Below are 72,089 nucleotides of genomic sequence, written 5' to 3' on the forward strand. Positions count from 1 at the left end.
TGTATGTACTGTATGCACTAGACTACGGTGTGACCTGACAACTTGGCTTCCTCTCCCAGAGTATATCTTCTGCTACTCTTCAGCATCCTACAGTTTATCTGTGGTCAGCTTTCTTACCCATTTCCTGCCAGCTGCTACTGGTCTTTTAGTCAGCTCCGCCAGGCACACAGGCAATGGTGAGCTTGCTGAGCCTTGTGCTGCATTATTTCTTGGATGGAGGCTCTGCAAAGGCTGCTCTGGAGTTTTGTGTAGAGGATTTCTTTGTATGTAATGTCAGGACAATTAAAGAATGCCACTGTTAAGAAATACACCTTGTATTTATCAGGCGGTATCAGTTTTACCTCTGTTCTAGTACTGTTGCACCATTATGGCTGAGGCTTTGAAAGCACAACATTGTTCCTAGCAAAAATTATAACTAATTTCATCAGCCCACAAGCCCAGAATTTGGTATTCTTCTTACCTCCTTTGCCAAGTTGTTCTACAGAGATGTTAAAAGCAGCTGAGGGCACAAGTCCCTGCTCTGAATCCAGAATTTGTTTTTTTACAGGAACATAATTCCTCTGCATAAGCCTTTTGGAAAATTGCTTGTTATCCAAGCTGGGATGGAGCTGATGGCACTGTGGTCATGTACTGAGCTCAGTTTGGAGGTATCCTCATAGCCACAGCAGGGTGCAGCAGCTGTGGAGGCTCACTATTCATGGACATGTCCCTTGTTCCTCTTGCTCCAGTCAGGGCAGGTTTAGGTTTACTTTTGGGGCTGTGTTGGGAAGCACCTGTTCTGAAGGAACCAAGTCACTGGAGCTCAGGGCTATTAACTGAGGGTTTGTTCTCCACGCTTCTGCCCTGACTTCCCCTGTGTGAGAGCTCCCTTCCCAGGAGCACCCGATTGAGCCCCAAATGAGATGAATACTCAGTGAAGCAGAAATTGGCTAGAGAGACTCTGGTGCTCCAGCCTATCAAAAAAGAATGTCTTTGAAACAGCAAAAGGAGAAGAGCTCAAAGTCTTGCCCAAATGATTTTTTTTTTTAATCACTTTAAACCTTTATGAGGTTTATGAGTCAGCATGTAATATATCCTCATACTGGGGTATGGGACAATGTAGGAGTTCCTGAGATTTCTTGCTTGCATTTTGCTAAGCCCAGACGCACACCATCAGTAGCAGGTTCTGTAAGATTAAGCACAGGGAAGTCATGGATAAAACTGTGTCCAGGTCCCATTCAGCCACGCAGCCTAACCGCACACCTGGAAACAGGAGTGCTTGGGCCAAAGGCTGAGGCAGATCACATGGAAAATCAAGGGGAAGAAGAAATTTGGCTCACACAGTGGAATTCACTGCTGAGCTTCTGAGAGACTGAATGCTTACAACAGAGTGTCTCAAATGAGAAGCAAGGCAGAGATGTCTTCCTGCAAAGTGGTAGGAGGGATTGTGTCCATCCTTTCCCATTCAGCATTCATTCTGACACCTAATGATGATAGCTGAGGGTGAGGAGGGTGTTTTTGTTCTGAAACACCTTTTGAAGGAGCTTGACAATCCCAGCAATACGTTGAGGATTCCTGGAGAAGTTTGTCTCACTGTCCTAGAGCCAGCAAGTGTGAATACTCTGGGTTCAATGTCCAGCACTGTTGCTGCCTTCTCTCCTGGTAAATTTAGTAGCCATACCGAGGAAAAATCCAGTCCAGCTGAGCACCACAGAATGCTAAGATGGAAATGACCCATTAGGACTTCCTGTTCCTGCTGTGGGGCTCCTGCCACATATTGAGTGAGCTGTAGATTTTAAGGCACTGGTGTGTTGGTGCATTGGCTTATTAAAACTCAGGTGTCAGTGAATCCACTAAACCCAGTGATGTACATCTGCCAGAATAACTATTTTTCTCTCCATCATTTACTATTCTAGCAATTTTGAAATGAGATCTATCTTTTAATAGCAATATTTTTCCATTTTCTTCAAATAATTTTTAAGGATAGTGAGCAGCACTGACCTAAGAGGTTTCTGGGGGATCCCATTAAGCATCTTCTGAAGATGGGAATGATTGTTAGGATTGCCTTTGGCTCACTTTTGGCTCACCATCTTTTAATCGATTTAATAAGAGGTACATTAATTCTGAATAATGCTAATTATTTTAATCAGAATGCCATGTGGGACTGAGTTAAATGCCTCACAGATGTTGAAACCCATGACATAGACACAGCTATCTTTATCAGCTAAACTGGTAATTTCAGTAAAAAGCAACACTGAGCTCATTTGACAAGACTTTTCCATGAAGTCATGCTGATGACTATTAATTACACTGCTATCTTTTAAACCTTTTTCAACTCTGACCTGCAAGTGCCCATCTGAGTGGGATGAAGGTGCAAGGCAAATGAGACTTGGAGGTAGAGGGGACTTGCTGAGTTGTGTCATCTCCAGGCCATGAGTTACACTGGGTAGCATCAGTCATGTAAAGACTGTTCTCTCAGTAATCCTTCACATCAATCTACTTGACTTGTGGATCAGTGTTAGGCTAGTCAGCCTGTGGTTGCCCAGCCTGCTTTTTGTACCCTCTGTAAATAGTAATGCCTCATGAGCTTTTTGCCAGTCTTCTCGAAGTTGTTCAGTGGTCCCAGATGCATGAAAAATCAACACAAACATTTTGGAAAACTCTTTGGCACATTTCTTTAGTATGCTGAGGTGCAACTTACCAAGTGCTGCTGATTGAAAAATGTTCAGTTTTGATAGCAGCTGTTTAACTTTCCTCTAAGTAACTGATGGAATAGAAAGTGTTTCCTTATCACTGTGAGATAAGAATACATCATCCTACTAGTTTCCAAATACAAACCTGAAATATTTATTGAATATTTCTTCTTCTATGAATCATGACTGACAATTTTGAGATTCCTATCTTGCTGTGGAGCTATCCCATTGTTAGGATTTTGTTTGTTCCTGATAAATTTAAACAGTTCCTCTTCATTGTTCTTACCGACTGCAGATTTGTGTGTTGGTGCCTTTAATTTCCTATGGTAATTTCTTCACCGCTGATATATGTACACCCACGCTGACAGATCCAGATGCAAGTCCAATGTCCAAACTTTTTGGACATTGTTTTTGTGAATGTGAGCTCTTGATTTTGTCTTGACCTAATACAAATGAACAACTATAAAGATTGGGTTAAGGTTTAATTTCTGAATTTCATATCCCTTCTCTCAGATTCCAGAAAAGCTGGCATGTTTCAAAGCCATCTTTTATTCAGTGGCTCTCAGTCTTTGAGAATCAAGATCAGAAAAAAAAGATCCCATTTGTTTCATTCCTGTGAATCAGGAATGAACTGGTTTGGACTATGATGAAAATACCTGGTTTATATTTTGAGTGGTGACTATGGACTTGGCTACAGAGCCAACTGGTGGATGGGGCTGGTTGTCCTCTGCCTCCCATGCAGGGCTCAAACCTGTTGCAGAACTGGAGACTGCAGAGAGTAGGGAATTCCTGCAGGTAGGGAGCGCTTTGGTCCAGGCACTGCTGCAGTGTGTATCTGTAGATGGACAATCACAGAGCAGTGGGGAGAAATGAACTCATTGCATCAGGGCTGAGGCTGGGCACATCACCACCCTGTCCTGCTGAGCAGTCACTTGCAGCAGCACTCAGTCCTGGCCGTGGGGGTAGGATATTCAGCCCAAGTGTTGCCCTGCTTTGAGTTTGGAAGTGGGTGGTAGTGGCCTCTGGAGACACTGGTGGGATGAGTGGGTCTTTCTCATTGCTTCCCTCCCAGCTGCTGGGGAGGTGTGAGACATTTTTCACTCTTCTTGTTGCTGTCTCTGACCTAGTGTGCGGCTGTCTGCTGCAGTTGTGCCCTGGGGGCTTAGAAAAGCCCCTCTGGGTAGCAGCACATGAATTGTTATTTTTGATTGCAACTGGGTGACCATTTATTGACTCTTCGGCTGGGTAAAGTTATTTAGAAAGTTATGCAGCTGGAAGAATGCTGCAAGCCTGGCTTACAACTCTCCTCTCTTTCCCAGTAATAGACTTTGATTTGCCATAGTTCATTTCCCTCTGAAGTCTGCTTTTTGTAGATAACATAAAGCACTTGGCATAGTGGTTGATAACTGAATGTATGAAGCATGACATTTTCCTAGATACAGTATGCCACATGAACACTTGTCTTTTGTATCAGAACCCATAAACAAGAGTTGACTGAGGGCAAATAGCTTGCTCAGGTCCTGTGGAGAGGCAGGGAGTGAGTCAGTGTGTGATGTGGTCACAGCTGCTTTGAGGAGGGCATGTGGCAAGAGAAGGCAAAGCCCAAGGGCAAATAATCCCTGTGAGCCAGCTGGTAGCAGGTGAGGCAACTCATGATGTGAATTAAAAAAAAGGTATTTTGGAAACTTAATTTCCTCCTTACTTGTTTTTCTGTCCAGTGATTAAAATACTAACATGTTTTTCTGTCTCTGGAGCATGGCAATCCACCTGTCCTCCCACCTCCCCCAGACCAGTGAAAACCTCAGAAACTGCCATTAAGCACAGGGACAGTCCTGCTGGGTTTAGACCTTGGCAGCCCTGTGGGGGTAGATGACGGTGCCCATGCCCAGCCATCAAACAAAGCAGTTAACCTCTTGGTTTCTCCCTCACCACCCACAAAGAGAAGCTAAAAATAGTAGGCAGTCTTACAGAGTTCTGGGAAAGAATAAAGTAAGAATAAAGCACTGGGCTGGGTGGCTGGAAAGCAGCACTCTGTGCTGTGAGATGGAGCATAATGTATATGCAGAACTGTGTAGTATATTTTAAAAGTAATGAAGCTTCACACCTTCAGCTTTGCTATTAAAGCATTGCTGAGAGCTAGATTCACACTGCTGTGCTGCTGAGAGTTAGTAAGGGTGCCTATGAACTGAGGGAAAATGACTGTCCTTCTCCTTCACGGTTCTCAAGGTTTTACACCAGCTGCCTGGCTCCAGCCACACAGGACTTACACAGCAAGGTAAAGGAGGGAGAAAGTGGTCATGTCATGAAAGACAGCTAGAAGAATATGGGAAGTACACAGAGCTCTGGTGAGTTAAAGATACTTGGGGTTGAATTTTTGAGCCTCCTTTCCTAAACTGTGTATGCAAGCTACAGGCAGGCAAGTGTAGGCCAGAGACAGCTCAAAGAAATGCTGACTTGCTCATGAAAATGCAGATTTTACAGTTGTGTGTGTAAGAACTTTTGCATAGCAAGTAAGAAACTGTGAACTGCTTCCCTTGATGCAGACTGAGCTTCTTTGGTTCAGACTCAGTTGTAAGGGAAAGTAATCCTGTTACTGATTTTGAATGAGAATCAGGCATCTGTTTGGATCGAGTTTTTGCACTCTGTTTCAGCCATACATTTATAAGCTATCCAGAGGCGCGGGAACTGAAAGTGAAGAAAATATTTGTGGGATTCCACAGAGACAGAAGCAGCCACTGGTTTGCACGTGTGTATTTTGCCAGTGCAGTTGGTGGCTTAGAATGAAAGCCTGGTGCTTGCTTATAATGAAAGTTGAACCTAAAACGGGTCATATCCAAATTCCCAATGCCCAGCAAACTGGAGTGTGAGGGCTTAAAGCAGAAGAGAGGGGCTACACCAGGTAAAGATGCTGTATATTTATTTTAGTGCTTGGAGTTGATTAGAATTGGGTGAAAATGATTAGCTGAAAGGATTCTGAGTAAACCAATTTAAAATGTAATTATGAAGGGTTCAAGATAGTGTGTGTGTGTATGTAATTATGTTTTTTGCCCATGTGCACTGTACTCAGTGATTTTGTTCTGCAGTGGAAGGGGGAGGAAGGGATGTGCAGGGGAATAGCTGCATGGGGAGCAGCTGTTGTCGAAAGGCAGCTTGTGCTGGGATTCTCCTGTAATCTAGAGGTGCACTTTTAGCTCTGCTCAACGTAGCACTGAGCTGGGTATCAAACCTAGCGTAGCCATAGCAATGTGTAGTTGTGTTTCAGCTGCTCAGAATTGGGAACAAAGCTGGGCAGGTGATTGCAGTGAGTTCCTTGCTGCTCTCTTGGGATTCTCCTAGCCTGTGCCACAGTAAGCTTGTACGAACCAGCTCAGGGTTGACATGCAAGCTGCATCAGATCTTGGGATGAGATCACTGACAGCCTGGCTTGTGGCATTTCAGGGTTGCTCATATCACACCTGTGACCATCAGCAGAGAATAAGCCTTGTCTGGTCAGCAAGTTATTGCAGACTAGCTCATGTCCATGCTGCTAGGGGTGAAGTCAGTCTGGGATGGGCTTGCTGCATCCACACTGTTTGTGCTGGAGTGAGCTGAGTCTGTGCAGAGTAGGTGTAGAGTGAGGGGACTTGCCCCCCTTTGGCTGTGGCTGGCTTTCCTTTCATATGCTGGCCCAGGGCTGGAGCCTGGCGTGAGCAGACCAGCACAGCGCAGACACTACATCCATCCATGAGCCATACAGGGACAAGCCACAAGCATGGTCTGGAGGCACCTTTTTGAGGCTGTTACATCTGGGCTTTCCTCCAGATGTTTTTCGTCTGTATTCTCACATTACTGAAGGCACAAAAGGTCAGGAAATGTTCCTAGAATCCTTCTTACATTAAACAGGGAGCACAGTAAGGAAGAGAAAGGAGAGAAGAAATTGTTGGAGGAAGGTGGGCTATGACAATTAAGGGGGCAAAGTTAGGGGTGCTTAAAGGCATTTTATCATCAGTGGTGAAGGCAGATTTTTTGTGGGACTTGATACCAAATGAATGCGTGTCTGAGTTAGGTTGTGAGCTGTGTACAGAGGCACATTTAGGACAGAAAGTGAAAGGACATGCTCTGGCTGACTCACACATTCATCCACAGCGTGAGAGCAATCCCTTTTGTAAGACACAGCCCCATTTGGGCAGCAGCTGTGCTGCACATGACTCTTGCCTTCATCTGACATGGGAACAGAGGGCAAGAAGAGACTCCTGGGATAGCATACTCAATATCTCATATTTTGTCCTGTACTTCCCGATCAAGCGTAGTATTAAAAAATAATGAAAAAAAAGCAGTGTTATGCCCATGTTGTTTCATCTTTTCCTATGCTCTCTGTATGTCTGCTTTCTCTTACTGCCTTAACTGGATTGTGGGCTGTTTGGGGCAGTCATGGTCTTCTGCTCTCATCACTTGCTGTGGTGGACCAGTATCACACAGGCTTTCACATCAGCACTTCAGACACATATTCTGGCATTTTTGGTCATGGGCTGCAAGATAGAGATATTCCATTGGGACAGGCACATTTTCACAGCAGGAAACCTGTGTTTCTGTTTTGTCCTTTGCTCAGTGGGTGCTGGTGTGTGTCAACTAATCCTTTTCCTACTTAATCATTCAGTCAGCACCAATGTGTTCCTCTGAGTAATGGTCTAAAGACCAGAACTTCTAGACAAAGCTTGTGTTTTGCTAAAACCACAAATCAAACTTGAAAAATAGGTGCAATAAGAAATAAAGCTTCCCAATAAAGGAATAGTTCAGCTGCTGTCATCTTAACTCTTAATATCTTCTTGCAGGAAAGAACTGTTTTTGGAAGATGGCAAGGGAAATGAAAAGGGGTAGCAGTGCATACAGCTGATAACACTGACCTGTTTTCTTGGCATTCCTCCAAATGCAAGGCCAGCTCTGCTTGAAATATAGGTGATTCATCAGCTGAATTGCAAGCAAATAATGTGGTGCAGAAGCACAGTCATATTATTTCAATAACCTGAATTTTAGTTATTCCACTTTAAAAACTAATGAAGCAAATAATGTTGTGACACAGATGTAGGCAGTGAAAATGTGTCAGAGAAAGGCAATTAACCTCTGTACTAATAAAGTCTGTCAAATTAGTAAAATATTTTTTATATATTATAATAGCTAATCCAAAATATATAGGCCATGAGTATTCAGTGTCACAATCCTGTGGAATTTTTTATACCTTTGAAATCTAGACATAAAACTTCATCAGGGAAAGCAGGAGGTTTTTTGTATTTTTTTAACACTGGTATAAATGGCTAAAAAGTCACAAGGTGACTTTTGCTGGGGTGGGTTGTGGATTTCTCAGGACCTGTTGGTATTGTGCCCAGCCCTGAAACTAAGGTTGGGCTTTTATTTCCACATTAAGTGATCCCTTAATCACTTACTGACTATATTATCAGTGCTCTGCTGGACATTCATGGGGAATTCTGAGCTGAGACATGATTGATTAAAAACCAAAGCAAAATAGATTCTGTAATCCAGCTACCCGCTGGAGAAATGGGACTATGTGAGATGGATTCCTGGAGTAGGAGAAGGTTCTCTCCGTTCTATGTCCTCTCTCAGTCATGATTTCTCCCACTGAGAGATAGCAGGAAGATTATGTTGAATGTGAATCAAGGCTAAGTAAGTTAAATCCAGGTTTGAAGTTCTTTGCCGAAGTGTGTAAAAGTTATTGTTGACAAAACTGACTGCTCCTATAGAAGAAAGATCAATATTTCTGAAACTGAGTGAACATCGTAATGCATTAATGTTATAGGCATTGTGGTGCTCTAACCGTCAGTTAGCTGCTTCATGTTGGATTTTGATCAACTTAGTCTATTGGTGAACATCACATCTAGAGTTCTGTTGCACTATAATATCACAAAACTTGCTGGACACTCCAACACTGACAGTACAAATACATTGAAAATCAGCTTGATCTTGTGTATATCTTTAAGGATACACAGTAGTAAAACATTTATCCTATTTGCAAATACTCAGAATACTCAGACCAATGCATTACGGTATTACAAGGCTAAAATTCTATTACTCCCACAATAGTCACCTGCCATCTTTTCTCTTAAAGTTAAATGTTTACAGTGTTGTCTCATATTCACAATCCTACAGAGCCATAGCTTGTGCTGGTATGTGTGTGATAAAAACCAAAATTTTATCAAAGCCTTTTGTATCTTAACTATGTCCTGCCTCTATACCTACAGAAGTGTTGCTGTTAAAGATGTTAAATCACATTCAAATATTAATAATTAACAACAAACACCTCATATAAGTTATTGCTATTGATGGGCATGTGCTGCTGGTTGTGGCCTCTGTCCTTCTGCTCCTCCACACGTACCCTTTTACCTTTCCTGGCACAAAGGACCCTGTGTGTGCCATGGCCAAGGCTTGTTGGATGGTGCTGACATGCAATTTGGGTGTGGACCTGAAAGATGGCCTTTCTCGTGGACAGACAGGCTGTAACTGTTTCCCTTTGCATACATAAGACTTTCTGGATTCCAGCTGAGCCAGTTTGTGTGACTTTGACTAACCAAGCAAATGATCTGTTCATCCCCATGACCTCCTACAGGGGTACACATCATGTCCTGCATAATGTATGGGAATGCTGATAGTGCTGTGTCTCAGTGACAGTTCCTGGTGCAGGCAGCTTTTGTCATTGAGTGGGCTCATGTTAAATTTCATTCACAGAGTCACAGAATCAAAGAATGGCTTGGATTGTAAGGGACCTTGAAGATCATCAAGTTCCACCCCTCTGCCATTGTCAGGGACAACTTTGAATAGATCAGGTTGCTTAGATCCCCCTCTAACCTGGCCTTGCACACTTCCAGGGGTGGAGCATCTATAACTTTTCCAGGCAATCTGCTTCAGTGCCTCACTACCTTCATGGTAAAGAATTTCTTCCTAATATCTAATCTTAAACTACTCTCTTTGTGTTTGAAGCCGTTCTCCCTTGTCCTGTTACTACATGCCGCCTTAAATAGCCCCTCTCCCTCTTTCTTAGAGGCTCCTTTTGGGTACTGGAAGGCCACACTTAGGTCATCCTGAGGTTTTCCCTTCTCCAGGCTGTACAATCCCATTAATGTCAGTCTTTCCTCACAGCAGAGGTACTCCACCCCCCTGAGCAACTTGCTGGCCTCCGCTGGACTTGCTCCAACAGGTCCATGTCTTTCCTGTGCTGGGGAGCCCAGGGCTGGATGCAGCACTGCAGGTGGGGTCTCAGCAGAGCAGAGCAGAGGGACAGAATCCCCTCCCTCACCTGCTGCCCATGCTGCCTTTGATGCAGCTCAGGACATGTTTGGCTTTCTGGGCTGCAAGGGCACATGGCCGGGTCTTGTCCAGCCTCTCACCCCCAGCATCCCCCAAGTCCTTCTCAGCTGGGCTGCTCTGGATCTGTTCACCCCAGCCTGGATCGATACTGAGGGTTGCCCTGACCCAAGTGCAGCACCTTGTACTTGGTCATATTAAACCTCATGAGAGTCCCATGGGGCCAATTCTTGAGCTTGTCCAGGTCCCTCTGGATGGCATCCCATCCCTCAGGTGTGTCAACAGCAACATTCAGCTTGGTGCCACCTGCAAACTTGCTGAGTGTGTTCTCAGTCCCTTTGCTTATGCCATTAATGCAGATATTAAAAACACCAGTCCCAGTATGGACCCCTGAGGACACCACTGGTCACTGGTGTCCATTGGGACTCTTAGGTGTTGATCACAATCCTCTGAATCTGAGTGTCCAACCACTTTCTTAACCATCTAACAGTCTACCTAGAGAATCCATAATTGTCCAATATAGAGAGAAGGATGCTGGGGGAGACCATGTCAAAGGCTTTACAGAAGTTGAGATCAATGACATCTGTAGCTCTTCCCTTGCCCACTGATGTAGTCACTCCATAGCAGAAGGTCAGGCAGGGCTTCCCCATGGTGAAGCTGCACAGGCTGTCTTGAATTCCCTCCTTGTCCTTCATGTGCTGTAGCATAACTTCTTGAGGGCTGTGTTCCATGAGCTTCCCAAACACAGATGTGAGGCTGACAGGCTGGTATTTCCCAGGGTCCCAGGTATTCAAAGGCTTTAACTACAAGATGTGAAGTTTGATTGAACTCATAAAAAGAAATGGCAGAAATCATGTTATTTTAATCACAAGTGAGTTGTTGCCTTTGAATTTGTTCTAATTAAACATCAGGTCAGATTAACTACTCAAAGGATCTTTCTTTTTTTTACCAGGTCTTAAAGTAATGAGTAGTTTAATAAGTTTTGAATTCTTTTAAATGGCTATTTATTGCTTGGAAAAACATATTTTTGTACTTTTTTAATTACACAGTGAAAATTATATTAAAAGTTTTTTTTGTTTGTTTTTGGTTTTTTTTTTTTTTTTACTTCTTATCTATATTTTAAGAAGCTTTGAAAGGATTAATTAAGCATCCAAACTACCTGCTGAGGTATGTAAATGTTACTATCTCCACTTTTCTGATAGAGAATCTGAAGCACAATGCTGCGTAAAGCCTGAATCCACCACATCTCCATTTGAGAAAAAGACAAGGAGGATCAGCACCTGCCAGGGAGCAATTAATAGATTAACACAGTCAGGTGAGAGTGGCTTTCCCAAGGTCAGACTATAATGTCATGGGCAGACAGTTGCAGGCATTTGAGTTAATGAGTTACTCATGGTGAACTGGACTGTGAAAACTCACAGGATACGTGCTCCTGCTCACAAGTGATGTAGATGACAGTACAGACTGCCCTGAAACAGTGTTTGTGGGGCATTAGGATAGCTTTGCCATGGCTCAGTCTGATTATCTAAGCTACCACCACATTTTGATATCAGATGGTCCTATGTCCTTATGTCAAAGTCCTCCCCCACCCCTCCTGTCATGTGATCTGTAGATATTCCAAGATCTCCTCTGCTGATCCAGTCATGGGAAAAGGAGCTAAAAGAGCCAGTTTAGCTCTGGTTGTTTTCAGAAGTATCCATGGATTTTGATGATTTCCACACCTGAAATCTGAAACATTTTCTTATTCTCAAGGAAGTTCTTCGCTTAAAAAACTCCTCCATCAAACCCAGCCTTCCTGTTAGTTTAGTAGTTTTTACTAAAAATGGCAGAATCTACCATTCATCTGTATTTAATGATAAGCTCCTACAAGAACCATCATTCATCTGTAGGCTGAGAACAGCCCTTAATCTTGCGATCTTTCTGCTTTCTCTTCATCTGAATCCCAGTCCTCATCAACAGTTTCCCTTGGGAATTGTTATATTAAAAATGTAATGACAGAAATGCTGTTTTGTGTAGGACTGTTCAGGAAAATGATGAATGCTGTGCAGATGTGTGTATTGAAACCTCTGTATCTCTAGGAAATATACTGCTGTGTTTTCCTAGGTTTCTCTCTAAAGCTGTAATTAACAACAGTCAGCAGAATGCTTGAAAGGGTTAAAGGAAAATAGATTTGAGGAAATACTCAAAGCCATGTGTAGATGCTGCACATTCAGAGTTGCAGTTGCATGTGTGCTTGCAAAAAACGCAATGGGAAGTGTGTCAATTGCCTCTCTTTGCAGATGGATGTAAGTCTGTGTAAGCAAGATGCTGGTTACCACATAATTAGACCACGAGGTTCTGTCCTAATGCCCCAGTTTCTGTTTGTAACCCTGCAGTGATCTAGCATGTGAGAAAGGACAAAGCACTCAGCTTCTCCAGGTTAGTGCCATCAGCAAATCAGGGTGGTCACACCTCTGGTGCGGAGTACAAAGCTCGGTGTTAGTCACAATGTTATCTTCCTCTCTGTTTGGGTGTCTGCTGTGTCCAGTTTGAGATCTCAGAGCTTATCTACAACATGTGTAGCATGAACACCTGATAGATAGTCTGAGGCTCTGTAAACTATATTTCCCTTTTTTTGCTTCTGCTAAAATTTCTCAGGTTCTTACACAAGTCTGTGGAATAAATTTCAGTAAAATACATGACCTACCAGAAACCTGGGTACTTTGCTAAGATGCATTTCTTCAACTCTGCCTTCAGTACTGAAAGTAAAGATAATAGCAAGCATCAATAGCCATATTATATATATTATATATATATATAATATATATAATAGAAATACATTATATAGCTATTTTTGAAAGTATAAATACATTATATAGCTATTATAAATACATTATATAAATGGATTATACAAATACATTATATAGCTATATATTATATTATATATACAAATACATTGTTTAGCTATTTTTGAAAAGTGAGCTGAATATATTCATATTTATTTTCATCTATGAAAATTTCTCCATGGGAGGAGAAGAGAAAAAAAGAAAGATCAAGGTGTGACAGATGCACATCGGGGAAGTGGGTTGTCACACTGCAGGGAGGTGTCGAGATATCACAGTGATGGGCATGCTACATAGACCAGAGCAGAACAAAACACTCTCTTAGGAAAACTGAGCAGACGTAGAAATCATTAACTGACTTAGTGAGAAATGGTCCTGAGGTAAACTGCAATTTTTAAATAATATGCAATATGGAGAAGTCTCTGTAAAACAGGTGTTAGAGTTTCAAGCTGAACTTTTTACATTTGTCCCTAAAGGCAAACCTGTTAAGTTTTTCCTTTGTGAGGGTATAGGCTTGAGGGGAATCACCTGTACGACAGCAATGTCCTTTGCTTTTAGAAATGGAGTTGCAATCTGCTGCCCGTGCTGCTCTGAACTGACCTTTGAGTCTGCTCTTGCAATCCAGTATCTGCTTTCTGAGCCTAAGCTGTAAGTCACAGGCTTTGCAGCAGTCTCCCCAGAGAGCTCTGAGGCAGTTCATCAAAGCAGGTGGAAGGAAGAGTATGTTGTAACACATCTTTCATTCTTGCATATGAGTAACGAGGAGGAACAAAACATGCTGTCTGTGGACATAATTTTTCTTTAGAAACCAATCATACCAGGACTATAAATACAAACAATGTTTTACAGGTGCTACGTACAGCTTTAAATATTCTTCTTTGGTGCCAGAGTGTGTGTGTTGGTGTGATTTTGTTGTGGATGGAGAGAAATACTGTCTTTTGTTTTTGTGACAGCTCAAATACTGTGTTAAACAAATTACTTTCAGGACATTTCAAATGTTTTTATTGTTTGAGCAGCTCAGTTCAAACAGTCAGTTTGTGTTCAATTTCCTAGGTAAGTTAATAAGCTTTTTAGAGTACTTCATGACTGCAGTTTAACCGGTGTCTTAGAATTTATGCTTCTGTTTTGTTTGCTCAGCATTATCATTGCTCATTCACTAATCAAGCACTTACTTCCTAAAGTGGCCCCTTCCCCTTCTTGGCACCTGCACTCCATTCCCCCTTGAAGCTTCACTTTCCTGGTAGCTTTTGTGTGTTCTGAAGGATATGTACTTCTACCTTGGATAAATTATTCCTTGCTGGGCCTATTCCAACAGCATTCGAGAACTTACAGACGCCGTTCGGAAATGAGTATGAAGTTGAAGCTAGCAGCTCTGCTGCCCAGGAGATTGAGTTACTGTCATATTGCATCTGACTTGCATCAGATCAGACTTTAGGATTTGGGTGATTTGTTCTTCAGATTAATGTCAATCTGTTTTAAATTAAAACACCCTGGGGCAAATCCTTTGCTGTGATCAATGAACTGTCTGGCTGCAGTCAACCAACATTACAACAGACATGAATTTGGCCTCCTGGTTTGTTGCCTCATCCCCTACATCACTTTCCTTATGTGGTTCAGACATCAAGTCTTTGTTCCTATGAGTGGTTGACCATCTTCCACTGAAATCAGTGAGAGTGGAGGGTACTTCAGTGTTCAACACCTTGGTTTGGGCACAAGAAATGAACCACATATCTGCTCTACCTAAAATATAGTTATGGTATATCTATGAGTGAGTAATCTGCTTTGCACCTGTTTTACTACAGGAACAAAAGGCACAGGAAGTGTTTGGAAAATGAGGAACACACCTGTGTGTGAGAGTATAACAAAGCATCTTTATATATAATAATTTGCTATAAGTCATTTCAGAGCTGACAAGCTGTTTTTCAACTTCGCGTCACCACTGCCTGATGCATCTAATTAGTCCTGTTCTCCAGCTGACAAATATCAGCTGCTCTTACTAAAACATGGTTTCTCCCTTAAGTACATCCCTCTGGCAAAGTTAAATATTAATTATCCTTTTTTTTTAATTTTATGATTATTCATGTGTGCTAATGTCACTACACAATGAATGGGTAAGTCAATACCAGAAAATATTAAAAGCATTGTTTCTAAACCTCTGCAGCAGCCAAGATGTACAGAGCCATTCTGGAAATGAATGAGGCTGTGGTGGCTGGGCTGTGCCACCAGTCACGCGTGTCAGTGGTGAGTCTCAGAGACCTGTGGTTATGTGGTGTGGGCCTGGATGTGGGAAATGTACCTTCTCTTCCCAGCTCAGATGCTGGCCTGTTTTACAACTGCACAAATCACAGTTTTTACGCTGCCTACTGAAATTGCAGGGCACAGAACAGCATGAATTCTCAGGCATCTTGGGTACTTCTGCAGATCTGAGCTGTGTGGACCTGTACTTTTGAATATTTGGGTGGTGCTAGTCTGCTGGAGTTTCTTGCCTTCCTTTGTGTGCTGGCCATCTTTGTGTGCTTGCCTTCAGGAAGATCCATATCCATGCCTTGTGAAACAGTCTCAGAAACAGACACTGAGAAAGAAGATATGTTGTAATCATGTTTCCTGAGAGCAGTTATATCAGCTGCACCCAGCCTATGACACCCTTAGTTGTTCCCATAAAAACAAAGTTTCTCATCTTGCCCACTTAGCTGCTGCACTGACATGAAGGCTAGTACATGCTCTTTCATTTTGGACGGGATTTTGTATTTCATCTGCCCAGACAGATTTGCAGCTGCCCCCATGCAAGGGCTGATATATATGTGTGAGCCCTAATCCTTTGTGCCTTTCAAAGCATTGTGGGCAACTTTGAAGCTGTTCCTTTCCTCAGGCTTCACTTCAGAGTATGCAGGCTCCCTTTTATCTCAGCGTCTTTTTGCTCACTGTGGCTATCCTTCCAGATCTCCATGTGGATCAGAAAGATGCTGAAACACAGGAGGATCTCCTGTAGCTGTTCCTTACCTTATTCCAGTGTCCTGCCTTACCATTGACCTGACTTTCTGACCTAGCTTCTTTGTGAGTGTTTTCTATCATGACTGGCATTTTCTTACCCACATCACAGAACCCAGTATGTCTGCAGCCCAGGGTGGTAGACGTGTCTTCCCTCTCTTTCCGTAGCCACTAAGGTAGTTGGAGTTTGATTGACTCAGCAAACCAGTCCAGAGGACTGAAGCAGCAGCTGACACTTGTTAGAATTTGGGTTAATAGTTTTGCAATATGCAATATCCTAGAGTAGTATGTTTTAGAAGCTCAAAATATTTGTGGATTTATTAATTTTAAAGATAAAAATTAATACCATTTGTTTGCATTATGAATATCGTGCTTAGGAAATATAGTGCAAATAGTGCCAAGTACCTGCCCCATGTTTTGATCATGGTTTTATTACATGAAAGTTTGTGCATCTCTCCTGTATTTTAAAGTGTCTGTCACCTGATGGAGATTTTGAAGAATACTGGCTTTTTTGCATGTTAGATACCTGCTAAAGACCCAACTCCCAGCCAAAAGAAACTGAGGTGTGTAGGATCAGTGTGAACATGAAAGCTTGCAAACTGGCAGTCATGCAGGATATCCTATCATTGCAATTATTTCCAAGTAATTTAGCATATCTCCAATTATAATATGAGGTCATCTTGCTGCAAAATTATGTCTAATTAGACACAATACCTTTTCAGATACTCATAATATATTCCAGAGAAAAACCTTTTGGCTCCTTGTATTGTAAGCTTTTAATTCTTAATTTACGATTTTTTGGTAATTAATTTTTTGAGCAAACAGGGCAAATCAATCTATTTGAGTTAATTAGCAATTTTTCCTTGGTTTCCTAGTCACCCTCTCTGTTACTTCTTTTCTTCTTCCCCTTATTTGGATATTACTGTGATTTATGCACATTTGTTTGCAACTAGTGCATAATGATTTCAAGCCATGGGCAAGCAAGACACTGCAGCACAAGAAAGGCTGCAGCTAAGGGAAGGGAAGGGAAGGGAAGAGGAGAGGAGAGGAGAGGAGAGGAGAGAAGAGGAGAGGAGAGGAGAGGAGAGGAGAGGAGAGGAGAGGAGAGGAGAGGAGAGGAGAGGAGAGGAGAGGAGAGGAGAGGAGAGGAGAGGAGAGGAGAGGAGAGGAGAGGAGAGGAGAGGAGAGGAGAGGAGAGGAGAGGAGAGGAGAGGAGAGGAGAGGAGGACGGAACATAGGTCTGCAGAAAGTTTGTGTTGGTCACCTTCATTTAGTTGCAAACAGCAGACTGCATCAGGGCTGGTAAGGGCAGCAGCAGAGTTAAGCAGAACTCTGGGGCTGAGGTGGGACAGGGTAGCAGAGCAGTGGAAGGAATCACTGCAACAACAGAAAGGGAAGATGATAAGCAGAAAATTGATCTGCATTTGCTAAAACCCATTTTAAGCTGAACATTGTTTCATGTTGATACTTTAAAAGAAAGTCACTATGAGATCAGTTTTACAAAGAACACCTGGGCTACAATCGCAGAAATCTATCTCACTTTTACTAGTCAGTGTTTGTCCAGATACTTGCTTTTTTCAGTGTTTATACATATCTATTCTTTTACCTAATGCAGATGTACTCTATGGTCTGCAGCAGGCAGATTTCTGCTCTAGTGCATGCTTACCCTTTCTTCCCTTGGACCTGTGAATCTCTTGAGCTCTGAAAAGCAATGTTGTCCAGTGCTTTGAGCTATAGGCTGAATGCCAGCAATTCCTGATGTTGTCTTGTCTTGATTCCTTTTGTTGCTGATTTTAGGAGCTCTCTAAACACAGACACAGAGTCAAGTTTAGGAAGGAGACAATGTTCTGTGCAGGGTGAAAGGTGGGGGTTTCCACAAATTAAGCACACCAAGGGGTAAAAAGTTACATCTTTTATATATTAAAATTTACATTAACCTTCCTATCTAATACATATTCTCCGACTACTTAATGCATGTCTATTTGTGTGACATACTCTTATGCAATGCTTGAAACACAAAGTGATTTTTTTATTAAGCAAATTCTATTGCAGAAGTTATCTGACAACATTAGTTACATTTACAAAAGGTGAGAAAATTACATAAATTCCTTTTGTAGAAGTTATCTGACAACATCAGTTTTATTTGCAAAAAGTAAGAAGATTCAGCCTGGGGACAGATAATTCAGATTGAAGACATCCTAACTCGTTCTGTATTTTTTGCATGTGTCAAGCAGTGGAAACTTTTGTCAGGACAATGGTGTCATAGTCATGGAAATGGTGTCATGGAAAAGTGACAAGAAAACCATGTTTTTCATGTGGCCTGTGATATGAGACACTTCAATTTTGTTTGGAATGGAAGGGCTCAAAAAAACAAAGACATCCTAAATTAGCAGGTGATTTTTTCCTCTTGTTTACCACCTGTTTTCCTGCAAAAGATGCATAACAATGCTTATATATCTAACTCCCTTGGCTATTGTAAAAATTATTTCATATTTGTTATGCTCTTTGAAAATAGAAATTGATAGGTAGCATTACCTTAATCAGAAATTGTTTTTCTTTTAAACAGGATCTTTATCTTGCCTATAACTTGCCTCTGCTGATCTCAGCCTGTACTTCATGTATTTGGAATTGAATCCAATAGGAGAAGCTAAAATTTGGGGGCAGAATGACCATGAGAGAGGAGGAGGGTTTTGTAAGGTAGAAGATTGCTGCTTGGAGATGCAATCTACAATTTCAGTTCAAGGGCCACATCAAGGTGAAATAGTGCTTTGGCCTAATAGATGCAGTCGTGTAATTTTCTGGTCAATTAAAAATGAGCTCAGACAATGCATGAAGACTGAGGGGAGATTAAATGACTCTAGAAATATCTCAGGGAGCAAAAGAATAGAAAAAAGCTCAGTTTGCTGTGTTGGGGTGGTTGGGGCAGTCCTAGTAAGAGGCAGTTGCCATCCTGGCAAGTTCTCTGTGCTGAATGAATTGTAGTATTCAAAATTGCTTCTACATTAGTGAATAAAATATCCAGGGAGCTACTCACTGGCCACAAGGTCAGCTGGAGTGTCACTGCTTTTAAACATAAATTCTTTTTCTCTCCCACCCTAACAAGGTGCCCCATCCAAACTGTGTATTGGGAATGGTCCCTGGTTATTGCTGGAAGTGTCCAGGCATTGTGTGAGGGAGAGCTGGTTGCCTGGAACAAGTCTGTGCCAAGGACAGCACTGAGAGTTGAGCAACGGGTGATGCTGTGCCAGTGCTTGGGCCCATGCCCTGGCCCTCTTTGGTTGCCTCGCGCAGTAGCCCATATGCCTCTGACTCTTGGCCACATCCTACTGTTCCTTCAGCCCTTCCTGGAATTCTTGGCTTGGACTTTTGTTTTATTTGTTTGTCTCAGAACAACACTGCCAGGATCTGAGCTGCCTTCTGGAGCGGGTCAGATCACCCAGCCCATCACTGGCTGCTGAGTGAGCAGAGGGAGCCGCGCAGTCCTTGGGCGCCGTGGGGAGCGCAGGACTGACTGCTTGGCTGGACAGTGTGAGAAGAGTAAAAGGCTCAGTGCCCTGCCTCAACACCCACCCACCCACACACACACACACTTGTGCTGGTACAGACCATCATGTGGATTGCATTCACAGGGCAATTCTCTGAGCTGTCTCTTCCTGCTCATAGCCAGGCTTTTTGGCTGTAATAACTTTGAAGCAATGAAGTGGATCTCAGCTAATAAAATACCTTCTCTATGCAGAAGGCAATAGAATTTTGGTCATGTTTGGTAATAGAAGTTTGGTAATATAACTTTGAAAACTGGGATGGAAAGTGATTGTGAAACCTAAGTAAATTACTCTAGAAGAACTATTTTTATCTAATTTGCAAAGTGAGACAGTGTCATGTAGATAATTTGTAGGTTTCTATGTGTAGTTACACATACAAGCATATTTTTTTGACAAAATGTGGAGATGGGATGATGATCTAAAATAAGAGGCTGACTTATGTGTATATGATATTTTGAGCAAAGAAATTTGTCATATATTTTATAGTTATGTCCTGTTAAGATATACTCTTATAAAAAGTTTTTAAACACACAAGTCAGTGATGGGGATTGCAACACAGTGTCGAAACCACCTGGACAAGGGAGGGAGAGCCTCATTTACAATCAAATGAATGTGGCCAGTCCAGAGATGGATTGTCCATCAAGGTGATCCGAGGAAATCCAAGACGATGAATACGCGATAAATATCTGAGACTGAGATAGCTGGAGCCATCGGGGAGATACATCTCAATACCGAATTCCAGGAACGTGATCATGGGTGCTCATCACTCTCCGGACATGTTTTGTTCAACTTGCCACACTGAAAGAACTCCACCTGAATATATGCAGTCCAAAAAGGAAGAAAAGGGACTCTGCCTCGGGCAAGAAAAACCGTATAAAAATCACTCAGACAGGACAGTCGGTGTGAAGCATAGGGGACCCTCTGCTGTAGTGGTCAGACCTGTGTCTCACCCAGCGCCAATACCCAGACTCGGCACTGACACTTTGGATTGGATAGTGGCTTTTCGTTGTTATTCTCTAAATTTATATTCTCTAAATTCTCTAAATTTATATTTATATTTTATATATTTATATTTTCTCTAAATAAATAAATATATATTTAAATTCTCTTTAATTAATAAATTGGAGCATTCATTTATAACACTCAGATGACTGGAATTTAATTTGTCAGCAAGCAAAAGTAGTAGCAATGAATAGAAGATCATAAATTACTTTATCATGTTTCCTGCATAGATCTTGTTTTACAGAAGCAACAATGTAAGCAAATCAAATCAACTCAAAATATTATAATAATGTAAAATGGTAGTCATGTTTAGCATATGGCAGAAAGAAATTAAAAAAACAAGCAAAACTCATTGCTTTCTGGAAGAGTGCAGATTGTGTCAGTCATGTTTAAGCTCTCCCAGTTCCCATGAAGTATGAAGAGAAGTCTGAGTGTACAACCTTCTTGTCTTCCCAGAAAGAAAAGCTTTTCAGTATTGCAGATTATCAAGTCACACTTGTAAATGAGGCACATACTTAACAGATCTCCAGGACTGGGCTGCCTTTTGTCATAGAAGTCAAAGGCAAGTTTTACATTATCCCAAACCAACCTTCAAATAATGACACTTGTTGTATGGCAGTTTTTGTTTTTCTTTAGGAAAAATGTGTTCACCTTGATGCAGGAAAAAAAAAAAAAAGGAAATTTTAGTCTTGCTAGATCCTCAGAAAAGTTATCTTCAAAAGGCGACATCACAAGATGAGGCCAAAACATTTTAAAGACTTTGACAAGTTCCTTTCAAACTTTGGGGGACTTCTAAACCATTGTGAAATGCATTGACTCCTTCTCTTCTGTTTGTGACAAAATGAACTAGGCTGCGATCCATATTGATAATAGCAACTGAGAGAGATCAGCAGAAGTCTAGCAGAATTCTAGCAATTTTTAATTTCTTGTATTTTTTAAAATGAGAGAATAATTTAAGGGGACAAATAAGAGCCTGAGATATTTTTTAAATGTAAACTGAATTGGAATTAGTATGATTTCTCTTATGGAGACAACTAAAATGCAAAAACCTGTCTAGAAGCTAGGAACAAGGGTTGGGCTATGGAAAATAGAAACCAGCATTCCTTGGCCAAGAAAGCAGATGTTAATCATGAAATTATTGTAGACTCAAGAAGCATTATTCCTATGCAAGTGTATGACCTCTAATTCACCTGAAAGATTATCTGTTTTCCCTCCTAAAGTGTGCATATATATCTAGATTACACCTACAGATTATTTTGCTTTCATGCTTCTAAACCTATGTTTTGTTATTGTAAGGAGGCTTTTCACTTGTGGTTGTAAGTTGCTGTGGATCCTGTCCCAAAGTAGACCTGCTGGCTGTATCCATACTGAAGTTCAGGCATTGTGATCATTGTGTTGGAGACACAAACCCAAGCTTAGGATAGCCAGTGGCAGACTGCTGTTACTGAGGGCAGCTACTTTGTCTCACTGGGCACTTATGTGACATCCTTGCAGCACTGTCTGAAGCCTTTGTGCTGCACTCTGTGTGGGACGAAGAAGAGGAAGGTGGCATTAAGTTGTGAACTATGAAGTGCCCAAGGTCCAAGGCTTAACAACCCCTCCCCCTGTCCAGCCTCACTTGAGAATCGTCTCCAGTTCCTTTATACCTGAAATGTTCATCACCTAATCTGTATTTGCTTTGGACATCAGAAAACCAGCCTAAAACCTTGACTGTGCTTTTCTAAAGTGATCTTTTGAGTCTATCCCCTAGTGTCATCTCTACCCCTCTGAAGCCAAAGATTGAGAAGGAAGGAGGGTGCCAGGAATCTGGCTGGCTGTAACTCTCCTTGAAAATACTGGTTGAATGATCCTTTGTCTGATCTTGTAAGATGTTAAAGCTGGTGGTCCAGTAAGTACAGAGGAAATCTCTGATGATCACAGAAGAAAGGTTAAGGCAGACAGAGTGAAATTCTAAGGAACTGTTTGGGCCTGACAATGAGACTAGGTTGCAAGCCAGGGGCCTTTCTGAGACTCACCCTGCTTCTCTGGCATGAAGAACACGTGACTGAGGAAAGGAGCTGGAGAGGCAAAAGGCACAAAGGTCCTTTTCTTCCTTGTCTGCCTTTCTTTCCTTTTGGATATACCTTGAGGGGACAGAGTCTTCTTCTCAAGAACATGTCATGCATTGAACTGTTGTTGTACATTGCTTAGGATGAGCAAAGACAGGAATGGTTTCTTCTGTTCAGAACCTGAGAGAAGTCTTGTTTTAAGAACATCTTTGTTAATTAAAGTGATGGAAAAATAGTCCTTTGATACAAATGGCTTAGACGCTCGTGTTATAGCCACTTTCTTATGAAAGTACTGTGTGTGGTACAGTTTGAGCTTCACATGGTTGCCAACCATTTCCCTCTGTTTTTTAATGTTTTTAAAGCAATTTCAAGTCTGCCTAATTCCAAAAATATTAATACAAATGACATTAAAAGATGTTTCTGGTGCTCCTATTTAGAGTGTTCTTGGCAGAGGGCTGGAGAGTTCAGCTAGAGCTGCCCAGGCTTGCCAAAGCCAGCTAAACAGCAGGTTCCCCCCACCTCCTCCCTCTACCACCAAGAAGGGGAAAAAAAGTCTGTTGAGCCCTAGATAAGCTTTGAAAATGCTAACAGAAAGAATTGGAGAATAGTCTAGAAGCCAGATGTGGTGGGGAGAGAAAGGAAAAGATCTGGACAGTTATGGAATGGTAGAGGGGAAGGGATTTATCACAGGATGGTAGGAAGGACTGTAGAGGGTATTAAAAACAGTCAAATGAACATTACTGGAAGTTGATGATATTACAAGGGAAATAGCTACTTGCTGCTGGCTGTGTAGGAGGCCTGTCAGACTTGGGGAAGTAAAAGCATAGTGCTTACATCAACATGATTTTTTCTTTTTTATAATTTTTTTTCTCTTAATTGCATCTGGTCCTGTGTTGCATTTGGGCATGAGATTTAGTGACCTACCTATATGTGACACATTTGCTGTAGGCAGTGTTGGTTGCTGCAGCTGGCAGGGACAGGAAAGCTTGCAGAGGGGAATTCTGGAGCACGGAGAGCCAGTACCGTCCAAGCCCTGAACAGCTCCAAGCCGGGTACATCAGTGTCAGCACCAGAGGTGTCCTATTGGTGATTTAAGCTGTGTGTTCAATGTTCCAACTTGAACTTTAGCTCTTGGGAGCCACTGTACTGAAAAGAAAATGTGTATTTGATTATGAGTGGAAGGGAGTTCTTGGGCCATCTTCAGCTGTTTGAAAAAAAGAGAAGGATTTGATTTGGATGTTTTGTTCCACAGAAAAGTAGGGCACAGAGAAGGAAGGGGAATTCCTGACCTCTCCAGCTCTGTAGCAGCAACCTGGGGACAACCTCAAATTGCTGTGCCCATGCAAATGCCACTACCTTAGCTGGGGCTTGGCCACATTCAATATTGGCTAACTGCTGAGTTTTTCCTTTATAAAGAACCCTGTCTAAAAGGCCACAAGTAATTTCAAAAGTGAGGGAAGAGACCTAAGTTGTGTCTTTCTGGTTCAGAGAAAGGGGGAGAACTGAGTGGATCTGGGCTGGGATGTAACTGGAATCTAGCAAAGCTGTACCTGGGATGAAGCTCAGCTATGGTTCCTTGATTCTCTGCTGCATCCTCAGTGTGGGCTGGATCAGCTCTTGCACACCAGGACAGGTATATAGCTGCCAAAGGAGAGCAGCCAGAGTGAGGTGTGAGGCAAGCAGTGCCCTTCTACAGTCTGCCTGAAACCACAGGAAGCTACACTGACTGCATGAGCCATGGGGATCAGCCCCATTCCTGGGCAATCCCGAGAAAGGAGTGAGCCAGCCCTAGACCCTCAACACTGCAAGAGCTAACCAGGACGTACATTCAGTGTCTACTGGAGCAGCCAGTTCTGTACAGCTTTTACTGTAATGTCTTATCAGCCTGCAACCCGTATTTGAGATTGCTCATATCCTTTCTATCCTTTCTTTGGCACTTGTGTGTTGTTTTCCTGGTAGTAACACTCTGCTCTTTTCTTTAGATCCCAGATGGCATTTGCTTCACGTGGACAAAGCACAGAAAGTTTTCCAAGTCCATTTCAGAACATCAGATGCCCTTAAAGCTTTGAGAGGACTTATCAGTCAGCAACTTTGGAAGAGCATTTCAAACTCACTGCCAAACTAATGGGTCAGCTAAATAGTAAGTGGACCTTTTTTACTGCTGTGCGTCACAGACCCCCTTCTGTTTCACTGGGCTAGAGTTTTATTGCATGAAAAGGGATTGGACTGGTTAAACCAGCATTCTTTCCTGAGGACCCAGCAGAGCACGATAATCACACAGTATTGTAGGCAACAGAGTGAATAGGAGCAATTGTATCCAATACCTGAGTTATTGGAACATGCCTGCCTGCTCATGTGAGCCAGGAGAGAAAGATTGTTTTTCCTTTCTGAAGAGGGAAAATTGGAGGGAGGCTGTGCCAGAACCTTTCCAGGTTTAGAGAAGTGGAGGAAACACCTGCTACGCCATCAGCATTCTTGTTAACAGCGACTGCGTGAGTGACAGAATCTGTCCTTTCCGGGGATGATTCAGACTCAGAAGACTCTTGGTAGTGATGACACGAACGCCTGGTAGCTCCTGAAAGCAGAACTAATGAGCAGTGCCACTCACTTAGCGTATGGTTTGACAACAGATGCACATGTTGGTAATTAAGTATTTGGCTGCATTACATTATTTTATTTTTGGATTTCTCAAACACACTCCCATTGCAATCTCTAGACACATTAGCATGACTTAAAAGCCCTAAACTTCTAACAAACAGAAAAATCAGCATAGGAAAGCTATACCCCACTTTTCAGAAGGCCTCAGTAGTACATGGGCCTTCCTGCACACCCCAAGCCTAGGAAATATAAGCTCTGTATTGCAAAACTGTACTCAGAGAATAATCCCAGAGATTTCTTCCATGTTGAGCAGAGCAGTGTCTGTGGTTTCAGACCAAATCAGTACACAAGTCTTGCATCAGGATTTTATTCTACTGTATTATCACATCCATCACTTGTGACCCAGCAAAGCCTTGGAATGGCTTTGAACTTCATGAACTTCATAAATACCTGAATGCAATTTACCTCACAGTGCTTAGGGAGCAGACTCAAATACTTCGTCTTAGAAGAGACCTTCTGGAATGTCTTATTATGTCCTTGAGTGCTAGCAATTATTTATGTCTATGTGTTAATGCTGACCTCAGCTACAAGTTGCAAAATATGTACATAATGGTGCTTGCTTGACCATCTTGCTCCCAAATTCTACACCTTTGCTAACTCAGTCTAGATATTTATTAAAACTCTCCCTTGGATCCCAGGCATCATTGCCCTATATGTCAGATATACTGGAGGAACAGTTACCCGAGAAATTATAGAAATTATGCTCTCATCCCACTTTACCCAGCTTTCTGTCACGGGTTGTTAAGGAGGAACTAGGGTGGATCATAAGGGCATGATGGAGAAACATATTATGGCTGAGGAGGTCACCTGGTCCAGGAATAATGCATGGCATTAGGGCTTTTCCTGCACATTATGTTACAGGATAATAGTTTCCTTTTGTGTGAAAGTTAGGATCTGAGCCAACTACAGTGAACTTGAGTTTGTTTTGAGATTCTGAAAGCAGCAGAATTAGTGAGAAGACCTGTTCTTTAGCCTGATGTTAGTAATGGTATACAGCAGAGGTCCAAGATCTACTGCAACATCCTTGTAAAACCACCTGTATATTTTGAATCTTGCCTAGAAATTCTCAACCTTGTTTTACAATTCAAGGAAATTCCAAGAATTTGTGACCACTGCCTTCCAAAAGCATGGCTGGTCACAGACTGTGCCGTCTTTTCATGAAAAAATAAAGTAAAATCTCTTTGGTTTCCTCTCTATCTTTGTAAGCCTGGTTCTAGAGCTAAAATTGCAAGATGCTTGAGCAAAGACACTATTTGACTGACTGAGAGGCATCTCTCTGTATCTTTCTGTGTTCCTATTCACTGGCTGGGAAGTCTGCCTGTGTAATCAGAAAATGACTACAGCTTAGGCTGATGTAGATGCTTAATGCTTAATGAAAAAATGAATTTCAGTTGGTGCTGACACTGAGAAGGAAATTTAGAATTTTGAAGGAGAAAGACAGAAATGAGAACACTAAGAAAGATGTGACCAGGCAGCTCCACCTACAAACCATAACCCTCCAGGGCAGTCTCGTGTTTCTGCTGTGTACTAGCATACAAAACAGATTACATGTGAACCTAGACTGCAAGCATGAGAGTACTGGAAATCTGTTGCAGGTGTTTGATGGTAAACAGTGTTTATAGCTGCCAGGATGGAAACATTAATGCGTGTGAGTGAGTGCAAGTGGAGGGCAGGCCTCAAACTTTCACCCCATTACCTTCACATTTCGGTTTTGCTTTGTGGAGTACCAGATCCCTGTGAGTTCAGACTGCTAGTGAAGCTACTATATGATTTTATTTGAGCATGTCCTGTGTTCAAATTTGAAATGCCAGAATCACCTGAGAAGTAGTGGGCAAATTTATTACAGGAACAAAAATATACAATGGAGACTGAATGGAAGAGGATGAGTTCTGACAGGCATGCCTTTACTTTTTCAAGCAAGTATTTTTGCTTGGGTGGGTGGTGCATTAGTTATATATACAACTCATGCTTTTAGCTACAGCAAAATGTGAGAAGACATAATAATAGCTCTTCACGCTAAGGCTTCCTCTTTTTTCTTCTTTTTTTTTTCTTTTTTCTTTTTCAGTTCAGTTAGTTTGAGAGTTTAGATTATTCTCTTTCTGAGAACTGAGGGAAGTATTTTTAATACCTCTCAGTGTGAGAGGTGGCTGGGCTGCCCTTAATCTAAGATGAAAATAGTAGTACATTTACTAGGGATTTGGGCCAGAAGGTTGGACTTCTAGTGCAAGGCTCCTGATTACTGCCTCGCAGTGGTTCCCAGACAGGAAGATTAAAAAAAAAAAAAAAAAAAAAACAAACCAGCAAACAAATCCATCCAAAATAAAAGGCAAAGTCACCTTTGAAGAACTGGTGAGTGTGAAGGGCTAACTATGCTTCATTAGTATTTTTTTCCACAAGTAGTGGAAAAAAAGTAGTAGTAGTAGTAGCATAACCAAAAGAGAAATGTGTTTACTAAATTTTTGCTCTACCCACAAGTAGTTGACAATTGCCCACAATGAAACGGCAGCATGAGAAGGATTAATGAGCCTGTTGGTGTCCTCTTTCAGGGCTGTGTGCAGGCTGGGGTGGACAGTGAGGGGACAAGCGGTGTTTACCACAGTCCCAACACACCCACTGCTGCTATGTTCTGTGGGTGGGGTGGGTGCTAAGGAAGGAGATGAATGATCTTGTTCAAGTGATCTTGTGCAAGAGACTTAAGGGACAAGACTGTCTCCTTGGGGTAAAACTTTCCCCTGTGCTTTGTCTTTTGGAAAATGCAGTTCTTATCTTCCACCTGTGCTACTCTGAAGTAAAAAAAAATACAAGAACATAAAATGGCTGGTCTGGCATAGTCTTTTGACAATGGTTAATCTGATGCCTAGAGAAGAGTATACAGGGCAAAAGCAGGAATATTTCCTTACCGGTTTCCTATCTTCCTAAGCCAATGAAGTCTATGTCTAGTACCCAAATGGATATCTGTCTTGTTAATTTGTGCAACTGCATCTTGAACCATGCACTATTTACAGTGTTCTTTGGTGACAAACTCCTCCATTTCACTACCAGTTCTGTTGAGAAGAGCCTTGCTCTGGTTGTGTCTCCTCATTCCTATTTTGTGTCTCTCATTCTCAGTGACCATTTCTTATTCCTCTTCCTATGCTGCTTTTTTGTAAGAATCCTACTCCTTCAGCTTCTATACCAGGAAACAGGAACATCTGTACCTCCATCATGTGTGCACCTTTGCATGTTCAATGGAGGCTGTGATATGGGGCTGGATAGGGTCTTTCCAGCTGGGATTTCTTCAGTATTGGCTTAAGAAGTATAGGCAGAGCAGCCATGTAGGCACTTCTCTTCCTCATCTCTGAGGGAAATGGGAAGTCAGGTTGGCTGAGATATGTTTTACCTCAGGGAGAAGTGAAGAAGTCATCATCCTCCTTTGCTTAATACGTGAAAAAGAGGTGTAGGAATGAGGGAGAACCATGCATCAGAGTGGGAACCCTGCGTCCTGCTCACTTCACAAGACTCAATAGGTCTGTAAAATCATCCTATTAATAAAAACCTTTTCTAAAATCTGGGAAGCTACAAGCACTTTAGAAACTTAAAACAGTTTAAGCCTAACACAGCGTAAAAAAATCTTGAACTGGAATGAGTTAGAACTGATGAGAGTTCCTGGGGTCTGCAAAGCTTCATCCATGCACAGAGTCCTACCTCCTCTGAGCAGCCCCTGGATTTTTCTGTGGGCTGTGCTTGTTGAGGAGTGGAGAGTGCAAGCAGGCACTTCCACACTGCACAGTCTGAGAGCATTTGAAAATCAGAATGCCCAACTTCCATTTTTTTCTCCTTAAAAAGGCAGATGCTTTAAAAAGCAGACACTTATTCTTTAATTTGTAGTTGTTAATTCATTTATAAACTACATGTGCTTCATGAGTGATTATGCTAATGTACTTAAGACTATTTAATCCCTTCCACTGATTAGCCTAACCATTCATTGTACAAATAAGATGCTATCTTCAGAATGTGTCTAGCAAAATTCCATAATCAGAAACATGTTACTTTATTGAATGAAACTATTGGCATTACTGAATTCAGCCACTTACACTTTATTTTTTAACATTCTGTTTTGCATTGTATTCATGTATTCTATACTGATATGGTAGGGCTAGGCTGGTGGGACACATTTAATGGCAATAACAGGCAGTTAAATTTATATTTCATCCTGTCTCCAAGCAAAAGAATTTGTGGGGTCACACTCACCTCATGCATGCAGAGGAGCAACTGGGCTGTGACCCCTCTGAGGCAGGTGGGATGCGCTGGCTGTGTGCTGTGAATTAGCACACCATAACCCTAGCCCTAGTTCCTGCTCTGAGGTCTGCCAGGTGCTGTGGGGCTACAGGCAAATCACTTAGCCCAGTGAGTCTGGTTTTCCCCATCTGAATGGGGTAATGATGCTCAGCTACCTTCCACACTCACTGCTAAGTGCTCTCTGAGTCATAGGTGCTGTTAGTAAGGGTATCTGGAGAGATGATTTCTTTGGGCACCTTTGTGCTGAAGCTGTCTGAGGCCATTTCTGGGCAGATTCCCTTGGGGCTGCCATCATGTCGGTGTCATCACCTAGTGTCATTTCTTCATTAAATTATCCAGGGAGTTTAAAGAGAAATGAGGGTCTGTGCTCCCTCTGTAGTGCTCCGAAAGCAGCAAGGTGCTTTGGGTGATCTGCCTGATATAGAAAACTTGTTGCCAGCTTGCAGAAGGTCTTCTGCTTGCAGAGTCCCAGGATGGGATTCTGCTGGGGGGGTCAAGGCTCTGGCCTTTTGGTTTGAAGAAGGATCAAACCTCTTTTGCTGTCTTTGAGGCAAAATGACAGAGCTCTGTGATATTTTTGTTGGTATATATTTTTTAAATCTGTCTTAAGATGAACTTAAATTCTAAAGGTTTTTGGGTTTGTGTTGCTATATGACCCTGGCATGCTGTGAAGCCAGGAGGGAATGTTCTTTTGGAGGGGGTACAGGGCAGAGCGGTTTGTTCCTTGACTGGCCTGCCAGCATCCCAGCTACATTGGTTGTGGTACCAGGGCCATGCATCCTCCAGGCCCTGGAGAAAGCTGAGAAGGACTGGTGGTGATGATGATGGGCACTTCTAATCCCTTGTGCCCTGGTGTTTGTTTGGGCTGGTTCTTCCTCTGTGAACTGAGCACTCTGAACAGCAGCCTTTAGAAACAGCTAACTGAGCTCTGGGTTTTGTGTGAAATAACTGCAAATGTCAGATAGTGAAAGTGGAAAAAAAGTCTGAGATAGATATCTGTATACCTAACATTGTAAAGCTACTTTGAAAAATGTTCTGTGGATGGAGCACATGGAAAAAGCTGTGCTACTTTGCTAAAATGTGATGTCGAGAGACTAGTTTGCTCAAAGGGGCAGCTGCTTATACACATGTAGCCCCATCAAGCAGAACCTCTGCACCCGCCCGTTGGGAATAGTGACACCTGTGCAAGCGGGTGCTGACTTTTGCATACACAGAAGCTGCTTTTAGGGTGGATGAGTGCAGGCACTCCTCCCTGAACATCTGCAGGTGCGGCTGCATGCAAAGAGACAAAGGGAAGTTGAAAGGAGGCAATTGTATGTGCCCTTCATGGCAAAAAGTCATGAGTCACACTTTAAAATATGGTAAGATTCTGTGTTTTCAGGCTTTTCTCTGCAACCATGAAGGCCAGAGTTTCAAGGGCAGACCTCCAGGAAAGAGGACAAGGAGCCCAGTAAAATGTGGGAGCTGACAACCCTGAAACTTTGCCTGCAAGTGTCTCAAAACAGCTGCAGCTGAACTGCCCACAGCATAGGTTCAGTGTCATGCTCTCTGTCACCATTGAAGTGGAAACCAGGAGACCCTCCGGCTGTCCTTGTAAGAACAGTGAGAGAAGCAAAAAGCTGCATAACTTGTGGCCATGCAACTCCCACAAGAATGGCAGCACAAATGCGGGGATGTTGCACAGCACCACAGCTTCTTCTGTGCGTGTGTGCGAGTCCAGCCTAAAAACAAGTGTGTGCATGTTCTGCTTTCAGATAAGGCATATCAAGGTCATGCAAGCTAGATGCAAAAGTCTTTAACACCTGCTGCAAAATGGTTGACAGTTGCATTCTCGCATTTATATATTTACTGTCATAAGAGAGTGCTTTTTTCTGAAGTGTAGAAATGTACAGAAGGTATGTTGGTTCTTAGGACAGCTTGTAGCCCTAACTGAAACCAACTAAACCATTTGCACAAAACCATGCTGCTTTTCCTTTTGTGACATTAATTAGGAGAGTTAAAAATCTTCCCTATTTTCTTATTAAAAAAATAGTACCAGGATTTGCACTTGTATGGATTTCTCAGATTTTTTTTATGGTCATGAGAGCAATATTGTAGGGAAATTTACAACTAAAAATCAGATAGAGGCATCAAAAAAAGAAAGATGAGTAAGAAGAGGACCTAGTCTATGATTTAATTGGAATCAATGGGAATTCTGCCATTTGCCTTTGGTGACAGCAGAATCAAAGCTGCAACACCAGCTGTAGTTTATTTTAGATTGCTGCCTGTCTGAGATTAGATTTCAGATATCTCTATGGGGTTCTTTTAACTACCTACAATTTATGGCAGCAATACATATTCTACATGTCTTCCTCTACCAGGGGATCAGCTGAGCCTGTAAGGTCTGTAGATGAAGCAAACCCTTTCCTTTTTTTTTTTTTTTTTGTGGGGGATGAGTCTGCCACGTGTGAGACTAAATAAATGGGTATTTCACTGCAGGGGGATGTGCCTTGGGACGAGGCCTCTGAAGCTGCGTGAGTGCAGAAGTGAGAGGCTCGAGCAAGTTATGCTACTCAGCACTTCCCAAGTAGATATATGGGAAGTAGAAGCCAGCTAAGTGGACTGGAGTGAAAGTCGCAGCAGGCTGACTGAGCTCTAGGTGTAAGGAACTTGTGGGAAAGATGGAGTAGAAGAGCCTGATGTTGCCAAATAAATCTATAACCTCTTGGGAAATGCTGTACTGTTGTGAAAACAGAGCACAGGGAGAAATACCCTCCTGTAGAGAAGAAGGAATCAAGGCCTGAAGTCAAAGAAAGACTTGCAGAAGACAACAGGGAAATGGTATCCATCTTGAATAGATGTAACAATCTGTGTAATGCTAGCACTTGTATTTATGTAGCAGTGCTCTTTTGGCTGGTAAATGTGTATAATTATCTTTGGGTGATGAATGAAAGATAGTAGTCACTCAGTCTTTGAGAACAAACAAAACAGTTGCTGAGCTGTCAGATCTTCTGCAGCCCCTTGCTCTTTAATAGCGGTTAGTGGGCAGAGATCTCTGCAGGAGGTTTAGACAATCAGATAGGAAGAAACTAGTAGTGAGCCCTTGAGACACCAAGTGACCTAAAAAATAGATAGCTTTGATGTTGTAGAAAGAAGGAAAATTTTAGAAAACAAAATCCTAGAAAAAACTCACGAACATTGGCTGAGAGGAAATATCTAAAGGGCTAGGACAGAAAAGTAGCTGCATTCTTACAGAGGTATATAAGGTAGCTATGAGCTTTGTAACTAGTCAAGAATCACTAAAAAAAAAAGAGGTGAAGTGCATCTTAGAGAAAACGTTGTGCTTTTCAGAGCTTTAGTTTCCTGGATTGCTCCTGCTATGGAGCATTAAATGCCCAGATGTGAGTCATTTTGCCTTACAGATTTACTGAGGTAAAGTGTCATGACTGTGTTTTCTCCCTATTCCTTTTTATCTGGCTGGAGGAGAGAAATATCAGACATGAAATAGGCACTCAACTCTGCCCCAGTCTTTTCAATGGCTAGGGTCAAGACATTGATCAAGCCTTCCTACTTCAAAGGAATAATGAAAATCCCCACACTCTTCCACTTATAAACTGTCTCCCACCCATGTGTGTTACTGAAGGTGCCCAGAGCAGACACTATCTGACATTATAATAGAAAGCAACTGATAGGCAGCTCTCTCTGCTAGAGCAACCAGACCTGAAGAGCTGATATAACCTCCTATAAGCAAGGACAAATGATAATTGAGATGTTTCTACCCCAGTAAACTGTACAACACATGCTCTGCTGTCATTGGGTCTGATTCTGTATTTCTTGAATGTTCTAATGTGCAAATGATGTTTTGAGGAGTTTTGAGCATGTCAGGAATGTAGCTGGGGCTTGAAGTATAAAAGGTGTTAGCAAATTATTGCCTGAAGCACAAAGGCCACCTGGACTTGTGACTGCAAAGTTTCCAGTGGCAGTAACCAAATGAGGTGTTGTTGAGCTACTCTGAGTAGGAAAGATATTTTTGCTTTGCTAAAGAAACTAGAATTTGTGGAGCTAAATATTAATGAGACACTTCAAAACTAAAAAAACAGTAACCTATCTCTGCCAACTCTTGTGAGTTATATGATACTGAAGTTAAAAAAACAAACGAACACAACCCCAAACAAACCAAAGTAAAACACATTGTGTCAATTTTCAATTCATTACCATTATTTGAGTGTTACAGGCTTTCTGCACCTCTCTGAGCCACAAATAAATAGATGGGGTCCATCCCTAAATTATCTTTCCTAGGGTCTCATTCCTCATTTTGGTGTTAATTGTATTGTATTCAAAATGCTTTGGGTGGATGTGTACATTCAGATACTTTTACTAAAAAAAGAGAGCAATCAGAATAGGTGACCAAATTATTTACATTATCAGTTGTTCAGCTCAAAAAATCAGTTTCTTTTTAACAGGTTTTCTCCACATGTTTTCATGAAGGACGATTTTTGGAGGAAAGTTACTGAGAAGGGAAAATTGATCAGGAGAAAAACAGATCTCTGCAAAGTGAAATTTACCTGTTCATTGTGGACCCAGAGCCTGAGAGTAGATTCTAACATATCTGGTGTTAGATATGTCTAACTTCTGGGTGTGAGCCCAGAAGTAAACACAAAGGAGTTTATTAATGTGGGTGGCATGATTGGCATGAAATGGAAATAGTACCTAACATTTATAACGTGATGCTACTCTGATTAAATGAAAAATCTTAATGTAATGGTTCAAACAGGCAATATCCTTTTTAAAGGTAGGAAATGAGGCTTATTGAGGCTTAATGACACACACAGGGTCACACCATGAGTTTGAGGGATACATGGTTGAATTAGAAGACCTGAGTTCCATTATAATGCTCTACATTAGATGACAATGCATAGCAGAAAGAATGAATGGAAATAAAATAAGACAGATGGTGAATGAAAGGAAACATGCATAAGTGTTTGAAATAAATATATGCACTGGGCAAGAATGAAACTGGTAACTGAAACCTTTGCTCACTTTAAAATACAATTAAATGTATTTGCTTGCAGTGCATTTGGAATAACAGGCTACTGAAAGGGACGGTATGGCCTATGAGAAAAAGTGAATGCATTTACTGAGGGTGTTGCTAAAAGCTATATTTTTGCCTCCATTTTCAGGAAAGAGTAAGGGAACAGATGGCAGAAATTTCCCAAGGGAGAAAAGAGAATTACTAGAGAAGATCAGGATCAGACCTGCACAGGTGATCATGAAATCGGAATGCCTGGAAACTCAATTTCTCAAGGTCAATATAACCCATGCCTAGATAACCAGTTTCTCTGAATTCTGAGGCAATTGGGAAAACATGAGAAAACTGGGAGTTGCTGAAGGACTAGCAAGAGTGTGCAATGTCAGTGATGACCTAGAGAGAATCCAAGTTTATCAGAGTCTTGTCAGCTGGGTGGTTTCAATTTAATTTCTGTTTCAGCATCACACTCATTGCTGGAGTCTTTGCTCTCAGCTTCTCCTCCCAGGAGAGCCAGTGTTTCTTGGAGGGCTTGTTTTAGTAGAATCTTTGTGTTGTTATTAGTGTGCGTATTGTAGAATACTTGTTACAACAGGATGAACTGAGAGAGGTGTCTTGTGCCTGAAGTGGAAAATAGTAGGTTACGGAGGAGGCTGCATTTCTCAGTAGCAGCTGCTCCTGGACTAGGCCTAGTTAGGCTGGAATTGCTGGTGATTTAAGAAAATAAGGACAGGAATTCCTCCTCCCTTGCCTAGCTGTTGTTGTTATGTCTAGCTGATTTGTGCCTGCTTTCTCTCTGCTTTGGTGATAAAAGACCGTTTTCAAACATGACCATCCGACTCTAGCTGCACAGACCACTGCAGTTTTGGAGAGAGTTTTCCAGGTTTTTTTGGGGACAGTGGGACAGTTTTCCAGTCCCACTCTAACAACCAGATTTTGTGAGATGTCCTATTTCTAATGCCAGGGGAGCTAAATGCCCAAACATCTTTAAAATCTGTGTTGACTTTATTCCATTTTTGTCCAGTATCCCTGTGCTTTTGCATCATTTATGTAAATACTGTAGAGGAAAAATAAAAAAAAAGAGGAAATATTCACATGGAGGAGGCTGGAAAACTTGAAGAGGAGTACAGTGAGAGAGCTTAAATAGTGTGATTTGATTATCCAAAGTCAGCATGATTGCCTGAGAAATACTGTCTCTACCAAAAAGAATTTGTTTTGTTTTGACTTCTCTGAGGAAATGGAAAGACTTTTGGTGTCTTGATATTGGGCTTAAAATTAAATTTACAAATCTTCTGGAGTAAGTAGCTATTATAAATGTAACAGAGGATGATCAAGCTTATTCAGTGCTGAGGAGCATGTTTCTAGTTTTAGGAAGCCTCTTCTAGACCAGCATCCAGAGTGTTATGTTCAGAACAATTCCTTTTCTTCTCATCTTAGTAGGTATCTTAGAGACTTGCCAAGGAGGGCTTGAGCTCTAGGAGCTGCTCAGAAAGTGCTTAATTTCCCATCTTGTGGGTAATGACTCTACCTATTATATCAAATCCTTTTGTCTTCTCAGTACTGAATCAATGCTGGGCTTGACAATCATCTTTCTGGATCCTGGTTGCACTGCCCTGGAAGAGTTAATGGCAAAGTAAGGACAATTTTGGAACAACTAAGAAAAAGACATGATATTTTGAACTGGAACTAACAAATTACTAGCACTGACCAGTGAAGTGTGTTAGAGACATGAAAATATTCCTAGATTTCATATAGCTTCACTTCTGTTTCTCATAATTAGCGATTTTCTTTAACAAAGAGCATTTTTTTTTTCTGGCATTGAGCAACCACTTGGAATTTCTGCTGTCCCTTACTCTTACATTGTTACTAAGTCTAACTTGTAAATATTTGGGATATAATATACAGCATGTTAGCCTCATTTAAAAGGTGCAAGTACTGATGCAGAAAGTCACTTGCCCTGCAAGTATGCCTGCTGTTGACTGCAATAAATACCTTGTTGAGGGAAAGAATAGATGGAGAAGAGGTCATGCATGGCTGATGCTGACTGAAGCAAAGTGTGTGCCTGGTACAGTAAAGATATTGTTCAGTACTTATCTTCCTTGTGAAAATATTGCTGTTGTAATAGTACCAACATATCCATGTGTGTTACTTGTCTCTCATTCCAGCACTAGCTGGGCTGGTTTGTTCTACCCTGCCACATGTTTTAAGTCATCCACCTGTATTCTGCACAGGTGTCAGCCCTCGCTGTGCTCACACTGCTGATGCTTCTGCCCTGATCTGCGTGCATTTCGCTAATGTACCTCACTAGCCAGTGCTTCTGGAGGAAGCTTTGCCCAAAGGCACTCCCACACTCATGGCTAAGTGGGGGAATTGGGCCCAGCTGTGAGCAGGGTGACAGGGAAGGCTCACAAGCCTGGGAGTGGCCCTTGCAAGTTTTGCCTTGCACTTGAGAAGCTCCTTCCTGCCACCACATTGCTCACCACGCTTAGTGGTTTAGTGCCACCATTTGCACAGGCCTCCCCCTTCCTGGCAGCACCGGGGTGGTAAATTTGTGCTCACACAGCGTCTCAGTCCAGATCAGAGGTGTAGCTCGCTGGTAGGATGCAGGTGGTTGGAGTGGGAGTGTGCAGCGCTCGCAGTCGCGCTGGGTGACAGCTAACCAAGGCGGCTTCCTCCTCCCACGCACCGGGCCCAGCGCAGGGCTGCCTTCCTGTTCTCGCCTGCTGACAAGATGTGCAGCGGGCTCTCGGTCGGAGTGGGTGGGATGAGGTCACGTCCTCTGCACCATGTTAGAATGGGAGTGATGAGCATCTCCCACCTCAGCACATGAGGAGTCAGCTTCCAGAGAGGTTGGTAGCACTGGCAGTTCCTGATGTGCTGTCATCCTCCGAGGAGAAACTTTGCTTTGTTTGGACTTATTTCTAACACCAAATACTGATCAAAGTTATATGTTGGTCTACACCAGCAGCAAATTTGTCCCTGGGGCTTTTATCCTTCAGTTGTTTAAGCCATACTCTTGTTAATGATCAGTGTGAAGTGGGCTATGAAGAAAAAAACATTCTATCTCAGTTCAGTGCTCAGTATTCTGTGTACTTTAAATCAGCTGTGTATAAAATGGTCAACCTCTTTCCCATCCCATGGCAGGACTGCAGTTTCTTCTTGAGTGAATATGGTGTCTGGCTTAATGTGGGCTGAGGCTGGGTGAGTAGACTTGAATTTACTTGTGTGGTAAATGAGACTGATACACACTGAAATTTCAGCAAGACCCAAATTAAATTTAATTCTACTGAAGTCCAAGGTGCTTCTTTATATGCTGACCAGAATAGTGGTTCATCACTGGGACTCCTCAGAGTACTGGTAATAAAAATAATAAAGGTACAGTTGATAATTAGTCAGGGTGTGTTGTTGAATTAGGGTTTACAAGTAAAAGGTCCTTGCCACAACACCACGTCTTTCCTACCCTTTCAAGGAAATCTTGAACACTTTTTCTTTTTACTTTTTTCTTTTTTTTTTTCTCTTAAGTCTCTGTTCTTTTTATACCTGTATCATTGTGTATGATGAGCATCAAGTGTGCAAGTCTTTCCAAGCTGCAAACTTCTACTATGGATAGAGTACCAGAAGGGATAATAAATAGAAACTGATTTTTTTTTTTTTTTGAGAAGCAATTTGCATGTTATGCTTCTGGATCCTAAAGAAAAGGAAGCGTACTTGATGTTAAAATTGGCTTCATGGTTCCAGTTTTCTCAGCTCTGCACCACCTGCCTCTAATCAAACTGTCCAATTGCAGGAAACAATTGTTTTCTTGCTTTCTGTTAAGTGCACGAATTCATTCACTAAAGGACTTTATACCAAATGTTGCTTTTAACAAAACCAATTTCATAATTTGTTTGGAAATAATGTGCTGTTTATGTCCAGTATGCATGTTAGGATTCAAACATATGGTCACCAGGATCCTCAGAAGGTCATTTACAAAATTGTAATATTTATCTTAACTGATTGCAGGGTTTGGAAATCTCTATTGTTTTGGGAGAAAACTCAGTGGACATTAATAGTTTCATGATTGTTGTGATAAGCTGAGAATCAGGCCCTGACCTATAATTATCACTTACATGAAGAGCACTGATAATACAGAAGGGAAATTGGTCTCCCTAGATATGCTTCCTTAATGTGAGACAATGACTTCAGGCAGTTTCTGAGCTGCAAATCTCCCAGGTGAAATCTTGCTGAAGTAGAATAAAGTAGAATAAAAACCAGAGTAAGAGGATCCAGCTTTGGTTAACATTGCTTTCCTTGCAAAACTCCATCTCAAACCGAACTATAACCTTAACACGCTCAGTCAACCCTACGGAATTACATGAGATCACATGGAGAAAGCAAATACAGAGTCCACTCTCATTTTAGCAATGGTATTTACATGTCTTCACCTAACAACTGCTTTTTAGCTGCAAAGAAACAGATTGATGAGGAAAATATTAACAACATACTCCACAATTTAGGAGCTTACTAATTATGCTATAAATATTTGATTGCCTCACAAACTTTGTATGAAACAAAATAGACCAAGTAAGAGTGTAAAGATCCTAGTTAGGAGGTCTGCATGAAAATACATATAGTAAAATTTCACTGTAAAATTTCCTTGAGAAGCATAAGGCAATTGTTGGAAACTACTGAACAGAGGAAACATGAGGAGCTACTATTCACTGTCTCATAACAAGAGAAGGTGGGGGTTATTCTATGACATTGATAGTCAATAAATGCAAAACAGATAAATGAGTGACTCATTGGCATTTACCAGTAAACCTTCAGCATGTGGAATTAATTTCCATAGGAAATCTATATTAAACTGAAGCACAATTGGCAGCATTGCTACAGCCATGTTGAGAGGAGTGATGTACTAAAAACTACTTTTTGTTTCCAAAATGTGTTTAATATGTGTCTGTGTACTCACATACAACTTACAGTTATGCTAACTGGATCAATAGACGCCTATATCCTTTGTTAGTTGAATCAATGAGAAGGTATTTGGTATATACCAGAAAAAACTTTGGAAATTTGATACAATGGCCTACATGAAAATTTATTTTTGCCCTTATAACTGTACTTGTCTATGCCTTTTTTTTTCTCTCCCGTATTTTCCAGTTTTTTGCTTTTTAAATCAGGATCAAGAAGAGAACAATGCTGGAGATTTTCATGTTGGCTGGCTTGTACTGTTTAGCAAGTTTCTGTTTGTGTACTGAAGGAAGGGTTGGGGAATACATCACTTTATTCCTGTTACTTCCAAGACTGCTTAAGTGGCATTTGGCTGGTTGATCTTGCTGCATTTGTGTGGATAGTGGAGTGGTATGTAAGACAAGAAAAAAAAATTTGGTAGCTGTAGAACAAATCTCCATTGATTTTAAAGGAGAATAAAAGACAAGAGTAACCTAACACAAAGCAAATGTTGCTTGCGGTGCAGTAAAAGCCAGACAAAATCTGAAATGCTCCATAAAAGGGAGACAACATGTTTACCAATTGTTATTCCTGTGACATGGATCATTGTTTTGTTTTATTGTGTAACCTGTAATATATTACAGTGTCCATCAATATAGTAACATCTATTATTCATATGATAGATGCATATATATTTTATATGTTAGCCAAGCAGGATGAACAAATACAGCCTGACCAAGCTAGTACTCTGACTGACAAGTGCTCAGGTATGAAGAGATTAAATTCCAGCACTCTTAACATTGCAGTTTGTGCCTTCATCTGTTTTTAAAAGGAGATACCAGGTTTTGTCCTAAGTCTTGGGCAATGCAGAGAAGAGGATTTGAAGAACACAGGAGGTTCAGGGAATTGGATTGTTGCATAAATATTTTTATATGTCCAAAAATGAATATAGATATGTATGTTCTATATGTTCCAGGAATGTAGGTCTATATGGAGTTTTTATAGCCATAAGAAGCTGGAGTGGTGGATATGAAAGTACTGGGAAAGAGTAAGGTTAATAGGTTGCAATGCAAGGATGTGGAATATGGGTATAGAAGATATCCTCTCACAGACAGTGGAAATTCTGGGAATTACCAGAAAAAAAAAAGTATACAGTGATATTTCCATCATTATAAAACCTTGTTCCTTGTTATGAATTGACCCTGTTCTTCCTGCTGAAACAGGGAAAAGTTGTCCTCCAATTTCCACGTTTCCTTTCATATATTGCACTTCAGTTGTTGTCCACTGTTGGTGTCTTGATTGAAACCTGGTCATCTGGCCAGGTGTGTGCATGCACAACTCTGCACGCACAGAGGGACACTGCCAGCCCAGCCCTGCCCTGGTGCCCTGATGATCTCTGTGTGTTTGAGTGCATAGTCAAGATCAGGAAACAAAAAAGAAATAGTATGCTTAAAGAAAGAAGGAAGGATAAAAGCAGAATTTCAAAGCACTGGAGATTCTGCAGGTCCCATGGTGACACTGCCCACCTGGAATACATGTGCTGCAAATCCTGTGTGTCTGCTGGCCATTCAGCCCTTCCCTGTGTCATGGTGGGCAGGGGACAATGTGTGAGATGAGACAGAAAACAATGGAAGCCTCACACTGCTGTCAGGATTCCTTGAAGAGGAAGGAAAACTCTTCACATCAGAAAAAACTTTTCTCTAGGATTTCTGCTATTTCCAGTTGTTTCAGGTCCTGGTGCATGAACCTTCCAGTATGATGCACTGGAAAGATCTAACATACACAAGTCTACCTAGGCAGAAGGAATATACATATTATGTTGGTTTCACACCAGCTCACTTTGGGATTGTCCCTGGGCAATAAATTTTTTGATTGGAAGACAGAGGCACACATGAATCACCCAGATACCATCTTTGCTTCCTGCCCTTCACACCCTATCTTACTGTGTATTTCCCACATTTGTCACTAACCATAATCATATTTTGGTGTGGGTCTTGCAATTCATTTAGCCCTATGCATGTTTAAATATGCTTGTCTAACTCTCCATATAGGAAGAAAATGGTTAAAAAAAGACTTTTAGCATATATGTCACATTATTAGTCCAACAGGTGCCCCCAGATGGCTTCAGAAAAAGATGCAAGAAGCATGACCTTTGAGGCAGTGCAGAGCATGGGCTGGGTTATCACTTTGTTGCCAAAGTTTGGCTGTGTGATTTTAATGGGTAATGGCCATGCTACCACTGCCAATTACACGACCTGGAAGAGGCTGTTAAAGAAACCAGTGTCCTTTGGAACTAAAAGCAAGAACGACTGGCCAGCCATCCCTGTAGCAATTCCTTTGTGGGTCAGGATGGTATTTGGGTTCGTATTTAACTGTATTGGTTAAAAATGTAATGAACAAATCTAGCTTTTTTATTCTGGACACTGTGCAAGCAGTTTCTAGAAAGAGACAGAGCCTGCAAGATTACGATAGCACTCACGTGGCTTTTTGAGTGGGCAGCTGAAATGTTTTAAGTAACCAAAAATAATAGTAGGGGACATATGATAGCTTTTTGTTATGTTTTCTATTCCGTAGGACTGTCTTTAGATAGTTATTCATGCTGAAATTCATTACTTTCACGACTCACAAATACATTTTATGACTATCTAACAGCTTGTCTGTATATTGGAACACAACCATACAAATATCAGCACACAAGCATTTGCAAAATTAATTTAATTAGTATTCTATCAGCTCTGGAGCTTAACTGCTGTGAATAGGTGTTGCACAGGCAGTATAGTTTAATGGTTCCTGGAGTATTTTAACTCAGGACTCCATAACATACTTCTTCAGCCTCTATGCTTGTGGAAAGAGGGTCACAAAATCTTTAAAGCTGCCCAGCTGTTAAATGGTATGCTTATATTTAGGTAGCCTAGCTAAAATTGGTAGGATGCATTGAAGTATTTGGATGAAAGCTGCTCTACAGTGTAAGCATAAAGTATTATTATTAGAAACATTATTACATTATCAGCAGTGTGACTTACCATGAAAACTCAGGAACTTCTGGCTTTAGGAGATGTGGTTTTTTTCTTTAACAGAAGTATTCAAGAAATATAAAGCAGACAAAATAAGGACATAGGTGTAAAACAAATAACAGTGATGTTAACTTTATTAAAAAGCTTCATTGTGGTATCAGGCAGGAAGTGAAACTGCTTTCAAACTGCAAATATTTCTCAATCATTTCATGCACCAGCAATCTTTGTAATAGGTTTTCTGTTGTTTTTTGCAAAATGTTCAGATGAGCAGATAAAAGTTCAGACTCAAGGGGAAAGGCAGTCATTTTTCTTGGATTTCACTAGCCATGTATTTCACTTCGTGATTCAAAGTGACCTTAGAGGGTGTCTCAAAGAGCAGATGTGCATGCTAAAGGTTTGAGCCCTAACTATTTTTATAGGGTCATTCCTTTTTATAAACCAGCAGAGCTGTATGCTGGCAGCTTTCTAACTGGCTTTGGGTGTTGACTCATGCTTGGTGAGAGTTCAGTCAGAGGCAGCTGAAGTAGAAACGGCTCCCACCTCCCCTCCTTCCCCACCCTGTGCCTTGCCATGGGCTGGTGGGATGTGATGTGTGCCTGCACCCTGGCCAGGGAGCTGAAAGCCTGCTGTCCTCCTTTGGGCTTCTGCTGACTTCAGGCTGTAAACCCTGCTGACTCAAAAGGGGATGGATACTTGTTCTGCTAAAGCCTCTCTGGGATGGTGGCTTCCAAACGAGGGATGGAGATCACAGCTGGCAATGGTGACTGCTTCATCCATCTCCATTAAATCTGCTAGTGAGTGTGCACCAACACTTTTAGGTTTTGTGCTACTTGGAACTACTTTTCTGCCTCTGAGTATCATGTTATGTTGATCCCAGAGGGTCAAGTACAAAAGTATTGAGCACTTAGAGACACTAAATGCCCTTACTGGGTGAATTAATGGGCCTTGAAAGTATTTGGCAATGGGACTGCTCAAAAAAAAAAAACCCCAAAACAAAAAACAAAAAAAACAACAACAACAAAAAAAAAAAAAAAACAAAAACAAAAACAAACAAACAAACAAAAACCTTCTATTAAACTCTTGCTTGACAGAAGAGCAGTTTTTTCACTAAAACCAGAAAGCTAGAAAACTGAAACTTCAGCTATCATATTCATTTCTGCACCTGGGTCAGATGCAGAAGGTCAGATGCAGACTAAGTGCTAATTAGGTATCTCTTGACTCAGTAATTCTTGCTAAAAGTGCTGTGTGTGGGGCATCTAAAAGAGCAGCAGGTGTTGTGGTAGATTTTACTTGTCTAATCTTGTAGTTTCTAGACACCATGACCCCAGTCCTTGCACCTTTTCAACCAGCAATGGTTTATTCTTGTACGAAAATAGAAATAAAAAGGACATGAAATTTAAAATTTCCAAGCTAATCCCACTTCACAGTGTTCAAAAGTGATCTAGTTTGAACAGTTATTGTGTTAATTTCAGTAAAATGTCTAAGTTTTGAAAAATTGAAATCTTGGTAAATTGAGAGAAGAGAAAGTGTTTTAGAAAATCTTTGCAGACCTGTTCTGAGGATGAAAACACTTTCATTTTTGTAAGAAAATATATGTTAACCATGTCTACCAAGTCTAGATAATGGCCTGGGATTTAGGAGACCTCGATTCAGTTCTCTGTTCATTGAATGGTTTTCAACATACCACTTACTTTTTCAGTGCCTCACTTCTGAATCTGTAAAACAGGGGTGCTGTATTTGCCCTTGCAGAGGTGTTGCAGAGATGAGTACTTTTGAAGAGTGTGATGTTACTGTGTTATAGAACAGTGAAAAGTTTGAAGCCTATACTTTTGTGTTCCCTGGATTCCTATTCTTAACATTTTGCTTTGCCAAACGGGAAAATCACAAAGCTCTCCAAAATCATAGCAATCTGCTGTTCCTGCTCTGTTTGCTTGTTCCAAAGCCTGTAAAGTTTTATTAGAATCTTTGCAGTGACTTCATGTACTTTGTGTTGGACTTTAATGACCTCAGGACCCATATGGACCAGTGCATATATTGTTGTGTGCTGAACATCCTCACATTTCAGAGGCTGATCTCAAGACTGATGAGAGCTTGCCAACGTCTTTCATTAGATACTATATGCTTGTTTGATATTGCCAGATTTCACAAGTGTGACATTAACAGGAATAAAAGCATTAGTACCTAGAAGAGGTTGCTGCATTTGCTCTGCTTGCTCCTCAATACTTTTAGGCAGGTAATGATAATAAAGCCAAATGATGCTGTACTAGAGGGCAAACAGGCCCCACAATATCACAGGCAATTCATAAAGACACAGAACTAAAACAGCTAAGGGGATGGGATAGAGCCTCTCCAAGTCTTACAGGGAATGGGTGGCTGCAGGATGTGGTCTGGATGTTCCAGGAGCCTTGATTCATTATCATTAGTGCACTGTTTGCACAGCATTTGTAAATGTTGTAGAAAGGTTTATAAACAAGTGTCAGATAACAGAATTACTTGATGAGATCTCTGGTCATGCAAACTGCAAATAAATGGGCACTGATGATGATGATAAGCTGAATGATTTCTAACACAATTTAAAGGAGCTGCAAGGGGATGGTGTGGTTTGAATCTGAATGAGTTTTAAGATCATAAGATCATTCAAGTTAGAAGGGACTTTAGAAAGTCTGATGTGAAACCTTTTACTCAAAATGGGGTCAACTAAAAGATCAGACCAGATTGCTCTGGACTTTGTCCAGTCAGGTATTGAAAGCCCCCAGGAATGAAGATTGCATAACCTCTTTGGACATCCTGTTCCCCTGCTTGATTTCAAAGACTTTTTTTTTGTGAAAAAAATATTTTCCTCAAATCCAGTCTGAACCCTGCTTGCAACTTATGCTCTCTGCCCTCCCACTATGTATGTACCACTGCGAAGAACATGCCTCCATCTCTTTGCCGGTTATCCTCATAAGCCCAGGGGGGCTGCTGTTTTTCTAAAGCCATCTCTTCAAGCTGGACAAGGCCACCTCCCTCAGTCCCTGCACATTGGGCAAGTGCTCCAGTGCTGGTGGACTTCTGCTGAATAATCACTGTGGTTTATTGATAAGTTGCTTTGCAGTCATACAGATTTACAGGAAGTCACCTAATTCCTTCAAAAGCAAAAACTTCCATTGGAAATGTGTGTTTCCCTTGTAGAAAACTGTTTCCAGTTCAGATGTGGCCCCAGCAGCCAGCTGATGGGCTGTGGGGCTCCTGGCCTTGCCGGCTCTGCAGCGCTGTAGCCGCAGCTGGGGCAGATTGTCAGCTGGCATTGCCACGGGTCTCACTCTGTTCCAGCACTGCTGAAGTATTACCCTGGAGTTTCCAAAATGAGCTACTGTGTACTTTTAGGGAGGAGAATTTCCAAAAACACAACATTTTCTTCTCTGAATTGACTTCCCTGTTAGTTCCCCTTTTTCCTTCCCCCTCCAAACAATTTTCTTCAGAATTGACTTTATGTAATACACAGGCTGAACCAACAGAGCCTTTTTTTTTTTTTTTAATTATCCAGAGGATTGTGGGAAATGGGCAGGAGACCCTGTCATTAGTAAGGTGTTTGTTTAACAGAACAAAACTATTTCCCTCTTTACTGTAGACTTCAGATTCTGAACAATTATTAACTTGTTGCCTTCCCTCTTCCTTCCTTCCTTTTCTCTTTATAGTTAGACCTGAGGTTTTGTTTCTCTCTTATCTGCTGCTTTCAACATGTTAAAAGTAAATTTTTGTGGGATTGCAGAGGCAGAAAGCAAAGGATGTTCTAGAAGGGAGGCTGAAGAAATGATAATATAAGTAATTTCTTTTTTATTAGTAATTGTACCATTATAGATATAATCTTAATTTTGCACATTAGGCAAACTCAGGGCGTCTAGGCAAACTTGAGAAGACATTGTGCTGCTAGTCCTGATGCACCTTTTCAATGATTTCCTTTTCTCCTCTCAATCTCCCTTCACTATCACCCAGCCAACATCCATGTGGACTTGGAGGTGACTGCCTGAAGTGGGCGACATCATCAAAAAAGCTATCGATTTCTGTCTGGCACGGTGTTGTATTAAGAAAGTGAGGCAAAAGGGCTGGTAAATTTTATTCATCCACTGAAGGTGCCTCACAGTGTGAAGCTGAGCTGGTGGACTACTGAGCCACAGGAGGCTGTAAATGTGAATGCCATGCTGGATTGAAAAGGGCCTAGAAAACGTTATGAACAGTTGTAACATTTGAAGTAATAATACAGGCTTAATTAAATCTCATATTTGAGCACATTGGCTAGTCTCTGTAGGGATCAGGAAGGATTTTCCCTTATCCATATACAGCATTTTTAATTGGTAAGGTGCATTATGGGGTTATTGTATTTCTTGAAATCCGAGGCAGTGATTAAATGCTTCTGCTTGGAGTGGGATGCTGGACATGAACGGTTGGCCTGGTGTGGCATTGCAGATTTGGTCTTCCTTTGGATTGTTGGTTGTTTTCCCTTGTGATTTGCCTTTTGATTCTTGTAATATTTGACATTTTTCTAGCTCCCAAAATGAAGGTAACGGCAATGAGGATCTTGGCTTCCACTAGGACACTAATTTTTTAACCTATCAGTACAATAAAGGTTGGAAGCATGACCCAAACCTCTGAAATAGAAGAAACCTCAGGCCATCTTTTACTGTGTTGTATAATCCCTTGGTTGCTAATACTGTCTTTGCATATTCCAACTCAGAGCAACTATGTAATCCATAGATTTTTCCTATAGAGAAAACAAATTAATCAGGTGGAAAAACACTTCTGACCTTTGAAGTGCTCTGGGAGATGGATAAGAAGGTGTTTTTTCTGCTTGTGTGTTTGTCATCACTACAGTAGTTGCGACTGCAAAACTATTTCTACACAGACATCCAGTGTGCCTGTAGCTGGGAGCCTGGAAAGCTTTAGTCTTCTGAGAGGGTTGAGAGGAGTATGTAAGCCAAAGCTAGATATTCACGTGTGCCTGCTTAACTCCTGCCTGATATGTGACCCAGCTTCCTGGAGACTGATGTAGCTGCATAGGTCTCCTGCATTCTTGAAGTCCTAATGTGATATGCAAAGGGCAGAGGCACTCGAAATGGTGGTGCAGGGCAGATGTGAGATGTCTTGTGGCTCTTGGCCAGGATGTGCCTGCAGATGTGTTCTGTTATCCTGGTAGGAAATGCCAGGGGTTGCATCTCAGAGCTTTGTACCACTGAGTGCAAAATGCTTAACACAGGCACACCACGTGTTTCTGACTGCTGTGTGTAGATGAGCAACCTTGTAGAGTTCTGCAGTGGAAGAGCATCCACCAGTTGTATCCATTTGCTGACCTTTCTCAGTGGGAAAGGTCATTATACTGGGGCTGGAGAGTGTGGAAGAGGGTCAGAGAAAACTTGACCAGCCTGTTCTATCTTGCCTGATTGAAGAAAGCACATTAAAAACAACCCAAATCCTATGCTATATTTCTATAGAGAGGCCAAGATTACTTTAATTAAAAGACCTCTCTCTAAAATACTTTATAAAAGATTTATAAACCATTAAGACTGTTATTAATTGTCACTGATCATTGTTTACAATGAAGTAGGAGTGAAATTATATATGGTACTGACCATTTCTTAAACAAGGAAGGGCCATCCCTACCCTAAATTGCTTACAGTTATTGCCCAGAATATGTATTGAGGGATGCAAGGAGTATGAAACTGATCCCCAGTGAGTTTAGTGTGGAAGTTTCTGATAACATTTTAATAATACTCATGCAAGAATTTAGCTTTCTTCTCAATAATTAATGTTTGTGAAAAGTTTAATATGTATTGATTTGGTATGTTGTGATACTGGCACATGAGCAGAATAATGAGTTATATATGCATGAAAGGGTTTTCACCTGCGTGTTGACTTTTAATTCTTTTTATAAATGCTGAACAATAAGGCTTATTTTAATTAGAAGAAGAAGATGGGTTATTCCTCCAGAGTGATTTGGGTTAAAAATTTAATTTGTGTTATGTTAATTTCCTCTTAACTGTTTGCAAGAAAAGGACATGGTGAAACATGGCCCTGTGCAGAAATGAAAAGCAAATTATGTCTGCAGTATATGAAAAAATTCTTTGCAAAGTTTCAGATACCTGTCTGGTGAGCATATGCATCTGTGCGTTGGTCAAATTATATGCTTTTAAGTGAAAGTAAGTGAAGAAAAATTACTAATGACACCCAGAGCAAATGCAAAATGGTTTCAGTTTCTTGGACAGGGCACCAAGATGTGAATCATCATATTTTCACTGTCAGAAAAACCTGAGTGGTTTTTCCTCAGGGTAACAAAGGTACATGTCAACTGTCTGAATAAGAAATCTCAGTGAAGGCAACACACGTTAGTTTTACCATGAGGTAAACTCCCTCAGGTCAACCCAAGGCAGGGTACAATACTCATCTTGGCAAGTCACCTCATGGTAAAACTTGTAGTGCCTCATTGTCACTGTTATTTTACCTCGACATGCATGTTGGCTACCCTGAGGTAAAAATGCTGCCTCTTTATCAGCAGGCACCAGCCCTCACTGTACGTGCAGGCCAACACCATGCTCCTTGGCTGTCCCCAGGTGTGACAGTCAGCTTGTGCCTTTGCCTACCCCATCTCTTTTTGCATCTCCAGCACTCTTCATGACTCAGAGGAAGTTCAGTGTCTCTCATGAATTTACTTCAACCCACTTCACTAAATTTGTTTCATAAAAACTTCTCAGACTGGCAGGGGGACCCTGTTAACTAGTTCTAGAAAATTGTAATAATATTGAAAATCATCATGTAGTGTGTATTCTGCAGCCCTGAATATGGCACTGAGACCTCCCTGCACCATGTTTTTCCCCTGGGGGGGTCTCTCCAGGCTCCTCTCCCATCTACTGTTTCTTCAAACATTCCTGCTGGTTGCAGGTTTGCCTTCTTGTGCTCAGCGTATCCCCTCTTCCATCTCTACCAGAAAATAGGGGCCTCCTTATCTCTCTCTCTCATCTCTCTCTCATTTGCTGGAGGTCCCTTATTTGTTCCTGTGCTAGGAGCTGGGAATATAATTTTCCTTCCCACCAGTCTTAACTCCCAGGCAGAGCAAAACGAAGTAAATTATTCAGTTGACCACATTTTAGCTGTAATGGGGTGAGAAGCAGATGGTTAATAGCCATTGTTATTTTTCTTTTCAGTATATAAACCATTGCAGGGGGAAATAAAGGTATTGGTTTGACTGGGGAGAGGCAAGGGATTGCATGCATCCTGCACTTTTCTCTTTGGGTGAGCGGGTTGTCATCAAAATCATATGGTCTGTGCTTTGATTTGTAGAACTTTTCCTGAACATTGGGCTTGCCTGGAGATGACATTGAAAAGTTCCCTTATTACAGGCAGACAGCTGAATGCCCTCAAGCTGAAAGTAAGACCTTGCTTGACTTAGAAAATGAATGTCATTTTTCTGGTATTGTTATTGAAGGTAGTGTTGTACTCCTGTGTATCTGAACATGACAGCAGTTACAGCATGGGTAAGTGCTTATAATCAGCTGTGATAGTGTTTATTTTAGAAGTCAAGTGAATCACTAGAAACCTCCTTGCTGAATGATTTTACTGGGGAAAATGATTGTTTTGCAGCTATGTAAACTCAGAAACAACCAGAAAATTATGTGGGACCAAGTTTTCACAACACCTTAGATGCATTCTGTGTTGTAGGTATGGAGGTCTCAGCTTAGCAGGTTGTATTTGAGAGTACTATTTGTCAATTATTCTTTTTGATTTCTGTCCTAGTTTGCCTTCCTCTAGTGAGAAATTGTGTTTTCCCATCTCTTCTTCCCAACAACTTAAAATGTCTAGTATTCTGATATACCTCTGTCAACACTCTACATTCCTGTTAACTGAGTTATTCTTCAACATTGATCATTGTCTTCTCCTATCAGAAAGTTGGAGCAGCAAAGGGCCACAGTATTCATGTGTGTTTGACTCGCTAGATTTGATTCTAAGCTCTGCTAAACCCACCCAAGGTCAAACTCCTGATTTATTTGAGAGTTCAGACTTCTTATCCCAGGTCCTATGAGTGATCTGTTCATGTGGGTGGCCTGTGTGCTAAAAGGTTGGGCTTTGCATTTTCTAGCCAAGTCACATGTGGGCCTCTGGAATCTCAGAAATTTTCCACTTGACAGAAGAAGGGGACTTCACAAGCACTGCTATAAGTACTTAAAAAGATAGGCTAAGAAAATATTTCAGTATGCCGATACCCTACTCTCCTTCTCACTTTTGCAAAAATGGTGGCATATTTCTTCGAAACTGCAGTTTGGCATAGTTGTGGGTATAGGCTGGTTTTGACCAGGATTTGCTTGTCTGTCTGCAGAAGTGGCACAAGGGCTCAGAAAGCTGCAAGATCCAACTTTAACTTGCATCAGTTACATCAGTATGTTTTATCTTCATTGAATTTTAAATTGGCCCTGATGTCATGATGAGAGCTTCCTGAGCTTCAGGATGCTGTGAAAAAATGCAGTTCCTTAGAAAACAGCATGTTAAAGGTTCAGCAGATGTGTCGAAGAAGTAACTTTGGAGTTCCTGCATTTAAGATCAAGTCACTGGTTTTGACTAAGTACTGGCTTATACTATTAGAGAATGGTCTCAGCAGAGGCAAATTAACACTTACAGGTTTCCTTTGCCTTTAAGGAAAATATTTTCAATTTTTCCCAAGTAGATATGAGTTTACAGTTCTTTCACACAAATGACTTAACTGTGAAGTCTTCTGTAAGCAATATGGTGGGTCATTAATGGCCTGCAGAGGAGGCAGTAAGTGGCGACAAGTATCTGCAGGTGAAAGCCAAGTAGATAAATATAAGGTACTTTGGAACCTGTTTCCTTATCTAACCTTTTAAGGTTGTCATTAACAGTTTCCTGTTTATCCTTCAGTTGAAATCTCTGCTCACCTTGAAGAAGCCGATTGTTCGATGGGAAGACTCATTAGGAACTGTATCTCGCTCCATCTCAGCAATTGGACACACAGCTCTGAGATTTTATTCCCAATTCAGGATTAGAAGGCTGCTTTAAGTAACAAAGTGTTCCTGAAGTCTTTTGTCTTTGGTTATCAGAATTTACTTGCTTTAAAGATAAATGTTGTGTAGTTCTTTTTTTTTTTTTTTTGTGTGTATATATTTTTGGGGCCTTTTTGAGCCTGAAACCAAGAGGTATCTCAGGGGGGTTATGGTTAGCTCATGCTATGCAGAATTACACACAGTAGGAAATCTGGGGATTTCTCTCTCTTGCTTCAGTGACTCTAGCAGCTTGCCCAGCAATCCTATAGTGACACGTTGTAAGGGTCATGGTTTTGGAGCAAAGCCAACACTAGTGTTAGCAAGCAGAATTCCTTATTACTCCACTTTTTTTCTTTTTTTTTTTTTTTTTTTTTTTTTTTCTTTGTTGGCCCAGCACAAGCAGCAAAAATAACATGTCTGAACCTGTTTCCTTGTCTATTCTGGTGGTTACCCACTTTCTTCTCCTCGGGTTCAGGGAAAGTGGAGAAAAAAGGTTTGCCTTTGCCCAGCAGCACTGCAGGTGTCTGTCCCTCTGAAAGAGTCCCAGTGGTGTGGGCGTGCTGGAAAGAAAAATCCCCAGTGACTTCACCCAGCTTGGCTTGTGGTGGTTACTCACAATGAGGTAACTTTTTTTAAAAAATTTTTTTCTTTCTTTTCTTTTCTTTTTTTTTTTTTTTAAGCTCTGCATGTTTAATGCCACATCTGAGTTTTTGCATATGAGTGAAACTGCAGCTCCGGGACGATTCAGGGAGTTTTCTCTGCAGAGTAATTTTGGTGAGTAAACACAGATAAGAGGAAGCTGGGTTAATCCAATAACTCCTCCCTCAAGGGCAGGTGCAGCAATGTGGCTCAAGGTACAGAACAGAGGAAATGCCTTGTTGACACAGGTGATCAGAGTAAAGTGGCCAAAATTGATATAATGATATGAGTTTGCAATGCAAAGCCCTGCTTTCTCAAGGTTGCTATTTGCAGCCCTCCATATCACATCTCTGGTCTTTCACCTCTGTTTGGTCAGGCATCCTTTTGTGGGTGACTTCCTAGCTCCTCTTCATGATCTCTCAGAAGCTGCATTGCTACAGTGTAGCTTGGACTGTGTTGTGTTAACCTGAGAGGATTATTAAAATAAACTCTGAGTCATATTTGAGCTGTACGTGGGATAAGATGGTTATCAAGGTTTATTTTTTCTTATAATTAGGTCTCTTAAATATTGCCTCATTAGATATCTTCAGTGACTGTTGGAAAAGACCTCAGGGGACTAGGGCTTGTTTGTTTTCAAGGGAAATTCACATGATAAATACAGAAACTTGCAACTCTGTTTAGGGTTTTTTTAATTAATGACAACTAATAAATTTTTCTTTAATCCTAGGTTCTTGTCCTGATTTCTCTCCAGCCTTTCCACTGCTATTACAACTCTGGTATCCTATAGCAAGTAAGAACATAACATTACAACTGTTCACACGTGGGAGCTGGAGGAACTGCATTAAGAGCCCATCAGATAGGAAAGAGGCTGCTTAGGTTTGTATGAAGCCACTTCCAAGTTTGGCAAACTAGGCTGGAGTGCCTTGGCCCAGGCTGAACTCTGCACTGCTAGGTTTGTAATGGCTCTAAGCAATTCTTTTCTACCCTGTCTTTAAATGTTTATCACCCAGGGGTTCAGGCATGGCCTGCTTTGTTTCTGTGGTATTCCTCTCCTTTCTCCATGCTTAAGGGCAGTCTGGGAAATTGCAGCATATGCTTTCCCCTGCTCTGCAGTAGCCTGAGCTTTCATGTTGCCAGTCCCTTGACCTCCTTTGCTCACATGGCTGTCAGCTGGCTCACATCAATCTCTCGGTGCCTCTATCTGATAAGACTGGTGCTGTTTAGATACATTTTGGGAAGTGTTGGAAAATATCCAAGGAGTCATAGTTCTTTTTTCAGTCATCTTTTCTTCTAATCTCAGTCGGGAAATCTTAATCTTCAAATTCTGCTTCTCCAGCAGTCACCACCACTTTTGTCTCCTCCTATCTCTCCCTTCACTTCCCCTTCAAAAACAGGAATAACTGGCTTAGTGCTCCTACTTAGAGCTCGTGGTCCAATGGCCATGTGGAACACCACACATTAAGTAGGAACTGCTCTGAGGAAAAAAAAAAAAGGATGTTGCTGGCCCTTTGAGGGAGACCTCTGCCTTTCTGCTTTCCTCTGTTGAATTATCTCTAACTGCCACAAGTTTTAGGTGAGGTGGTTATATAGAACTAACTGCATAATATGATCTCTCCAATGATAGCTTTTACAGTCAAAGGTTGCAAGTTTTTTTCTGTTTCTTTCTTCTTTTTTTTTTTCCTTTATATTCTCCAGTTCTTTTTCATTTGCTAATACTGGAATGTCTAAGAGGTATTTTTAGAAAAACTGGTGAATCTGAAATGCTCACAAATTTTAGTAGTAATGCTTTTTTATTTTTCTGCAATGCTGTGTGCATACATTATTTGATGCTTGTCAGTATTCTCCTCAGTTCAAGAATTTCAACCAGGTAGTCAGGGACAAGGAGGAAACAACATGTGGTAGAAATGATCTCTCTTATATCAGTAGCAATGAGTTGTGAGCAAAGACCATGAGCCTGGGACTTGTTTCTCTGCATGTTTTGATGGATTGATCTGTGATTAATCTGCAAACAAGAAGAAAAAGGGGATAATTAACAACAAACATAAAATTTGGAATGAATAATCTGATGAGTCAGAAGCATAGATTAACTGTATTTTACATTTAGGGACTATTTGGAAAGGTTAAAGCTAGGAGGAGTTCTGGAATAGGCTGCATCAGCAAACTGGTACATTATTTACTCTGGCAAGGTTTTCAGTGGTAGGGAAGGCTATTCCAGGAGGTGTTAGTCTGGGCATGGTCAGCACTGGCTCAGAGTTTGTGTAAAATGCAGATTCAGGAGATTACTGGGCATAGAAGCAGACTTTAGGAGTTGTAAGGCGCCTCGGAACATCAGCCCGGTAGACTACTGGATCTGCTGAGACACTCTGTTCTCCTCTCTGGAAAAGAGGAATTGGCTCATTCTGTGGAATGACTAACAAATTGTCCCTGAGGACTGGCCAGTTAGGTAGGAAAATGTTATTTACCTTAAAAAAACCACAACGTTTTTACGCATATTCAAGATGCTAATAATAAACCACCAGTGGAGCTCTGCCCTTTGCTCATAGCTGTGGTCATTGCTTCTCCACAGTATGACTGAGTGCTAGCATTTGTCATTTCACCCAAACTACTCATACACTAAAACTAACAATCTGGCCATCACATCTCTCCTGGGAGATTTGGATGTGAATCATAGAAGAGGGTCTGGATCTGTGCCACAAGTCATGGGAATTGTGGAAGGAAATTATTATATGCTAGATTTGTTTTATAGTAAACCACATACTGTCCTAGAATTAGATCCCTATTTTATATTTTCAAGAGCCAATTCAAAGAATCCTAACCCAGATTAAATTCCTTTTATGCTTGGAAAGTTTGTCCCAAACATAATTTAGGTTTTTGTTTTCCTTCTTGTTTAAAACTTTTTTTCCTTTCTTATACATTTTCTCTTTTGATTCAGGCTTATTTTTTCACATGAAAAAGCCTGCCTTGATTCCCTGAGTGGCCGGTCAGTACTTTTCTTTTTTGACTTATTTCTCTTTTTTAGATAGCTAAAAATATTTGGCAGAATATCTTCACTTCAATTCTGGTCCATACATTTTTTTTTTTTTCTCTTGCAGAATCTCACAGGTGAGGTGAGGGTGAGGGTTATGAATGTCTTGCTGGAGATGGCAGACGGTTGGGTTAGACCCCATTAAAAGCTAGGTTTTAGAAAATGCTGCCCCAGGAGCTAAGTGCGTTCAGTACAACACACACATAAGCCAGACAAAGATCCAGTGAACTCGGCTGCAGCAGAACATCCATTTGCTATCTGGCTGTCCACTCTGAGTAACTCAGTGGTGGAAAAAGTAGACTGATAAACCCAGTGCACAGACTGTAGTAATTTCCCTGGCATGCCTTAAAAAACAATCAGCCACTTCTACCCCTAAAATATCTACCCACCCCAAAAAACCTCCAAACCCCAACCATAACCCCCAAACACTGCGGAAAGGAAAGCAAAACTTCTGAAGAGATACTGGTTTATTTCTGCCAGAAGTGTGTTGTCTGCAGTATCTCAGGTCAGGTCTTCTGCAGGAAACCAAAATAGTTTGTGGGAAGCACTCTTAAACCAACCTTGTAGAATCCACATGACATTCTATTATTTTGTAGAACTTGCCTTTATATATGAAAAATAATTAAAAGGAGAATACAATTAAATGGAAATTAACTAAGGCTAGATAGATTTACCATAGGCAGTGATGATATCTGGAACTTAACAAAAACCAACCTGTCATGCACATCTAAATGGTATTTTGAGATATGTACTGAGCTTAAAAGAACTAATATTTCAGTTGAAAAGAATAAAAGATACTATTTTGGAGCTTATTCTTTTCTGAGGCACAGCTGAAGGGTGAAACCAAGCTTTTCCATACAGATGTATGAGACAGAATTCATACTCCACCAAATGAGACCTTTATGCTTCCACCTGCATATTATGGCTCTAATAAACACGTTATCAGCTCATGAAAATGATGGCAAACAGGTGACTGGAGGATTTGATAAGTCAGCAGCAAAGATTAACAGATTTTTCTCAGGGAAGAGGTACGAGAGATTCCTTTATTTAAAACAATTGCAGCATGTGAATTGACTGCACTTAAATCATTACTGGCAATTAGTATGTGTCAGAAAGGTTGCAGCTGGCTCCAATTACAGGTAGAACTTTTAGAAGCTGAACTTAATTGTATGTGTGATAGTGAGAGGCTGAGCAAATGCATACCAGGGTAAATGTGCTCTCAGAAAGGAGGGCAAGATCTTATGAACTGGGACGTGATTATAGTAACTAGCCCTAGTTCCTGCCTCCTAAGAAATAGATCTTGTAGGGGGAAATTGATGGGAACACAGCAGTTCACCTTGCTGAGCTTCTTTGGGTGGTGGGGAGAGATTAAAAGCTATATATAACTTGTCCCACTGTGGTAGGTTTGCCCAGTTTAAACTCTTGCCAGACATATCCAGCTTAGGCTGTATAATCAATGCACTTGGCTCAAGGCCAGCAACCTGCCCCTTCAACGGCACTGCAGCTGTAGGCAGGGAGTGATTTGCAGACTGCCTGGGTATTTTGATGGGGCACTCCTTCTTGTATGATTGTCATATGTGAAAAACACTTGCCTTCTATGATGGCTGTATGTTGCACTCTTTGGTATAAAGACTCCTGGATTTACAGCTGTGTGCTTGGGATGTTTCTGCTGTAGTTACAATTATCAGAATCTCTCTTAGTTGGGTTACAGGCTATGGCCATGTGCCTTCTCCCTGGTCATGGACCAAGGTGACCTTTGCCACTTTGAGAAGTGTAATTTCACTTCTCTCTCTGGTTGTGTGTGTGTTTCTTGTCATGTGGCAAAATAGTGATGTTTTGAATAGAAGAATAGTATGTGTCTGAACATATGTTAAGAGTTGGAATTACAGCATGTTGACTGCTTTTCATACTTCCATAGAATTGATGTGATCCACCTTGCCAGAGAAATTTATCTTTAGGCTCTTGAAGTTGTACCAATGATTGATATCTCTTGATGAGCCATATTGCTTTGCCCAGCTCCTGTGCCCTTTTACAGGAGCCTTAAAGAATAGAAGATAAGTATTAATATTCCCATTTAGGGGTTGAGTACTGCATATAAACCTAATGTGTGTCCTTGTGTCAAGATGATGCCCTCAGGTGGAGCCTAGGCTTACTGCTGGCTTCTGGAGGGGCTTGTATGCATATAGTGGAAGAAAGGAGAGCATGGAAATCATTCTATCTTTTTCTCTCTTTCCTTCTGCCTCTTGTATGTCTGCTAGAGGAGAGAGGCTTAACCTTTGTCATCTGTGTACCAGTGACTTTTAGCTTCTGTTTTCCAATGAAAAGGTGTGTCCAGACTACTACATTTTTGAAAGATTTTGTATAACAATTTCAAAAGGTTGTTACTACTTCATCTGAACTTATTAATGAACTGTGGTGTGACTGTATTTGTGTCTCCCTGTTCATTAGCCAGCACACAGTGCCTGTGTGGGCAGAAGCCGTTCTGCAGTGTGCCTGTGCTTGGGCCGATGCACGGGCACAGGCACCCTATTGGTTCCTTGTATTGCTCATAAACCCATGGCTGAGCAGTGGGACAGCCACCATGAAACTCATTAGAGCTGCTATTTTGGGAAAGTGGGGTGATGTTTCACATAACATGTGCTAATGTGCAAAGGCTGCCATGCTTGTAAAACTACTGGAACTTTGCTGGAGAAGCACTAAGCATTCCAGCAGTGCACACATACCAAGTTTCAAGTAATTCTGCTGAAGTCTTCCCTGTGACTGCTTTTCTACTTACATCCAACTTCCACAAATGTTGCTATAATCTTGTTAATATGTTTTTAAATCCCCAGCTCTTTCTCTGTGATTTTGAGATGAAAATAGTAATCAGGTAGCAACTGGGAGCTGGGGAAAGAGAATCTGGGATTCCCCAACTCTCCCTATGTTATTGTAGTTTTCTTTGTATCAGCATCAACAAAGGTGCTTGCTGTGTAGTCAGCTAAGGTAGTTCTGTGGAGATAATGTCATTTTGGTGTGTGAGGCCTTTGCAAGCAAACACTGCTCTCTTCGTATGATTTGTTCAAAAGCAGCACACTCATTTTTGATACAAGTATATGGTGCCTCTACAAGAAATAATTTGTCATAGGTTTTGTAGTTAATGATCTGTTCTGCCACATTTATTAGAGTTCACATTTATTAGAGTTAATAGAGTTCACATTTATTAGAGTGCCCACAGTGCTGTGGGGTCTGTACATGCAGTTCCTAAGCAGCACCGTGCTGCAAGTTTTTAATTTTCATAATGCAAGGGCCTATCCAGCATCACTTCAGTTGGGCTGTGTGTTTTTTTGTTGCTGTCAGTTCCTGAGCACAGAATTGCCAACAGAGGAGATGACCTTCCAAAAGAAACTTTGAATATGTTAAAACAACACATGGTACATCCCGTTCCGCTTTGTCTCAGTGTCTCAAGGCAAAGGCCTGTTCTGTGAGAGAGAGGAATGCCATCGTGTTCAGTGGTGTGCAGCTTGCTGGGAGATTTGGAGGTGAACTGTTTTATCCATTATTGATGCTAAACCTGATATTTTATTCTGTTTAATTGTGCTCAAAGAGATGAACGTCAGTATTCTACAGACAGGAGCTGTAGAATATGGGAGAAGTAAGGAGTAATGTTTGTTGGCACTGCATTCCTTCCCACGGACTCTTTGGAGACCACCGCTCAGGGCAGGGCTGTCTGAGATATTGCAGGGCCATGTGGCTGATCTGTTGTCACCTCTCTGAGAGTGCCCTGCTGGCATTGTCTAGGCCTGTGAGCTGCCTTGAGCCTCTTTGGTAGATTGAGTGTCGCAAGCTCCGTGTAGACCCTGCAGCTCTTGACACACACCAGAGACAGCTCCTTTTATTTTGTAAAATGAAAGCAGAGATGCTCATCTAGTAAAGTAATTGCTGGGAGGTTTTTGCCTTCTAAGAAACAAAGTATTTCTGTTCTTAATGCAAATTTGAAGAAATGCAATACTGCTCTTAGTGGAAACTGCCATGGGGTATGCAAGAAAGTTTGTGTCATGAGAAAACCAGGCTGCTAATGGGCTGTCCTGGGTCTTGCTGGCCACATCTTCTCTTTGAGAACTCCAAGAACTGCACAGATGTCTTTCAGTTGTGCTTCCACAGCTGAATACTCTGCTTACTTTATGGGAACAACCTCCATGTTAGGCAATTCACAGTGAAGAATGGATGCCGCAAATAGATTCCTCTCCCTTAGTGGAGTTACTTCATGTGAGAAGGTTCTTGGGCAGTAAAGTTTTGGGGAAGTAAATCCAACCTCACAGACGGGATATATTATTTCATAATTTGTTCTCTCACTGCTCAAGTGTTAGAACTTAGGAGATGAACAAGAGACTTAGAAATACAACATTAGAGTACTTAATAAGGAAAGTATCTGTCTTTCTTTAGTAATTAATTTTTCTTCAATGTTTTCTTTTGTCTTTAGTCATTATAGTCATATCACTTACCAGCATTGCCTGTATAGATGTCTCAGGGATTTTGGTGAGACCTGGGGCTTGGGAGGAGGGATTTTGTGGTCCCATTAGCTGCTCTGACTGTGTTCTGGGGCATAGCATTTTGGCCTTCAGGACTCCTGTACAGTATGCCATGTAACAGCTATAGGAGTAATTACAAAGAGAGGTGTAGTGACATATGAAAAAGGCAAATATATGAAATAACTTCTAAGTTCTTTGATTAAAAGCCCTCTCTAACTGTAAATTATTATTATTATTATTATTATTATTTTCAATTATAATTCATTTATGGCTCTGGACAGTGTAAACCAACAAGAGAGCTTTGCTTTCCTTCAAAATTCTGGTTCTGTGAAGTCACTCTCAGCTTCAGAGATTCAAATTTCCTTACATGGCTCTTCTTCCTCTCTCTCACTTACTCCCAACTGAGACTGTCTAAAATGACTATTTCTAACAGTTTTCATTATATTCATGGTTATAGCTTGTGGGTGGGGTAAAAAGGGCTTTAGAAGATGGTGTCATTGAACTCCAATTCTCTGAGAAATGAGTGCTTTGGTGACAAGGCCTGAGGACGCTGATGCTCTGGGAACAACACTGGCTATTGCAGAACTTGGGATGAAAATAGGAAGGCAGCAATTCTTGAGTTCACCTTATTATCTTTTTTTTTTTTTTTTTTTTTTTTTTTGTCTGCTCTGAAGATAGCAGCTATTGAATTGATTCTTACTTGAAAAGAACCCTCCTTTTTTCCCATAAAATTTTCCCATTTTACTTTTAATGACCTGCCCTCTTGTCTCCCCCAATGCCTCAAGCTGTGCTAGCATGGAGATCACTAATGGCCCAGGTAGCATTTTGAAAGTTATGGGATATGTCCTTCTTCCTTAAAAATCTGTCTAGTGAAAAAGCGCTTCCTTATTTTTACAGGTTTGTTGTTCCCCTGTGTGGGAGGCAGTCCCTATTTTGTTTCCTCCACTGCCATTCTCATCCCCTATATTTCCTTCACAATGTCTTCTCTATGTTTGGGCATCAATAGCTGGGCTTCACCCTCCTCAGGGCTCTGACTGCTGGGGATTTGCCTTAACAGCCAGTCCTTTTGTAGCAGGGCTTTTTCTAAGACCTCTCACTGCATTGGGACAAGCTGTCAGCCCACACAGCTTGTCATGAACAAGGCAATATTTGAAGGTTTTACTTAACTCACTTGCACATTTTTTTTCACAGATTAGTACTTTTTTATACTCTCTTATGTTGTTTTAATTGAGTCTTGCCACCAAAACAAATGAACATTGTGTCACCACATCTCAGTTCCTTTATACAGCCGTGGCTAAGAGAGTTTGGAGATGGTGCTACCTGCAGAAATGTTGAAGTCAGTGCTATGTATAATCATGATGAATTACACTCAAACTACTCCTTACATAAATCTGGTCATACCAGAACAAGAACTGTGGAAAGTGTGTAACATTAATGTATACTCATTACATTCCTCCTTTCACAGGCTCCAAGGCTGTCAGGCTGGCCACGGGCTGGGGAACTTGAAGTAATGAGGAGTTAGATTTGGACATTTTACTAGACAGCATTGCAGTTCTTCATTGGAAGGGGGATGCCCTTTAAGAAACAGTGCTTCTGTGATGTACAATGGCTGCTAAGGAGTAATGAGTTCTATGTTTGTTTTTTTTTTTATTGGTGGCAAAGAAGCATGTCCTATTTTGCAAGTTTATTGAAACAGGCAGGAGTTTAAAAATCCTGACACACTGAAAACTCAATTTTAAATTTATAGTGTAGCTTTCTACTCTCTTTGAAACCAAAGACAAATTTCCTACTGATTTTTATCAGGAGCAATATAATGGTCTTCAAAGATAAGTAATGTTCTTTCTCTCTTATGTGAAAACATGTCATTGGGTTCCTCCCTGGATAGTTTTGGCTATATCATTGCAAACATACACCAAGGACTGAATGTGGCCTCGCAATGAAAAACATTTTGTTTATTCAATTTGCAAACCTCAGAATGAAGGCCCTACTGGCCCTGAAATGGGAAGGAGGAATACTGAGCAGGCAGCCATGCAAGGTAGGGTGACTCCTTCCATGAATAGAGACCATCCAGAGGAGGAAGTCAGTACCCAGAGAGATAATTTTGGGCTGCAGTGCCTCATGTTTGCCCTTACATCTGTCACCTGGCTTGTCCTCAGAGTTGCTGAGTGATAAGTGCCCCTAAAAATCCTTTTCTCTATTGCAGGGGAGCTAGTGTGGATTCGGTCATCTACCTTAACTCCCAGATCTGAAACTTCTGCTGAGAAGCTTTGTTGGTTTGGGTGGAAGATGTCATCAAGTGTTTTTCAGAGAAGAGTGGCACTTTAACAGCCAGCTCAAAAGGAGGGAATTTCCTTTCCAGGCAGAATGAGCAGGCAGGTCTTTTGTTGATCACCAAGTCTGTGGTTTATTTAACTGGGGTTTTTTTTTGTGTGCTGAATGCCCTCGCTGGTGATAGGGCTACCAGGCTCCACTGCCAGCAGCATACTGTGGCACTAGGGTTTATATCTGACTTCCTACAGCTGCAAATGATGACAGCACTAATATTTCACAATGCCTGGGACACAACCACTGGGATGAAGGAGAGAGTCTTGTAACTGAATTCATGCAGTGAGAGAGTCTAAGGAAGAGTGGCTTTCTGCAGAAGGGAAAGCTGCTCCTAGGAGATCTGCCCCCTGCTTTTAAGCTGCAAAGCCCACTCCTATTGCTGAGTCCATGCTTGGTTTCTTATGCCCCAATGTGTTCCTTTCCTGACTGATTTTTTTACTTTGTATCTTCCACTTGAACGTGACTTGGCAGAGCAATTCATGTCTCTGTTACCTTCAGACTAAATTCCTGCAAAGGAGGATGAGGATGGAGGCAAATTTGAGACTTAGCTTGTGCAAAGAGCCATTAGTTAGTTAACACCATTCTTGATTTAGTACAGCTGAGCCTTCAAGGACAGATTCTGCTCATGAAAGCTCTCGTTGAATCCTTTTTGTCCTGTGGTCCATACAGCTGTATTGGCATGCAGTTACCTTCCTGCCTCTGACTTCAGTCATGGCTTGCTGGTCAGCCTGCTCTTGTTATGTTAATTGTAGACTCTGGGCCCCACCGTGTTAGAGGTTGTTCTGCTGAGGTTTGGTTTTGAGAAATGCTGTCCACTCATAACTGGAGCTAAAGCAAAGAACATTGTTGTACAGAAAGAGCCTGTACACATATAAATAATATGTTAAATTATGAATAAACATGGATAATTCTACTATATTGATAAGCTTCAGCTTTTAATACTGTTTTGGTTCTTGGCTTTCTAATTTTGTCTCCAGTCAGAATAGGTATTTTCACTGTTGAGACACTTAGGTTGCTTTCTGTTGCGAGCTCTCTCTCAGTGATTCACTTTGGTCTCCTAAGAAGTTGGTTTGCTCAAGGTGGTGTAGCTGTTTTTATCCTTGAGAATAACACACAGGTCATGGATGATATAGATAACAAAACAGACACTGTTTAAAGAAACCTCAGTTCTGAGAGCCAATGTTGTTAATAATCCTTGATCTCCGCTGGCTGCTTATAAACTTGACAGTCTGCTTCAAGGGTAGACTGTTGGTATTTTCAGTCTTAACTAAAAGGCAGCTGTACTGTGAGATACATACTGGGATATCACTAGGATCAGAATTATTAAACTGTATTATAATCTCAACTGGGATCACATCTGAGATTTCACAGTCAACACAGGACTCAGATCAGTAGCTGTTGAAGCTATAGTTGGCAGTCACACAAAAAACAAAGAATTTGAGATTGGGGTCAAAGTTGGTGACATGACTATCGCTAATGATTATACATATGTCAGGGATTTACAGGTATTTTGGTTTTTTTTTAAAGGTGGGCCTAGATAGAAAGACTTTTTCTGAGTTTTCATTGTTCCTTGTGGTAATTGTATTAAACTCAGTTCTACAAGGTAAATTGGCATGGGAGAACCCAGGCAGATGAGAAACATAAGCAGAGCAAAGCAAATACACATCATATTACAAGACCATATGGGCAGATTAAGTGCTATCTAAATGTGGGGTCTGCACCCTTGCTGAAGTTCTGCCACAGCCCAACCAGTCCACCGTGATGGATCCTTAGTGCTGGGAAGTAAAAAAGTCCTTTTGTGCACTTTAGTAAAACTGCATCTGTAGGACAGGCTGTACTTATTATGTGCATGTTGGAAAAAATGAGGTAAAGAAAGGAAAATGGGTATAAACATAGAAAAATGTGTACGTTTGTTTTCAATACAGCATGAGACATGTAGCACTTTCAGTGGACTGCATGACTCTGGGCTCAGTTCAAATCCTGAAATTCCAAGACAGGAGAATTTCTTTTGAACTCATTGAGAGAGAGAGACTCAATTTTGTGTGCATTTGAAGTTGATTTCAGATGTGATCCTTGCAATAAAAACACTGGATGGATGTCTGATCTTTGATGTGCCCAAGGGTATCTCATTCTGTGGCATAAGTTGATAATGGGCCTAGCCAGCACATACAATGCTTGTTGTTCCTAAATCAGAAAACATATGCAAGGATGGGAATGAAGCTTTAGTGTTGGGAAGTCAAACACAGTCTCAGGCTTTTCCCATAGGCACGAACCAATCTCTTGATGCCTTTCCCTTTCTTATTTTAGTGATAGAGATGTTGCTTTTGCAGGAATTTATGATTGTGTTGGTTTCCTCACTTAGAACTTGCATGGCTTGTTTAAACAACATTGCAGGTCTGAAGTTCTTTTGCAGCATCTTAGGAGGGCATTAAAACTGTATAAAACAGACTAGGCCTGACCCCAGGGAAATTAAGACATGGGTTCAAAGAATCTTATTCACTCATTTTTTCTGCAACCCAAGGACAGCAACTGTATTTTGGACCTGGAGTACTAGTTTGTCCAAGGCAAAAATTGCCCCCAAATTTTGCTTTCTGTCTTCATGCCTTTCTATGGCTCTGAAAGGATCTACAGGGTTTTCCACAACTCTTCTCTAAAAAGATGCCTTTGTTTTTCCTTTCATTGCCACAAATTTGTCCCTTTGGGTCCTGGGATAAAGACAAGGATTGTACATCTGAATGTGGAACATGTAAATACTTCCCTTACAACACATTAGGTTAAAGACAACATGATGTTAATTGCCTGTTGCTTTAATATCATTGTGGGAAAACTGGTGTATTTCTGAAATTTTCTAAAGCATATTGCAGCAAGTCCGTACAGGTTTAATCCCGTGGTCAGCCCAGACTGTCAGTGTGCCTGTGAGCAGGTTATTTGGTCTCTGGGTAACTCAATTTCTTATAGCTGACAGAAGAACACTTCTCTAATATTTTTTTATGCTGGGGTAAGAAGTGCATTAAAGACTATAAAATCCATGTAGTCTGCGACGGTCAAACCATATAAGCCATTAATGTAGATGTTAAAATATTTGAATACAGAATCTGGCCAGGAGAGCCTGGGCTCTCCATGAGACATTGCAGCCATGCTTTGTCTGTCTGTGCCAGAATGCTGTACTGCCTTGTGTGTCACTGTTAATCAGCATTTCCCTTCTTGAAAGGATTTGTTGGAGAGCACCATTTTACTCCATCTCAGACAATGCAGGCTGACTGAAATATCTGGGAATGCTCATTGCAGACAGTAAACTTTGAGGTGATGATAATGCCTCGTAAGGGACCCCCTAGCCAGAGGATCCTGCTGGTGCTTGGGTGTTAACTGAAGATGGTCAGGGCTTCTGTGGTGTCCTAGATCAACACACTTCGTTGTAGTTCTCTGCATACACTATCTTGCATCAGATCTGTCTCGTTAAATCAATGGAATTATTTAAATAAATTATTTTTATTAATTTATTATATGAAAAAATTTAGAGCAAATTCCTTTGATGTCTGATATCCTAATCACACCCGTAGGGCATTAGCAAGCACAAGGCACATCTGAGTGTCTGTAATTCCCTAGTGGTGTGATTATATCTCATAATATTCACAACCCCCTGGAGCTTTTTACTGGTATAAATAAATCAATTATTTAAGTCAAATACTTTGATCATTAGAAGCTGCCAGTGAGTGCTTGAATGCCTGAGCTGTGCAATTCACCAGGAATGATCTTGCTTCTCAAAATGCTGAGCAGCCGAGCTGAGTGCTACCAGCACTTCATTTCAATCTGCTTTATAAATTAGATTAGAAGTCAGTTTCCAATGCTTCATCCTGGATAGCAAGGAAGGGAGAACTTTACAGGGGTGGAATTACGAGATATTGCTGCCAACAGATCCTTTTATCATTTAACACTGCTGTCATAGGTTAAATGTGAGCTACTGTTCATATTAACTAATAGTTATTATACTGAAAACTGACACAGGGATTCCAGCTAATGCACCATGAACCTGGTTCACACACACTGCATCATATTAACTATTATTTGCACATATGGATGGAAAGGAGTTTTGAGTCACTTGGGATATATGGCAAATTAGCATTTTATATCATATTAATGAAGTGCTAATTGCTTCTTGCAACCTTTTTTTGTGCAAATTGAATGGGTCCTATTTGCATTGTCATCTAACTGCTGTATTACCTTGCAGCACTTTCATTAGGATGAGGCAGCACAGAGTTCATCAAGGAAAAATATTAGTAATTGTGAGATAATTAGTTATGAAACTGATATTGTTTAAAGTGGACTGGAAATACTGCAGTTAACTTTGGTTTAGCTTGGGAATATTTTTATTAATAGGTTTTATACAATATCTTTCATTTTACATACATTAAACGGACATCTTTACAAACAGAGGTTCCTGCTTCAATATTTTATTTTTCAGTTCCTGTTTGTCAAGGTGCTTCACATCTTCTAATGAAACATGAAACATAGCAAAAAATAATAAATAAGGGAGGAGTTTATTGCTGGTCTCTAAATGAATTCCAAGTCTGGAGCTCTTTGACATTGCAAAATAAGAAAATATCTCTAAAGATATTGAATTTACAGGTGTCTGCAAGTCTGATAAAACAGCAGGCAAGTCTGTAAAACAATTTTAAAATGTTGAAGATGTTACAGTCCTAATAATTTATAGAATCTTGTTAACTATCACAGATACAATTCTTCGTAAGTGTAAAATATAGTAAAAGTATAGTATGTGATATTTTCAGCCAGTACAGGTATTTTGGAGAGGAGAGACAGGTGGAAAAGATGAGGTAAAATTGAAAGGTAATTTCATGTTAACTTGAGGATGTTTCCATGACTGGGGAGGAAACATGATTAATTTCTGAAGCCTCTGTGGGAAAGGCACCCAGACAAAATGACACAAATCTCCATTAGAGGATTTAAATGCTTTTGCCAAGAAAAAAGTGAGCTGAACTTTAGGTACAGAGCCCTTTGCCAGTCAATTCAAACAGATTTAGGGCCTGCACCTTTTCTTTTTCAATGAAGTATTGGGTATGGACAGATTGCTAGTTACAGCCGAAGGCGGTGTGACAGCTTTATTGCTGTTGCATGGGCAACTTGTTGTCTTTGATTGGGAAATAGGCTGTGGACTTCCAGAAAGGTATGTACAAAGAAATGCTTCCAGATATTTGTAGTATTAAAACAAAGGTTGTTTTTAATAGTGATTGACTAATGCTTTCATCCTCTCTCTTTTGGCTGTGTATACTATGCATTAGTGTAAATGTAGACTTTTGTGTTTATCAAAAAGAGAGTCTCATCTTAGACAACTGAATGAAGAAACTGTGTATAGTACAGTCTGTCAGAGTGTATTCGCAAGAGTCTGCAGGGACTTAGGAGTCACACCTCAAACAGACATCCTGAGCACAGAAATAATTGCACAGGACCTTGTCCCGGGCAGGCATGAAGCAATGCAGCATGGAAAAATTTTCTTGCTGATCTATGCTTAAGACTTTTTCCAAACAAGCACAAGCAGCTCAGCAGATTTTTCAGACCTAAATTGTGGATAGGGAAATTTGCAAATTTGTTTTTGCAAATTTAAAAATAAAAAGTCATTCTAGCTTACCTGGTGTAAAAAATGTGGATCATCTGGATTTCAGTTGTATTCTGCCTACTTGAGGACTTGAAATACTTGATTATGGTACTGCTTGCATCCAATTTATACTCAACAAAAGGGACTGTATAACTGAATAGAACAAAACTGTCTTTATGACTTTGCAAAATGCTTTCCAACCTGTCCACATAAACTGACTTGCTTAAGTCTCTATGGTAAAAAATATTTTCTCTCTCACTTTTTTTTCTTAAAATACTTTGTAGCTCTTGCTACGACATTCTGTGAGACTTCAGTAGATAGTTTTGAGAACAAAAATATTATTGTATTGGTAAAGTCTGAGTGCATCAGCAAAGTCTTACCTGACAACACTGCACAAACTTGCTGCATTGTGTGTGTTGGAGTTAAAGTTTTAATGGGCTGGTGAGTTATCACAACAAATGTGGACCCTGTGGGGAATTGTTTACTGTGTGTAAGATGATGAGGAGATCATGGGTGTGGGTAGGAGAAAAGGGCAATGTGGCAACCTCAAGAATTTTATGGGTTTATTTTAAACAAACAACTGCAGTAATATAGGAGGTTATCAGGAGCCTCAGGAGATTCAAGAGCAATGCTCTGGTAGAGAGATAGAGGAATCAGATGCACAAACATTCTTCTCTGCTCACAGGTAGGACTGCTCTGGTATATTCCTCTGCTAGTCCAAATGAATCTGGAAGAGGAGCTGAGCAGAAAAGGGAACTTTTGGTAAATGAGGAGGGCTGCTTCTTCACAGGCTACTTCCTGTTACATGCTCATGTCTTTTCCAGGCATAGCTGACAGGAATCCTTGCTGAGCTCCTGAAGCTGACTCTGGGCTATGCAGCTGTTAAGATCTAGTTAGAGTGTAAGCCTAACTTAAGCTCATGGCTACCAAAAGGCAGTAATGTTTGACACAGTGTTTGGTGACCTGTGAGAAATGAATTCAACTTCACTATGACTCCCTGCAGTTACTTTGCCTGGTTAGAAAATCACTCCCAATTTCCTCAGTTGGCACAGATATTTTTCCTTTTTTCTCTGCCTTTGCCCTATGGAGGCAAAGCGCTCTGATTGTGAAGCAAAGCAAGTGTGTGCCAAGGAGGGGGGACTTCAAGTCAGGCTTGGAGACACCTTGTTGCAATGGCATGGAAGAGACTTAATTTCTGTTGCTGAGATCTGTATCTCTTATTTGTCTTAAAAAGGAAAAAAAAAAAGAAAAAGAAAAAGAACACTTCCTTCTATGGGCTGATGAGTAAGAAGCTTTTCAGACACCTAAAATGAGTAATGTGAAAAATTAATAGCTTGAAGTCCAAAGCAAAGTTTATGTGACCTCGGAAAGGGAGGGAGAGAGAATCTTCAAGGGAATGACAAGAATCTAAAAATATTGATTTCAATTTGCCATGGGAGGGAGCAGGAGAAACAAGCCATTGGAACAAGTTCCTGAAACTTCCCACTAGCTGGAATGTTGAACAGCAGAGTGAAAACAAACATTTCTGTAAAGTTTGCCTTCTCAGAAAAGATTAAGTCCAGTTCCTCTTGTCTTACACTTTGTCACTGGCAGTCTCTGGTCTGTTTGAAACACCAAAGAAGGCAGAACTTTCAGTGTTGGCGGTTTGTGGAAAAAAGAGAAAAGCTATGGAGGATGTTTCACTTTGGGCAGGGATTTAAGGCTGCAGCAAGATCCAGCCTTGTGCACTTGTGAAGGGCTGTGCTCGGCCTCTGGGATGAGGAAGACAAGGGTGCAGTCATGCTCCATGTTCATCAGAGCTCTTCTAGGAGTGCCTGCATCAGTGCCTGAATCTGCCTTTCCCCAGATTCAGAGTCCTCAGCTCAGATTTCATGAGGCCACAATTTGAGTCTGCATTTTGTGTGATTTCAGACCAATTGCTGTCTCAGGAATGCTGCTCCTGGATCAGTAGGCCCCAAACCCCTGCCCCAGATGGCCCACCTTTCCCTTGACAGGGAAGAGCACAGTGTGCACGTGTGTCTCCAACTGGCCAGAGAAGAAGGAAGCTTTGATTTTTGACATGACCCCCTCTTTAGTAGGGGTCCAAGCAAAATCAGAGTCTCTATTACTTCATATCTTTAAGAAGAATGCAATAACTAAAGTAAAACGATAAATTGAAATTTGGAAATGGAAATGGCTTAAAATCAATGTATCTGAAGGTGGCTGGGCTATTAACATGAGATGAACTTTCTTGTGACCTATATGCATGCAAAGATTGACACCAATACAGGATCAAAAGAGCTTATGAAAGGCTACAGTACATGAGAGGAAATTGAAAATGTGTAGGTTGTCGATCTCAAGAGTGGCTTTTATTAGTTATTGTACATAATAAGTATTGTGTCAGAAATGAAAGGGATTAACTCTCACCCAAGGTACTGCACCTGAGCAAATATTGTCTTGCCTGGGTGAAATTTGTGCCAACACAAAGAAGACTTGGTATGAGGCTATGTACTGCTTAAGTCTCACTTAAGTCTTCAAAATGAGGATTATGCTGGATTTTAGTGGTACAAAAATACAAGGACAAATTTCAGCCCTTATATTGCTACAGTGTATATCCCTGGGGCTTCTGGAGTAGTGTAGAGTCTCACCAGGAGACATCAGAGCTGTTGGAAAGTGCTTTATCTGCAAACTGACCACTTTCCAGATTTGGGAAGTCTTCATGTCACTGAATTGAAGCTCTGAAAGGCTGTTAGAGAGAAACTAAATGGATAAGTGAGTTTTAATGGCTGAATGTTTTATTCTCTATCATGTTTTCCAATAGCTTAAATGCTTTGGTCTATGTGAGCAAGCAGAAGAATATTTTGCTGAGGTCAGTAGGTTTGTCTGTGAAACACTGTGAATTTTGTAACAGAAGTTGACAGTTTGTTGTTGGAAGTATGAATAGAAAACTCGAAGTTTCAGAATAAAAGTAACAAATATTTTCAGGACAGAAGAATAAAATTCTGTATCTGGAGAACTAAGGAAATATTTTTCATGCTGAATCCTTCTGTCTAGATATGCTTTCAGCAGATGTTACTCACCTTTCAAGCACACTCTTGCACCTGGGCCCAGTTTGCACACCTCTTGCTAAATATTTTCTGGTTTGTGGAAGAATGGTGAAATGGTTTCACAAGAATGCAGACCATTGACTTGACATCCGTTCCCATATTTAATTGCCTGTCTTTAGTGATAAGGCATGCCTATGTAAGCTGGACTGTAACCACCAGAGGGGAGAGGAGTAGGATATAATCTTGCCCATATGCTATTTTCAGAAAAATATTTCCTAGGTTTTTTTTTTTTTTTTTTTGTGATTCCATATTTATTATGTCTGTCCTTTATCCTGCCACAACATAGGCTGAGAGGCAAAGAAATGGGGAACCTCATGGTGTCTTTCTGTAAAGCTGTCTCTCCTGTGTATTAACCTGTTTCCGGGGAGGTCTTGTAGCGATGCCTCTGTTTTTTCCGTATATGTTTCAAGACCTGGAGATCACTAATGGGGTGTGAGAGACTTTGGGACACTGTCATATGAAACTGTTCCTTCTGAGAGGGTGTTGTTGCACTGACAATGGAATATTTTTGAGGGGCTTGTGTCACCCCCACTACTCTCCTTACAGCTTACACATGATAAGAATGCTTCTCTTCCCTACCAAACTGATCCCTGAGCCCTTCCTGTATGGCTATCTTACTAGAGTTGCTGGTTAGTCTGAAGGATCATTTTACGCAGTTTTGGGGTTTCCTCACCTTTTTTTTTTTTTTTCTTAAATTCTTTGTAACTCAAATATATTCTGATCTGATATTATTAGATTAATTTATGCTGTTTGTCTATTAATTTGGTATTGCACATATAATTGTGAGCACTGTATTTTTTATGTTGCATTGGTGTAGTGGTTGTATTCTGAGCTGAAGGTGATTAGTGATCTGAGGAATGCAGGCCAATGCTGGTGTAGGTAAAATGATCATACATGAATAGAACTGCTCTGCATGCCAGGAGCCCTATAATGCTTCTCTGGCATTTGAGGAGGCCATAGGGTGGTGATGAGCTCCTCTGTCCTTCATCTGATACTTGCCCAGTGTAAGAACACTGGAAAGCAGATCACTGTCCTCACAGGATCCCTGTGAGGTTGGCAATATTGCTGTCACTATTCTGCAGATGAGGAAATTTTTGGCAGAAGAGAATCGAATGACACAACCAGCATCCCTCTAACATACACGAGACAGTGATCTATAGCGGCATGAATTCGGTGTTGTCTTTTTACCTTCTTCCCAAGTTTGGCAGAAGTCTTTTTATTCTTCCAGATTTCTGTTCTAGTCAGTATTGTTCTGTTATCTGCTCCAAATTAATTTCTGTGCCTTTCCATGATTTCCCAAATAAAATTATTGGATTGCATTTGTGTCATGTTTACAATGTATATGGAGGAGAGGAGAAATCTCAGAGGAGTTAGATCCTGGATGTTCAAGCTTGCATTTGCATTGTTCTGTCACTGTGAGTAAGCACAGAGCAAGCAAGAACTTTTCTGTGCTAGGTGAATTTCTAGGGAGTCTTTCCTTTCAATAGTCAACAAAAAAAAATTGGAAAACAGGATGATTCTACCTTGGTATGTTTTTGATATATCAAGACAAAAGTAAAGAAATATCAATTTATTTATTATTGGGGGAAAAAATGTATTTATATTTTTGGTTTGACCCATT

The 72,089-nt window shown here is 41.0% G+C and overlaps 1 long non-coding RNA gene across 1 annotated transcript; it reads right to left on the reverse strand.

The window, feature by feature from the left end:
- Positions 1-21,776: 21,776 nt before the first annotated feature.
- LOC137472007 (uncharacterized) lies at positions 21,777-27,753 on the reverse strand. Its single transcript, XR_010997963.1, has 5 exons — positions 27,498-27,753; positions 24,692-24,942; positions 23,918-24,008; positions 23,292-23,513; positions 21,777-21,840 (listed from the first exon to the last, which is right to left on the reverse strand). It is a non-coding gene; the product is annotated as an uncharacterized lncRNA (long non-coding RNA).
- Positions 27,754-72,089: the final 44,336 nt, after the last annotated feature.

The sequence above is a fragment of the Anomalospiza imberbis genome, chromosome 3, assembly GCF_031753505.1.
Source record: "Anomalospiza imberbis isolate Cuckoo-Finch-1a 21T00152 chromosome 3, ASM3175350v1, whole genome shotgun sequence".
Classification (NCBI taxonomy): domain Eukaryota; kingdom Metazoa; phylum Chordata; class Aves; order Passeriformes; family Viduidae; genus Anomalospiza; species Anomalospiza imberbis.